This window comes from Mytilus trossulus, chromosome 2 (assembly GCF_036588685.1).
Source record: "Mytilus trossulus isolate FHL-02 chromosome 2, PNRI_Mtr1.1.1.hap1, whole genome shotgun sequence".
NCBI lineage: Eukaryota > Metazoa > Mollusca > Bivalvia > Mytilida > Mytilidae > Mytilus > Mytilus trossulus.
Window position 1 is genome coordinate 74036450 of NC_086374.1, and position 72089 is coordinate 74108538.

Below are 72089 nucleotides of genomic sequence, written 5' to 3' on the forward strand. Positions count from 1 at the left end.
ATTTATAAATTAACTGTTAAAATATCTTTTGAATTTTTAAAATACTAAGGCTTTTCTACCTCAGGAATAGATTAACTTTATTGCTGTATTTGGCAAAACTTTTAGGAATTTAAGTCCCCAATGCTCTTCAACTTCGTACTTTATTTGGCCTTTTTAACTTTTTGGACTCGAACGTCACTGATATGTCTTTTGTAAACGAAACGCGCGTCTGGCGTTAATACAAAATGTAATCCTGGTATCTATGATCAGTTATTTACAAATTTATTCAGATTTTTATTTTTAAAACTATCCTTTGGTGTAAAATCTGGTCTTAGGGAATGATGTTTTTTTTTGTCGGGGAAATAGGGGAGTAGGGTTTTGAAAATGAATATCCTGGCCTGGTAAAAGGTAGGCGTGTATAATCGTGCATAAGACAGGATGAAAATGAATGTAACACACATGGTTGAAATAATTACTTGGTTGATTTCATTGCCGAGGGTCTCACCATCCCAGTAGTCAGCACTTCACATGAATTATCAATGGTATGGTCATAATTCTAAATCAACTGTTTAAAGCTTTGAAGTGTTTGAAATACTAAAGGAGTTTAGGTATTAAAAAAGCATCCGAATGTTTCAAAATCACATACTATAAGTTGAAAGACATCAAGCTTTGAACAAAATCAGTGTTTGTCAAACAGGTATATGACCTATATATTTAGAGAAATTATTCCTGCAAATTGTGTGGTTCCAATTTCTGGAAATTCTGATATTTTGCCAACCGGTCACTGTAAATATTTTATATGTACAAATGTTTGGAAAAATAAACGAGACAAATATGTTTTAGTCAAAGTGTGGGGTACCTCCTTAAAGTGAAAGTAATGCCAATATTTAGTTAGCTGTCTACATCTATCATTTTCGTTAAAGTGTATTACTGTTTTACTCTTCATTAGTTACGTCACATTTTTTATCGTTATTTCTGGTCTTATTACAGAGATTTAGAAGGAAAAGAGGATCAAATACAATATTCTTCTGTTTTGTACGTACATGGCTATTTTCACGTTATTCGTTTTTTTTATTTATTATTTCTGTAAGATGATAAGAAGTAGCTTGTCGCGTTTGACCTTTCACCAAATGCATATTGTCTTTTCGTTAAAAAAGAATGACTTCCACTGAAACCATTTCGATAAAAGCCAAGATATTTGATTTTTGGATAAAAGTATATATTTAAAGATATAAATTCTGTGATCTTGGAATTTCATGACAGTTCCCATTCTCAGAAAAATAGACAAACTGTACACTCGTAGACTCAGCCTTTAGACCTTACTTATTATTATATTAATAGGTTTTCTTCGACAGTGGGGGCGAATGCATCAACGAGTTCTTGACATGGACAATACAATATACTGATGATGACTTTAATCTCAATGCTTCAACATACGAGTAGTACAATTTTTTACAAAAGTGTTCATTTATCCTACTACACCTTGGCCCGAAATTGACTGACTGAAAAATAAATATGCATGTTAAAGTTTATGCAAATATATTAAACATGAAATTCAATATTAAAAACAGAATGTTTATGGACATTCAAGTGCTTCTGTTTGTAAACCGTGTGTTGATTTTTTATATTAAATACCCCTTATAGTCGTTGTTTTTTTTGTTTTTTTTAACACTATAGATTATTCAGAAAACACATTGTCCTGAAACAAACGCAAGTCATCAAGGTAAATCTGCTCTTTTGCTAATACGTCTTCAGAAATCTTAGTAATATAATCCATATATTGACCAATTCCCACTGCTGGTTTACGTTTCGTCCGCGAGGGTGTCATCAGCCCAGTAGTAAAAAAACGAAGGATTTTCTTATCTCAGGAATAGATTACCTTAGCCATATTTGGCACAACCTTTTGGAATTTTGGGTCCTCAATGCTCTTAAACTTTGTACTTGTTTTGGCTTTATAACTTGTTTAATCTGAGCGTCAGTGATGAATCTTATGTAGATGAAACGCGCGTCTGGCGTATTAAAGTATAATCCTTGTATTTTTGATAACTATTGTATTGAAATGAAAATCTTGACGTTGGTGTGTTACTTTGTCTGTAAATTTATTGTTTATGAAATAAGGATTTTTTTCCCCTTTCTTAGGTATAGTTTACCTTATCCTTATTTGGCAAAACTTTTTATTCGATCTTCCGGGTTGTTATGCTTTTCAGCTGCGTATTTGAATTAGGCCTTCTAACTGATTTGATTCGAACATCACTGACGAATCATATGTAGACGAAACGCCAGTCTGGCGTACTAAATTATAATCCTGGTACCTTTGATAAGAAGACGAAACGGTCGTTTGGTATACATACTCATTGGCCTGTTATCATTGTTGACAGCTTCATAGATGTCGTTTAATTTTCTTGTACCGATTGTCTCGTTGGGTTTGAAATTGAAATTAAAAAGAATGAAACTCAGATATTACCTCTTCTCGCAAATAAAATACTCATGCCGTGTGCACGTATAATCATTCCATTTGAATCCTTCATTCGAATTTATATGCATGCAGTTTTCTACTCTATTACTTGGTTCACCAGGGGACCAGTCAGTAAACGTGAACTTTTGTCCACTACCACCCCAATACCAATATTTATGAGTCAGGTCTTCTTTGCCTCCGGTCCAGTATCCTTAAATGGAAGACCAATTAATTTTACAGTTATATTTTCAGATTTTCACAGTGCTGCAATTTTTTAAAGCATTATTTGATTATGAAATATTTAGACTTTAGCATCACTGCAAAACCATTTATTTTTTACATGCGCATCTTTGCGAATAAAAACCTCAAAAGGTAAGAAAATAAGCTCACTATACGGTATTTATTTATTTTTATTGTTGAAGACCGTTCGGTTGCCATAATTGCTTACAGCCACTGTAGTTGAACTTTAGCCTTAATATCACATCTCCTCATCTTTATACTTGTATATCAACTTCATGAATCGAAATAAAACAATCATAGTTTTATATTACTATAACCATTAAGGTAGCAAGGTAAGGACAATATTCGTTATGAATGTTCTCATGTTAAAACATGCACATATGTAAAAGAATTTTTACCATATAGGTATTTCCCGTGCGCTGTACGGTTTGGGTGATAGTTCTGTTTTGACGTTTGTTCAATGAAACTGTTTTCCTCCCTCGTTGTTATTTCAGTCAAGTAACCTCCGAATTCTTGGCAATAATCCTAAATACAATATCCAATATAGTATCGAAGTGTACCATTTTTCAATGAATTAATGTATTACCAATGCTATTTTCAAAAAGTATATACTTCGTAATTCTCATGTGATGTAATGAATATGCGTAAAATCATTATGAAAGTATAATAACTCTTCAAAGTTGAAATTCAAGTTAACAATATGAATAAACAAGGTATACGAAAACCATACAAGAACTTAGAAGACAAACACTAATCAAGAAGTAAACATGCAGTCACAACATATAAAACAATACAAAGATGTCCGGTTCTAAATCGCTCAAAGACAAAGAGAAATTATGAGATAATCAAACAAAATAGAATACCAGTATCTCCTAATTAAACAAAACTTAAAGTTGAAACATCAGATAACCACATACGAGGCTCAATTGTCTTTACGACATGACGTGTAATGTTTAGTTAGTTTTTATATTACCAAATCAGCTTCAACTATGTAAAGTTGCAAAATTGATTTGTAAACCAGTAGTTATGAGATTCATCAAAGATAACGATGGTAAAAGTTTTTTTTATGAATGAGTCCTTATACTCATTAGTATCTCTTACGTTTTGAATTTCCTGAGGTTTCTCAAAATCCAGTTCAGAAAGAGATGCATTTTAATAAAATGATACATGTGGACCAGGATTTGCTTACACATTTTATATAGGCCATGCATAATATGCAAACATTGTTTGGTACTATTATTTAGTATTATTGAAACAGTTATAGCTATCCGTAAGACTAAATGTTGCTTCCTAATAAACAGATAAAATTATTTTAGTCTTACCTGTGCGCCATCCCATGAAAGGACTTCTTTGCTAAATAAATAACAATTGCTGTTGTGTGTGTGCCATTCTGGAGGGCAAATGGAACAAACTACGCCTGTCAGTAAAAACAAAGAACGAAACATTATATCTTTACCATCTTTTGTAAACAAATAGAGAAAAAAAAGAAATCACAAACAACCACAATAACAAAATAAATCCAAATCAACAATCACAAAAATTAACAAGAAAACAAGAAGCCTTTTTGATTGTAAATATTGACGTATAAATAAAACAAAATATAACAGAAAATTACAAAAAAATATTACATTGGACAGTACAACCCTTCTCAAAATAGAAAACAAAAGACAACAACACCGAAAGACAAATAGTCCAGAAACCTGAATTTGTACGGGCTCAGAATAAGGGAGATTAAATCAGAGACGATTGACACCGTCAGTTCCTAGAATCTATACTTCCAGACCATCAAATATTATTGTTGAAGTTGATATGGAATATTTAACAACAAGGTCTTGGTATCTTCCATTAACTTTATTTATAGAAAAAGGAAGAGACATTCTTTGACATAATCCTAGTTTATCCATTTTGTGCCTGGACACTAGTGACTTTTTTTTTATAAAGTCTGAGAAGCAACTGCAAGCTCTTGAATACTGAATGCGCTCGAAAAAGTATTTCACAAATGCAGGCGCAGTTGGTATATAATTGCTACGTACGTATGTGGAAACTTGAAAATTAAAATGGTCTAGCTTGTCATAGATTCTGGTACCAAGTTGACCATTTATGACAAAATTGAGGTAAAATAAACAATAATTGAACGTCAGCCTCATTAGAACATATCAAATAATTTATAAAAAATAATATTTCAGAAATATTTAAAAACAGAAAATAGAACCAAAACAACAAAAGACCAACTGCTCTTTTCTTACGTTGAACACACTTTTTTCTAGTGAAAACAGTTGTAGAACAACAATATAAATATGTTACTTATATAACGATCCGGGTTCATTTGTCAAAACCACAGCTATAAACGTAAATATGTCATTCATGAATATACTTATCCTACTTTAATTTATGTTATAGAATAAAAACAAACTAACCTAATGTAATGTAAAGTAATGCAACAATCCACATGTCAATAGTTTGTTGTCTAAGTTGCTTATCTATATTTGTACAATGCTTATCTCATATGGACAGGCAAATTTAATGCGTTCGATCATATCAACAAAAACAGACAAATGTTTGATAGAATGTCACTGTGTCCAAACTACTCCGCCAAACAATATTTCGAGTGTTAAATATCGAATTTCGAGAAACGAACCACTAAAGCATAACTGATGGAAGTTTATGTGTTGATGGTTGTCAGAAATATCTCCCGTTTATACATTTATACATGCTATTTATACGTCGTTATGACTTCGGAGATACAAACTGAACAACCAGTTAACAATATAAAATATAAATCAAGACCTTGTACAATGCCGAAATAAACAAACCCCATCACATAGTCATGTTAACTGTATTTTGAATACTCACCATAATTTGATATACCGATGAGAAACAGGTTGATTATAAAAAGTTGTCTTGATATAAAATCACAATATCATAAACTACATTGGTTTCTTTTAGAACCTTCTTATTTTTCAAATATGCTAAATAGAATGTATATATAACATATTTCATTTGAATAGTAATCGTTGCAAAACATATACAGGATATATACACATTGTACAAACTAAACAAATATATATCATTTATATTTTTCCATTTGTAGCAGATATCAGTTCACATAAATGGTGTAAGTATACAAAAGTGATTTAATTAAAAGACAACCACTGGGTCACTTTTCTGCCTTATCTAGAAATTTCACATTTCATTTTCATCCAGAAATATCGGTCGACCAGATTTGGGGTTAGAGCAACCTAAATACTGATATGATGGCGTACCGAGTATTTTGCAACTCAACTCATCAGGACATCCAATGTGCATCTTGAAGAGAGGGGAAGATAAACTTTAAATATCTGAGCTGAGTCACTATGTTGCAATCAATTTATTATACAAAATAATGAAGTCAAATGAATAAGTAATCATAGATTATTTAACAATTAAGAACATTATAATATTGCAAGTGTAAAGTTAATGCCATTTGAAAAATTAAATGAACATTTCTTAGTGTTGATGAAACTTCTACCCAAACTAGTAAGGTTGCATAACACGTTCCTATTCATTCAAAGCATGGTACTTATTCAATTATTGAAGTTAAACATAAACAGTTATAAATACATTATTTGTACATGTTTGGTAGAGTCATTCTGTCAGACTTTCGAGTACCGAGATACATTATATCAATGAATGTTACATTGATTAACACGTCAAAAATCGCACTGAACAATACAGTGGGAGGGTTTAAGCATACAAATTAAGTTTTACCTCACTCTTTATTCAGATGGTTGTTGTAAGTTGTTTCCTAATGTTATGGAATTGGTTGTCATTTTGGATTATGGAGAAATTGATGATGATCTCTGATATTGTATTATTTCGTTGTAATTTCTTTTTACTAGTTAGATAGAAGATGTGGTATGAGTGCCAATGAGACAACTCTCTATCCAAGTCAAAATTTGTAAAAGTAAACCATTTTAGGTCATAGTACGGTCTTCAACACGAAGCCTTGCCTCAAACCGAACAGCAAGCTATAAAGGCCCCCCAAAATTACTATTGTTAAACCAATCAAACGTGAATACCAACGGTCAACTCTATATAAAAAACGAGAAACGACAAATACTGATGAACCACATCAACAAACGACAACTTATGAACGTACTAGACATATAGAGAACTTGTCGCAATATAAAACAATTTCGGATGTCATTGTTTTTTTTTAATTTTAATATTCAACGGTTTGACTCTGCCAAATCTCTCGTATTTTGTGTGGTGTTTTGCTTTCTTCTTGTCTTTTTGTCTTTTAGTCTATTTTAGTTTTTGGTCATGTTGTTGCCTTTCGTCCATCGAGTTTTGTTACTTTGTCTATAATATTTGATAGTTCTTTTATTTAAATAACTTCAACTAACGAATCTGTGCTGCGAAGAGTTAATTAAAATTTTCAGTAAGCGTAGTTCAAATACTTCTAACTTTTTGTTATCTGCATCGGGGTAGGTATTTAATAGGTGAACAATAACAGGAAATCAACACAAAAGGGGTTGATTCAGAACTTCTTTTTTTTTTATAGTTTAAACAATATCTTAATCTAGGTTGGTTTTTGTGTGTATGTGGGGGGCGGGGGGGGGGGGGGAGTTGCCTTATTGTTTCATTAACGTTTTCTACATGTTTGAATTCATTCTTACATAAACTCAACATAAATTTCAGGGTTAAAATTGTAAAATTGGGTACGCTAGATTCACGTTTCGTCTACAAAAGACCTACCAGTGACGCTGGAATCGCACAAATATGAAAGGTCAAGTAAATTAAAAAGTTGAAGTAACGGGAGAGGTTTGCAGTACTTTACAAAATAATTTTCACATGCTCTACGTTTTGTAAACGTTGAACAATCTCGAATTAATCATAAAATATAACTTCCTAGTTTAAATGATAACGATTTAAATAAGTATATAATTAGATATTGGAAAAGGAAATTTCTGTTGGTTATATTCCGGATTACCTGTATCTAAAAATAGTCGGAATCCTCTATTAGGTATATATATATGAAGACAAGTAATATTTTCTTTCTAGATCATTATACACAGAAATGAAAGTACACATTCACGTTTGTTTCTTACATTGCAGGATACCTTAATATGGTAAGAAAGGGCAAAAAACCACAAAAACGAGATAATTCAAAGGACAATAGTGATACACTTATCACTGACGAAACGTCGACTAAAAATGAAAAGTCAGACGGTTCAACATGTTTAAGAGAAAAATTCAATGGCACAAACGAGTTGCAGACAAAACAGACATGCTGTTGTTTTACATGTGGGTGTTTAGTTGCTACACTTTTAGTGTCTCTCATCATAAGCATTGCATTTCCAGTAAACTGTGATACTAAGGTAAGAAACATACATTATACATATATTAACTTTTATAAATCTTTTAAATCAATATTATTAAGGGAAAATACGAGGCTTTTTTTCTGATAAAAAGAAACGCCATAGATCTATCAGGGTTATTTCAAATTTTCAAAAGAGAGTCGAAAGATACCATAGGAAAATTTAAATGCATAAGTCGAAAATAAACTGACAACTGTTAAAATAGGAAAAAAAACAAAAACAAAAAACAATAGTTCCTAAAAATCCAACAAAGAAAACAAAAGACGGAGTATCACGAAACTATCCCTAAACCGGTTACGATCTTAGGTGGGCCTGAAAAAATAGCAGATCCTACTCCACATGTGGCACATATCGTGTTGCTCGTATAAGTACCTAACCGGTAATGCGTAAAATTCAAATTTGTCACATTCGCGAAAATGTGACGGGATTGTAGTAAAAGTGTGTAATAGCTTCGTTAAAATTTTTATCCTTAGAAAAATATTTATACAATTTTCAACTTTAAACGATTCAATAAAACATGACTGGTTAGTTTTATCGGCATGCTACTCTGCCCAAGGTATACATGTATATTTAGTTCTATTATGAGTATAGTCTAATATCATCAAGTTATAACAGTTTGGCTAAATGAAATTCTTTAAATGTAATCTATATTCTTGTAGGATACTAATTGCAATGCTAATGCTACCAGTGCCAACAATAAACCCCATCATTCCAATCGTGCAGAAAACTCAAAGATGCAGGAGTACAATGCATTACACCCAGAACGTAAGTGTTTCGAACGGTATCTGTTTACTATTTGTTGAAGCACAATTTCACTGCATTTTCATTTATTGTAAGTCAAAGCTAACTCAGGTAGGTGGCAATATTATTTGGTCATACATTATCAACACTAAAGTCATATTGATAAAAGGCTATTTCTTAATCAAATTACTCAATCCAATCGTTTGCTGTGCTTTTGATTTCGCCATTTAATAAGGGACTTATCGTTTTGAATTTTCCTCGGAGTTCGGTCTTTTTGTGATTTTGCTTTTTACAAAAGAATTAGATAAATTGATATCAGAATCAGGTTTGATAGTTTACAAAAATGGCGGTTCACACCAAAGGGATATTCAAACTTGTCAAACAGACAATGCAAATGCAAAAAAAGCAAAAAAAACAACAAAAAACAACAACAATATACAAAACACAACATCGAAAACTATAGACTGAGCAAGATTAACCCTACAAAAAACAGGGAATGATTTCATGTGCTCCGGAAGGCCTGGCAGATTCTGCTCCACATGTGACATAATTACCAAAACTAGGTGATAAGTATTCGGTAGGTCACATTTTAGAAAAAGAGGAGTGGATTGTAGTTTTCTTTTTATTGACAATTGGAACATGTCTGGTGAATTAACGAAATATTATATTTTCTAAATGCACTTGAGGAAATAGTTATGATAAAAAACATAAGCAGTAGATATTGAAAAACAAAATTAAATTAACAACACACAAAATGATGCTATCCTTTGGTGCCTTTTTTGTTTAATGGAAACTATAAGTTCTGGAGTATTTGTTTTTCGACAAGTATAAAATGATACTCTTTTTCTTTTATAGCTTTTTGCCAGTTTCCGTTTCCACGAAGTCAAGTGAGCTTCATGAAGTGTTTTCTTCCCTTTAAAGGGGAATACACTTTAAAATGTGATTGTGATGTTGGAGAAGTCAAACGAATTTGCTCCTTAAATGAAACTGAATATCACTTTAAGTTTGATTGTGCCGGAACTGATGGAAATTGTTCCCCTGTCTGCTTTGAGAACTGTACACAATATTCCATTACTATACATACGCCTAGCATCTTGTTACTAGAAATAAGTGATAGTTGTTTAAAAGAAGATGGTCACATTGCAATTTGGAATGCCTCGATTCTTAAAATAGGTTCGAGTTATAATTAACCATTTTGAAAATGGATCATAGTGATAGTTTTTGGTTAGAAATATTTGCATTCAAAATCATAATTTCTATAAGATCCTGTTTTTTCTGGATTTTCACTACTACTAATACGTACCAGGAGCATAAATATACAAGGCGGTACAAACTGTTTATACATAGTAGACTTATATGCAGACTTCGACCATAAAAAGAAATTAAATGTCCATAAAAGATTTTTCGCGATTTACGAAAATTTGTATCCTTGCTTTTTGATCGTTATTTTGTCACACTGTATGACTGTTTAAAAAAACAGATTTTTTTTTGTTTCTATCTCAATGTTCTACTTTTTTTCTATTATTCAAAATCTATTGTATTCTAAAAACATTAATATAATACTTAAGTTGTGCTTTTAAATGTATTTGACATTTTTGTAAAAATTTCATGCATTACTACTTCAAATTTAGTTTTTGTTCATGATTTTTTTTTTATGTGTGTATATCTTTTGTTATTAAGTCGATTTGAATAGATTATGGGAGCTCATGCATTATGTTTACTGAATAACTATGGAACGCCGGAACTGTCTTATAGTGTAAATATTTAATGTGTTATGTCGCTTTGCCTTTACGTCCTGTCATTTCTTCTTTATGTTATGTGCAGATGCCTTTATATCCTGACACGGCATCTCTGTGTTATGTCAAATTAGTAATGTATTTTGTCAAACAATTGTATGATATGTCAGTGTTAAACTTTGTTGTGTAAAATATGCATTACATTATGCTGTAACTACTATATATTCTGTGAATACTTCGTAACTTTATGATCAACAACCTTTACATTCTCTCATATTTTATTTATGTTGTGTCTATTCTTCTTTTACGTAAGTCAGTTAATAAGTGCGTCCTGTCTCAAGTGTTACTGTTATGTCAAATGTTCAAAACGTTTTGTTTTGATCCACCTTTATTCTATGTAATTCTCATAATATTATAGTCTTTTGGCGTTATGTTGTGTTTATACATATGTATCTCCAGTGAAAAACATAATACATCATGGTATAATTCATATGCGTTTTGCCGTACAGTTGATACTCTCTGTGAGCATTCATTACGTCATGTGCAAATGCCTTTAACATTATGTGCAAACAACTAATTCGTTTTGTGCAAACCTCGTTTCCCTCATGTGCAAAAATCGTTCCCCCTATGTGCAAACATCGTTTACCTTATGTGCAAACACCTATTACGTTATGTGCAAATACCTATTACGTTATGTGCAAATACCTATTAAGTTATGTATAAAAACTACATCAGTATGTGCAAACACTATTACGTTATGTGCAAATAACGCTTACATTATGTGCAAACACCGATTACGCTATGTGCAATCGCTTATTACATTATGTCCAAACATCTATTACGTTAGGTGCAAACACCAATTACGTTATGTGCAAACACCTATTACGTTATGTGCAAACACCTATTACGTTCTGGTAAACGCTTTTTTGACATAGATTAAAACAAAACGCATCAGTGATATACACTTTGAAAATTAAAAATTTTTAGCTTTCTAAAAAACTCTGAACTACTATTCTTTTTCAAGGTAATATCCATTGGATGCTGAATGTGAAACTGAAGGTAATATGTGTGCATCGGGTTGTTAATTTAGTATTGGAAATGTAGTATTTTTATATATTGATTAATAAAAAAATGTTAAATAAATATTTAGTTTTTTGTTCTACTTCAAGAGTTTGCGTTATACATCCATTCTTATTATATTTTGTTCACTTTACTTGTTGAAAATTAAAATATTTACAAATATAAAGACACGATTCTTGAGGTGTGTCTCTCTGGAGGTGTGCCTAAATTGACAAAAGTCATAAAATACATTGAATGCATTTTTTAAAACATTGTACAGGAATATTTTGATATAAATGTCCTTGTTCAATTATGTCCATTAAAACATGATAAAACGCTTTTCTTCGTGTTGTTATGCATTTGATTCCGGATTTTGGAAAACAAATGGGCTGTCCCGGGTAATATTTGATGACGAAAACTGAAGAATAAGCCTTCTTTTCAACTTTTTTTCGCCTATTTTCATATTTTTTTTTTTTGTTGACGCGAATTGCCATGAAATTACAACCCACTATGATACATTGTTTTGACGGCTAATGGCGTCTTAATCTGTTACGCCATGCAAATCTGCAAAGTTTCATTGTGGCCCATCTCCGCTTTCGAAACTACATTAACGAAAACAACTAAAAAATACGGATAAATGATGTCATCAAGTGAGAAAATGATATAGCTAGTTTAATGCTGTTTTTTTTTTTGAAATTATTTTATTTCAAAGGCAAAATCGGTCAAACACAAAAACAAAAAAAGATCCTATTTTCTTTAATTTGGTGAATAAAATGTCACGTGTTTATTTTTTGCAAAAACGTTGCGTTCAGTCGAAATAAACGAAAACGATGATTAGATTTGCACTTGATAGTCGACAATAAAAGTCTTATATAATAGACATGTTATTTTTCTAATATTTTCAAAATATCTATATTAATCTCCATTGCATTCGTACTTTCCGAGAAAACAATGTTTGAAAATTGGTGACTAGATGTCGCACGCATTAATTTCTTACGGCGATAACTTATAGCCTAAAAGAGGCTTCTTTAAAATTTACGGACGAAGAATGTTTCGGATGATGCTCCCAATGTTTCTTTGAAACGATTCGAATATACTACTGTAAAAACTAAGAAAAACTTAAACTTGTCAGAAAATGCACTAGACCGGGTTACATGTTGAATTACTTTAGAGAACTTTAAGACAAATTCGTTGGACATCAGTTCCGTGCATAGTGGCAAAATGCACAACTTTAATGTTTGAAAGAAAACGTATTATCTATAAAATATTAGCACTGTAATATAATTCATGACTATTCGAAAAAGTACGGTTGCACACTTATCTTCAGCGCAACGAGATATTTATCTGTGTGTCCGTTATTTATCGACATAGAGGTAGACGGAGTAGAAAGTTTGCCGGATATTTCATGTACTATCACTGTATATTATCGGTTCAGTATAAGTCACAAATTGTTTTTGAATGTTACTAAACCGACATTTGTTTCAAACACATGTGATGAAATTTTTATTCGAAATTATACTTCAAAACTTCGTGAAAGGGACATTAGGACGCAGCCGGGAGCTTTTTCGAGTAGACATGATTTTGTTTCGCGGGAACGCAATTAAACAATCTGCGGTAGATTTTTTAAATATTGCGGAAAACATTTGAACGACACTAAGTTACTGTATTGTAAGCATAAAAGTCTCTATCAAGTTTTTTTTCTTCTTCTTTGAATGATGCTTATTTGACAATTACGTACCTGTCATGTTATTCTTGTGAAAACTATTTGTTTGGTACTTACAAAGACTGCATAAATAATTTCAGTTGAAGTATAAGGCCACCATACCGACAACTGTCGAGAACAACTGAAGTCGTAATTGGGGGTCCCGCAGAATTAAGATGTGGTATGATTGCCAATGAGACAATTAAGTCTCCACAAGAGTCAAAAATAACACAGACATTAACAATTATAGGTCACCGTACGGCCTTCAACAATGAGTAAAGCCCATGCCGCATAGTCAGCTATAAATGGCCCCGCAATGACAATGTAAAACAATTCAAACGGGAAAACTAAGAGCCGTATTTTATTTAAAATGAAAGAAATACAAATACGTAACACTTAAACAACCGACAACCACTGGATTACAGGCTCCAGACTACATGGACTATGGACAGGTACATACATACATAAAATTGAGAATGGAAATGGGGAATGTGTCAAAGAGACAACAACCCGACCAAAATAAAAAAACACAACAGCAGAAGGTCACCAACAGGTCTTCAATGTAGCGAGAAATTCCCGCACCCGGAGGCGTCCTTCAGCTGGCCCCTAAACAAATATATACTAGTTCAGTGATAATGAACGCCATACTAATTTCCAAATTGTACACAAGAAACTAAAATTTAAATAATACAAGACTAACAAAGGCCAGAGGCTCCTGACTTGGGACAGGCGCAAAAATGCGGCGGGGTTAAACATGTTTGTGAGATCTCAACCCTCCCCCTATACCTCTAACCAGTGTAGAAAAGTAAAAGCATAACAATACGCACATTAAAATTCAGTTCAAGAGAAGTCCGAGTCTGATGTCAGAAGATGTAACCAAAGAAAATAAACAAAATGACAATAATACATAAATAACAACAGACTACTAGCAGTTAACTGACATGCCAGCTCCAGACTTCAATTAAACTGACTGAAAGATTATGATTTCATCATATGAACATCAGGCACAATCCTTCCCGTAAGGGGTTTAGTATCATACCATCATAACATATATGAGAAGAACATAACCCGTGTCATGCCAACAACTGTTTTTAGAATAAATGTGTTTAGTTCCGACGCAAAGACCTTATCAGTGACTCAATATTAACGCCAAAATATGCAATCTTTAATGACTTGACAACAGTATCGTAATTATATCCCTTCTTAATAAGTCTATTTAAAGGGTTTGTAAGTTTATGAGGTGAATACTGACACCTTTGTGCTTTATAAAGAATATTTCCATAAAAAATTGGATGTGAAATACCTGAACGTATAAAAAGTCTGCATGTTGAGCTATATTTACGAATGATGTCTGTATACCGATGATAAAATTTAGTAAATGTTTTGACTAGTTTGTGATATCGAAAACCCTGGTGTAATAATTTTTCAGTAATACATAAATTTCTCTCGTTAAAATCTAAAACATTGTTACATACACGAGCGAATCGTACAAGTTGAGATATATAAACACCGTAAGATGGTGACAAGGGAACGTCACCATCTAAAAACGGATAATTAACGATAGGAAATGAAAAATCATCCCTTTTATCATAAATTTTAGTATTCAGCTTTCCGTTAGTGATATAGATATCAAGATCGAGGAAAGGGCAGTGGTCATTGTTAGTATTAGCTTTATTTATTTAGTATGGCGGGGTTAAACATGTTAGCCGGATCCCATTCCTCCCCTTACCAGACAGGTACATTAACTTTACTTATTCTAGAAGTATTTTGTAGCGTCAAAACCATGAAAAAAGTCCGATTTTAGCGATAACGTATGTAACGCATATAGGCACGAACATCACTCGTAACGTCTACATATTGCAGATAAGCAATGCAAGTAAAGACGTATTTATGATTGATATTTCAATTCTCAATTTCAGTGAGTAATATATGCATAATAAAACGACCATGAATTAATAACATTTGATCTGAAATTTAATACACACAGTTAATGTTCCGGCATTTGATGGCTTAATATCCTCAGATGAGAACAGTCTGTAAATTTTTATCTCATTAAAGCCAATAGTTGTTGCTGAATTTCAGCCACATCATGAAGCAACCAAATATAATTCATATGTGACAAGTAATTATTTCAAGATGGCGTGTATATCGACTGAAACTAAAAGCTCTGCTCTGTTATTCGAAGCAAAAAGAAGCTACAGAAAAGACCAAAATGACACAGAAATTAACAATTTTAGGCCACCGTACGGCCTTCAAGAATGAGCAAAGTTCATACATCATAGTCAACAATAAAAGGCCCCGAAACGAATATGTAAAACAATTCAAACGAGAGCACTAACGGCCTCGTTTATGTGATGTTCTTTTCCATCTGCACCAAAAACGGGTCATTTCATAGGTCGCCATATCTTGCATACATAATCATAACATATGGTTTTGGAAGGCGCCAAATTACATGTATGAATTAAAGACTGTTGACAAGATCAACACATTATATATGCGTCTATTCAGATTATATTGACTGAGGACGAAGATATTTTCTCGCCATCTCTTATCTTGTATTGTTTTTAATTAGCAGGGAGTTTTGACAAAACTGAGTCCCGAGCCCCCTCTTAATCAAACTTCTTATAGAACCAACAAACGCAGCTCTATCATTTTCAAAAATTCTGGTTCCGGCACTGGTTATTGAATGAGAAATCAAAAAGAGAAAAAAATAGAGTTTTTTTTAACATAAATTAATAATATGAAAATTTCGTTAAACTCGTTGTAAGAAACATAAATTAAAAAGTAAAAAAAAATCTTTAATATTTATACACACGTCCAGAAAAAAAGTGTGTTACCGCATGCGAAAGAATATCTCAAGAACGTTTGCGATATCCCATGCAGAGTTATCTGTCTTTGCTCCCTCTCTCTGCGTGGGACATTGAATGTTTTGCTGGAAAATATGAATGCCCACTCAAATGCAACCTATTGGAAAAATCGAAATATTACAGAAGAGTGTCCACCATGCACTTGCACAGCACTATAATAATTAATATAATTAATGTAGTGCAAATAGGATGATATACAAATGGATGAAAATTATATATACATGAAACTGTAATTTACAAATATCAAAATAATGTATAACAAAAATAACAGTGTTTACTGATTTGTATCACTTCTACGATGAGGTTGAATTCATCATCCACGCACAGAAAAAATTAAATGTCTGTATTGTAACGTCACTTTCAGGTAAATAAATGTGATTTGGTTTTCTGAGACAAGTGCTTGTGACCGTCCACAAGAACTTGTGGTCATCCGATGTTCAGTACTTCAGTGCTTTGATTCATATCTTTAACATAAAGATGTTCTCAAATAGTAATACAACATAACAAGGGGTTTATACTTTTTACAAATGTCTTATTGTTCTTATATTATCTTGATTCATTTTGAGAACTCGAATCGTATCAATGACATACATGTACTGCACATTTAAAGTTTTTGGAAACTGGGAGTTAGCTGGCAATTGTTTCATGGTGCTTTAAACGGATGAACAAGAGGGTTCCGAAATTCCAATAATACAAAACATGACAAGTGATCTTTCTTAATTTTTAATCAGTAGCATGAAAATTAAAGAAGAATTTAAGCCTTCCCTTTCGTGTTAAAGTCTGTCACAGTTTTCTTTTCGTTATATAGGTGATTTTTTTAAAAGAATTTTGACTAAATATGTTACGTCGAATTAAAGGCGAACAAGATTGCATCAATTCAAAATTGTTTCCGCACTTTGATAACAATTTGGATTGAATCATATGAACTTCTCGCTTTAACAGTAGCCGAGAAAAAGGAGAACCGATATATATAAAAATGTGTAAGGGTCCGCGGAACCCAGTGGGCCACAATGAAACTTTGCAGATTTGCATGGCGTAACAGATTAAGACGCCATTAGCCGTCAAAAAAATGTATCATAGTGGGTTGTCATTTCATGGCAATTCGCGCCAACAACAAAAAAAATAATGAAAATCGGCGAAAAAAAGTTGAAAAGAAGGCTTATTCTTCAGTTTTCGTCATCAAATATTACCCGGGACAGCCCATTTTTTTTCTCCAAAATCCGGAATCAAATGCATAACAACACGAAGCCTGAAAGGCGTTTTATCATGTTTTAATGGACATAATTGAACAAGGAAATTTGTATCCAGCACAATGATATCTTTGTTTTACTTAAAATATGTTTTTTTCTGCACCTGCAGCGCATTTAAACCCACAAAACATACAAAAACGTGAACGGTACGAATATCGCGCGTAACGTCGTACGATTTGTTTGCTTAAAATATTCCCGTACAATGTTTTAAAAAAAATGCATTCAATGTATTTTATGACTTTTGTCAATTTAGGCACACCTCCAGAGAGACACACCTCGAGAATCGTGTCTTTATATTTGTAAATATTTTAATTTTCAACAAGTAAAGTGAACAAAATATAAAAAGAATGGATGTATAACGCAAACTCTTGAAGTAGAACAAAAAACTAAATATGTGTTATGTTTATAAACATTTTTTTATCAATCAATATATAAAAATACTACATTTCCAATACTAAATTAACAACCCGATGCACACATATTACCTTCAGTTTCACATTCAGCATCCAATGGATATTACCTTGAAAAAGAATAGTAGTTCAGAGTTTTTTAGATAGCTAAAACTTTTTAATTTTCAAGGTGTATATCACTGATGCGTTTTGTTTTAATCTGTGTCAAAAAAGCGTTTACCAGAACGTAATAGGTGTTTGCACATAACGTAATAGGTGTTTGCACATAACGTAATAAGTGTTTGCACATAACGTAATAGGTGTTTACACATAACGTAATAGGTGTTTGCACATAACGTAATTGGTGTTTGCACCTAACGTAATAGATGTTTGGACATAATGTAATAAGCAATTGCACATAGCGTAATCGGTGTGTGCACATAATGTAAGCGTTATTTGCACATAACGTACTAGTGTTTGCACATAATGATGTAGTTTTTATACATAACTTAATAGGTATTTGCACATAACGTAATAGGTGTTTGCACATAAGGTAAACGATAGTGTTTGCACATACGGTAAACGATGTTTGCACATAAGGTAAACGAGGTTTGCACAAAACGAATTAGTTGTTTGCACATTATGTAAAAGGCATTTGCACATGACGAAATGAATGCTCACAGAGAGAATCAACTGTACGGCAAAACGCATATGAATTATACCATGATGTATTATGTTTTTCACTGGAGAGACATATGTATAAACACAACATAACGCAAAAAGACTATAATATCATGAGATTTACATAGAACAAAGGTAGATCAAAACAAAACGTTTAGAACATTTGACATAACAATAACACTTGAGACAGGACGCAATTATTAACTGAATTACGTAAAAGAAGAATAGACACAACATAGATCAAATAGGAGAGAATGTAAAAGTTGTTGATCATAAAGTTCCGAAGTATTCACAGAATACATAGTAGTTACAGCATAATGTAATGCATATTTTACACAACAAAGTTTAACACTGACATATCATACAATTGTTTGACCAAATACATTACTAATTTGACATAACACAGAGATGCCGTGTCAGGATATAAAGGCATCTGCACATAACATAAAGAAGAAATGACAGGACGTAAAGGCAAAGCGACATAACACATTAAATATTTACACTATAAGACAGTTCCGGCGTTCCATAAATATCGACTGTAAATAAAACTTTAAATTGAATTGGCATCCATGACAATAAATAAATCCAAATGGGTGTGAATCTTGGGTATATTATCCGCTTATGACTAGTTTCAATGTTGTTTATTGTTGATGTTCTTTAGTTCCGATGTTTACGCTATATTCTATAGTCTGAATTCTTAATTCGTTAATATCGTTCCAAAGGGGTATACTTGTTTGATTTGAATAAAGAGCCGATATCGATTCTTCACTGCAAATAGGAGAGATTGCTATCGAATGAAGCTGTTTACAAACTCTTTGCAGAATAAACAATAGACAGAGTAAAATTGTGAAAAGCAAAATGATCACCCGAACAAAATCTTTTAAAAAGTCTACGCGCCGGAATTATAGTGGACTCCTTCTATGAGGTCTTGACTTTATAAGATTCTATTACCCAGTTATGTGTTTAATGCAGAATCTATTCAAGATAAATTATTCGTATTTTGCAAAAAAGGGACGAAAGATAGCAGAGGGAAAGTCAAATCTGTACTATTTTCATTGTTCATTTCACTATTTTAATTTTCTTCGGAATTTAAATAAAAGTATCCCACGATGAAATTATCAGAATTATTCATTAATATCACAACTTGCCTCTTGTGAGTGAATCTCTTTTTTTGTAGTATTGTTTTGCTTTCTTGTTAAGAACAATCTTCTTCGGTTCATATGGATAAGAGTTAGCTGAAATAAGAAAAATTAAAGTGACAGAATATGTTAGTTTGTCATGAATAACTCTTTTCCGAACACATCGTATTTTTATATGGCCTTTGAATTAAAATATTTCGTCAAACAACCATAATAATCATGTTATGTTTTGAATACAGTACATTTTATTAGTGCAGAATTGTTAACATGCAATTCTTTCCACGCATTTTTCGAGAAAAATTTGCGAACACGTATTTCGTGTATTTTTTTTTCCAAAGAAGCACTTAACTCTATTTTTCCATCTGGACCTGAATGCTCTTCAACTTCGTACTTTATTATTTATGTTAAATTATTTGAATATATAGCATATAATTTGGTTTATAATTGTTTCGACAGCTGCATTTTATTGCTTGTTTGAGAAGTTCTTCTCTTAATGATCCATAACGACTTTCGGGTGATTGTTTTTGTTTCTGTGTCTCGTCGAGATTTTATAGCCTAGCAGTCAGATAGCGGTCAGACCATAGGCGTTAAAATAATCATTATTGAAATTATTTTGATAGATAACCAGTGTATATAAAGTGCGAATCCAGCTAGTTCATTTTTACTGTTATATGCGGGTATGTCTATTGTAGAATAAAGGATCATGGGAAAACTGTATTTGTTTATGTTTTGAAAATATCAAGTTAAGTGATTTGAAGATAAGTTTTAACATATTTTCATTGTCATATGTCTTTATAATATACAAACATAGCATTAAAATGCAAATAAGTGTTATAAAAGCATCATAATATAGCATATCGATTATTGAAAGCGATCCATTTTAACTATAGATGCGATGAATTATCACTGTTAGTGCAGTCATTATTAATGTAGAATTTTCAAAGATGCGAGGAATTGTTATTGTAGAATTATGTGATATAAATGCACTTGCAACAAACGAAAAAAAATGATGACTTTAGGATTTATGATACATGTATTTTCAAATTGAAATACAAACTCCTCGTTCATTCTTCATCAAATATATAGCTTTTCAAACTTGTAACAAAAGCAATTCTCAAAATGAAAAATTCTAGATCCGCGAATGGATACTACCGAAGAGGTAAAACCATACACATTTGGGTTATTGTACACGAAATGCATGCTACAATTCATTTTTGTTAATTTTAGACCCTTTTGAAACTCTATGTGGGCTATTTCAGCAACTAGGCAAAAAATCCCCAAACTAAATACACGGTTAGATTCAGCATGTCAACGAATCCCAAATATTTATATTAAAGGACTTTTGTCTATAAATTTGGACCCCACAACATTAAAAAAGGGACCAAAAATATAAAAATTGCATGCATCGGATACATTTGTTACTGAAGGCATAACTGTAACAATAGGATGAATATACAAAAATATCTTATTCTGGGGGTCTCATTGGGGGTTCTGATCCCGGATCCTGCTTACTGTTTTGGCAGATTCCCGTATCCCGCTTATACTATGCAGTTCTCATTTTTTTGTAATTATCCGTGTCCCGCTAGACTTCATTTCTCGTTTTTCACGACACAATCATTTGACTTTCACCTGTCACGCTTGCAAAAAATCGGCAATCCGGCGTCACCCTTATACCCAAATGCGACCCACTATTTTACTCTATTCTGACTCATATTATAAGCCCATTATCAATATATTAAAAAAGTAGCGTGGATTTTTTTTATCCCTTTTTATCCCGTCTCGTTTCGTTTTCAGCTATATATAAATGTCGTATGTGACAATGAGACAACTCTCCATCCGAGTCACAATTTATAAAAGTAGCCCATTATACGTCAAAATACGGTCTTCAACATGGAGTCTTGGCTCACACCGAACAGCAAGTTATAAAGGGCTCCAGTGTAAAACCTTTTAAACGGGAAAACAAAGGTTCAATCTATATCTAGATGTACGTAATTAGTGGTGAAGTATCATGGAAATGGATAACAAATAAGGCTAAAGATCCCTATACGCTTTATAAGAAACTAAATGGAATACATTTGAAATAAATGTTATTTCTATTGAATTTATTAGAGTGTTTTAAAACCAAACTTTCCTCCGTAAGTTAAATTTTATCAAATCTTTCTCTTACTTTATCTATTGTTTGAGCAAGTCGGCTATATTAAGGCTTTACAGCTAATTTCCTAATGCATGTAAAGCAAAACTTTGGTTGGCTTGCTTGCTTTGTTTGTTTAATTGTTTATACAAACTTTGTAAATAAGATTGACATTTTTAAATAATATGAATAGGCATAGTTTAACCTGTATTTTTAATATTTGAATTAAATTGGGTGTTATCATAATGATTATCCAATAAAAGAAAAGCAAGCAAGTCAACTAAAGTCTTGTTTACAAAACTTTGAATTTTTCGAAAAAAACTAAGGATTTTCTTACGCCCAGGAGTAGATTATCTTAGCCGTATTTGGCACAACTTTTTGGAATTTTTGGGTCCTCAATGCTCTTCAACTTTGTATTTGTTTGGCTTTTTAACTGTTTTGATCTGAGCGTCACTGATGAGTCTTATGTAGACGAAACGCGCGTCTGGCGTATTAAATTATAATCCTGGTACCTTTGATAACTATATACATGCTTAAAGAAATGAGCTGTAATAGATAAAAAAAATAAAATTATACAGTGAAAATGCCCCGCATATACAATAATAATGATTCGCTCCACAGTGAAAATGAAAGAATAGTATCATTATTCGACAGTAAACATGACTAGCTTTACGAAATCATCATAGTGGAATTTAGTTAAATATGAAGAAACTGAATGACAAAACATATTCTACGTTAAACAACTTTATTAATTGTATTAAAATGAATATATTTTACTGCAACAACATCTTACCTGTTAGTTAAAAAGCACCTGCACGATCTGTTCGTGAAATGTCATAAATATTCACCTATTTTGGTATATATTTCACAGCTGGATGGCTTTATGCGCGATAAAACATCGCTCGCATCTCTTACTTTGTTTTATTAGTATTATGTATTTCTGAACATATACATTTTAACTCATTTTCTTCATTTTCTTCAAAAATTAAAACAAAGTTCGTCTGTTTATTTATCATTCTACATTAGACATTTATGGCATATACAGTAAAAATGATATTTTAGGATCCGCACTTTACATACACTGGATAACGCTGTCTTCTTCTTTTGATCAGTTTCGTTAGCAGTTCTTGTCTTACCAAAAATATATGCAAGTTTAGTTTTTAACTCTTGAATGTTTTTACGGATTACTTAACATTATGGCTTCTCGGAGAAAAAGGAAATCTACAAGTCGGTTTTCTCCGGATTCAATTGAAATCAGCAGACAAGAAAGTGACTGTTCGTCTTGGACAGTTAAGAAGTTCAAGGAAGAACTGACACATATTGGAATAAACATTACTTCCAAATTAAGTAAAACAGTGTTACAACAAATTTATTTTGATAATCTCAAATCAGTTTCCGAACCTGAACAATTGTCAAATGAAGACCAGGAAGTCTCGCCAACTTTACCTAATGTGACCAGTAATTCGTCTAATGAGCTTCCACTTTTGATCGGAAATTTAACAGAAGTTGTTATAGGATTAAGGGATTCAATGAATTCTAACACCAATAGGAATAATTCTAATACTTCTTTATCAGCGGATTTTTCCGGGAATATACAAGATACAAGACGAAATAGATTTCAACAAGTGCACACAGCAGATGAGCATGTGTATTCATTATACAAATGGTACGGTGTTTCTCCTATTGAAAGCGATTGCGGGATAAATCCCACCCTTAACACATCTACAGCTACTATTAACGGAGTGCCGTCATCATCTGTTCCTTTTTTGGATATAATTTCACCAGCGCTTAAAAAGCAAATTATTGAAGGTAGGGACGTTAAATAAAATTAACGGTACTAATTTTCTTGCACCAGATGCGCATTTCGACAATACATGTCTCTTCAGTGATGCTCGTATCTGGCAAATATAAACGCGTCATGTGTAGGGTTTTTCCTCAACGCAATGAAGAATTAGATTGTTACTTAGCTAACATTTTACAAATTGAATCTAGCTACGGTGAAAAATTTTACGAATATCATAGGCTTTTTGCTGCCAAAGCTGCAACTGCACTTCGCGATTTCAAAGTTAAATTTGACTGGGGAGTTAAAGACAATGACATTCTTACGCTTTTAGCACCTCATGCAAGGCCAGAAGTTTGTAGACTTTGTTACGCTATTGATCACGGAACAAATTTTTGCCCTCTTTCTTCTCAATCAGTATCTAACGTAGTACTTATCCGAGGAATAGACCATCTTCCGATCGCGTCGATAGGAGGGGCAGAACACGAGTTTTGCACGATGGGAAAGAGGTCTGCAATAACTATAACACGGCAAGGGGCTGTGCCAGACCGGGTTGTTCTTTAACTCATATTTGCAGTTCTTGTTTCGCTTTTCATTCCGCCTTTAACTGCAACAAAGATACTCAAAGGAACAAATCTTCTAGATGTTCGACTACAATCAACGAAAATAAAAAATGACTAGTAACAATTCCTGTTATCGAAAATTCACCTATCAATGTTAACTTGTTACGTGATTTATTGCAAACGCATCCAGATATAAATTTTGTTAATTATCTTTGTAGTGGTATTAACGAGGGTTTTGACACTATGATTAAATGTACTGATTTACCGACACTTGAATGTAAGAATAACTTTTCTGCTCGCTCTCAACCTTTATCTGTGCGGGAACTTATTAACAAAGAATGTGAAAAAGGTTTCTTGTCAGGTCCGTATAAAATTCCACCGTTTAACTATTATCGAGTCAGCCCTTTGGGACTTGCTGTCGGAAAGTACTCCGGGAAAAAGCGTCTTATATTGGATTTATCAGCCCCACATGACGATGATGATAATTGTAGTATTAACGACTTGACCAGTAAGGGAGATTGTTCAATGACGTATGTCAGAATAGATGATACGATCAAAGTTATACGAAAATTAGGTCGTTTTTTCATTGTGTTCAAAGTTCGATATAGAGGCCGCTTTCAAACAATTAGGTATAAGAAAGGACCAGTGGCATTTATTTTGCATTAAATGGTGTAAAGAATACTTTTTCTTTAATAGACTAGCGTTTGGTTGTAGAAGCTCGCCAATTATTTTCGATAACTTATCCAGAGCGATTTGTTGGATTGCTACTAATATCTACAAAATTGAATATATATTTCATCTTTTAGACGATTTCTTGACTATAGATAAACCTGATTCTTGCGCAGAGAGAACTATGGCATTAATGACTACTCTTTTTAAAAGACTTAATATTCCACTGGCTAAACACAAGGTTGTAGGCCCTTGTACAGTTATCGAATATTTGGGTATTATACTTGATACGGAAAAGATGGAGACCCGCTTGCCTTTAGATAAAACAAGTCGCATAAGTGAATTTATCAAGAAGTCTTTAAACAGACAATCTTGTACTAAACGTGAACTTCTACAATTGTTAGGGCATTTAAATTTTGCTATGCGGGTTATAATTCCGGGTCGTTCTTTTGTCTCATACCTAATATCTTTATCAACAACTGTCAAGGATCTCAAAGACAAAATATATTTGACCGATGAATGTCGTACCGATTTGCGTTTTTGGTACTCGTTTTTGGTAAACTGGAATGGCATTAATATGTTTTATGATTCTGACTATACTAGTGTTAGGGATATCGAACTATATACAGATGCGGCTTCTACCATTGGTTATGGTGGCTATTTCAAGGGAAAATGGTTTTGTTCTCCTTGGCCGGAAGATTTAAATTCTCCATGCGAAAAGAAATTTTCCATGGCTTTTCTAGAACTCTATCCTATAGTCGTTGCAGCCATCATATGGGGTCATTCATGGACAACTAAAAGAATCTTATTTCGATGTGACAATGAAGCCACCGTACATATTGTTAATAAAGGCCGTTCCAGATGTTTATTGATTATGAAACTTATGAGAACTCTTACTTTGTATGCCTGTATAAATAATTTTTGTTTTCGCGCCGAACACGTTCCTGGAGTTCAGAATAATATCAGTGACTCTCTTTCTCGTTTACAGCTAGAGCGGTTCAAGATACTTGCACCTTTAGCGGACAAAGTACCTCACAAGTGCCCGCCAGTCTCACGAGTAATGTGGCATTAAAGTCTACAGTATCGGATTTATGGCGACATGTGTTATCAACTAGAACATCTCAGACGTATAAAGTTGGATATCGAGCTTATACTGCTTTTCTGGCTAATAACGGGGTTGTCTGGTTAGGTAAACCTATGCCTCCGATTTCTGAGGATATTTTGATTTATTTTGTCGCACATTGTTACAAAAACTTGAGACTTTTACATACAACCATTAAATTGTATTTATGTGGAATTCGGTTTTATTATATCCAAAGTAACTGTGACCATCCATTTGATTATACAAATGAATCGACACTCCTTAGACTCAATATGATAATGCGCGCCATCAAACGTATACAAGGAGAGCATAATTCAAAACCACGTCTTCCTATTATTTTTCAGGTACTTGGGAGAATTTGCAATTCTCTTAGATATGGTGTTTTCTCTACCTTTACTGATTGTATGTTAGAAACGGCCTGTACAGTAGCCTTTTTTGGATTTCTTAGATGTGGTGAATTTACAGTTTCAAAACATTTTGATTCTACTGTAAATCTAAGTGTAACGGATGTTGAGATTCTCGATTCTTATGCTATTTTACACCTTAAAACCTCAAAAACAGATCCTTTTCGTAAAGGTGTCAGTATACAGCTTCACAAATCCGATCATACCATTTGTCCTTTACCTGCTGTCCAAAAGTATATTGCAATCAGGAAGGGTAGAGAAGCATCTTTTTGTTTTTCAGATCCATTGTTTGTCAAAGAGAATGGTAACGCTTTAGACCGGGACTTTTTCATCAGAAGTCTAAGACATGTACTAGATATTTGTGGGTACAACTCAAGCTTATACAATGGTCATTCCTTTAGAATTGGTGCCAGTACATCGGCAGGATCCGTTAATATTCAAGATCATCTTATCAAAACACTTGGTCGGTGGACATCAGACAGTTATTGTCGTTATATTCGTATTTCCAATGACACTATTCGAAAAGCACAGAAGTCTTTGACATTGTCTAAAAATACCTGAGTGATATTTGATATGTGGACATTATCGAACTTGAATGGATTACCAAGGACAATGAACTTTAATGTGAACTTGTTGACCATTACAGAACTTTTATGCGAATTACTATACTTGTTATGAAATATTCAGCCATACGAAGAGTTGCTGTTTGTCTTGCGATACACTTGGACTTATATTTGTACGTTTAGCAGAAGAAACAATGTATTTTAACTTTAAGTCTTATCTATATAGTGACAATTATTTGAATTCGAATTTACCGATTTCATAGAATATTCAGCCGTTCGAAGAGTTGCTGTTTTCACCTGATACATGTTGGATTTATATTTCACTGTGTTTACAGAACTTGTGTCATTGAGTTTTTTGGCCAAAAAAAAAAACGCGTATTTCAATTTAGAGCCTGCTTGGAATGTGAAAAGAAACACATGTGAACCTTATAATTTTCCTAATATTCAGCCATGTGACGAGTTGCTGTTTTATTTTTCTAGATACATTCAAACTTTACAGTTATGTTTTGTGCATCATATTTGTATATATTCATTTTGTTTCTCTCTCTCTCTCTCTCTCTAATACTTTTTCAGCACATGCGACTTGAAGGCTCCCTTTATACCCCCTTTTGAATTCCACCTCACTTAAAATCTTACCACTTGGGGGATTTCTCAGCTCATATATATTTTTTTTTTAATATAATTTTTCATATAATCTGAGCAATGGCCATTCATTGCATTTTTTATCACTGGTCAGTCTTTTAAATGACAATTTTTTATCCCCCAAGTTCTATCAACTTACAACTCACATTTCATTAGTTATACTACAGTTGATAGGACAAGTCACGTCGAATTTCCTGTCAACCACTGTTTCGCAAGCATCAATAGTTCGCGCAAACTACGCTTTACAACAGCTCAGGATTCAGGGAATTCGACGGGAAAATATTTTCATAATTAGCAAAAATATTTTCAAAATTAGCTGAGATGATTTCCCAAGGGCAATACTTATATAATTTTATTTTTTGTAATAAATTTATATATCTTTTATATTTGTCAGTTTTTCTCTGTTGAAATGTATTCGTTTCAGTCAGGCATTTTGTCTCTGTTATTGCACCACCAGCCACTTAATTACAGACTTGGTACAGGTCATTAAGGTCAATTACAAGTGTATACCAGTTGTAACCTACAGACGGTAATCAATGAGTCCTTAACTATGTCACAACGTAGTTATTTATAGTATACCTTCATGGAGAAACTTTGTGGTATAAATGTTAAATTATTTGAATATATAGCATATAATTTGGTTTATAATTGTTTCGACAGCTGCATTTTATTGCTTGTTTGAGAAGTTCTTCTCTTAATGATCCATAACGACTTTCGGGTGATTGTTTTTGTTTCTGTGTCTCGTCGAGATTTTATAGCCTAGCAGTCAGATAGCGGTCAGACCATAGGCGTTAAAATAATCATTATTGAAATTATTTTGATAGATAACGCTGTCTTCTTCGTTTGATCAGTTTCGTTAGCAGTTCTTGTCTTACCAAAAATAATCCCTCCAACCTGCCCCTGACAGCCAGCCTTCATTCCGCATGTGACGGGGAGATCTCAGCTACGTAGCAATACCTATGCAATGCCATTCATTGCATTTTTTATCACTGGTCAGTCTTTTAAATGACAATTTTTTATCCCCCAAGTTCTATCAACTTACAACTCACATTTCATTAGTTATACTACAGTTGATAGGACAAGTCACGTCGAATTTCCTGTCAACCACTGTTTCGCAAGCATCAATAGTTCGCGCAAACTACGCTTTACAACAGCTCAGGATTCAGGGAATTCGACGGGAAAATATTTTCATAATTAGCAAAAATATTTTCAAAATTAGCTGAGATGATTTATTATTTACATAATTTATGACTCAAGTCACTCACGGGAATTGTGCTTTACATTATCAGCCTTATATCTATAAGATTTTTTCTAGTAGTTTTTCACTGATATAAGACGAGAAAATGAACGAATTAATTAATGTGTTTGTGTGACTTAACATTTTCAGTTCAGTACACTGGGGTACCATCGCAATGCCCTAAGAAGTAAAACAACAAAACACAGAAGAAAATTCAAAACGGAAAGTCCCTAATCAAATGGCAAAATCAAAGCTTATACACATCAAACTTATGGTTAACAACTATCATTTTCCCCGACTTGGTACAGCCATTTTCTCATGTATAAAATGATGTATTAAACCTTGCCATATAGCCAGCAAAAACTCCTACTGTATCGGGGCCCCTTGTATGCCAGTCGTTTAAAATTTTCCATTTTACTGACAACAATTTGTACGCAAAACAAAAAAAACATAATGGGTACAAAAACTGTATAAATGTCAAAATTAGGGTTACAATGTGTTAAAATCTTAATCACAATAAAAACAAACACGAAACATGTTATCAAACATTTTTCTTGAAACTGAGTCTATGAAAGTGTTACATTTTACACCAAAGACTGAAGGCAAAAACCAAAAAAACAACAGAAGATCAACACGTTATAAATTGCATGCTAGAATTAAGTACCTTAGGAACGCTGAAAAGCCGAATACTTGAAAGCAAAGGATGTATAAGAAATGAAACAGTTAAAGTGCTATCAGACCAAAAAATAGCCAAATTGTTCTGAGGTCATCTTTGCCAGAGGGGATTGTTTTAAGAAAACGGATGAGAAAATAACGATTGTGTAGAAAAACTAAAGAAAACACATCTAAATGTTTATGTGCAATTGCTCATGTCAAGGTTAAACCACAGACCAAAGTTGGATTTTTTTCTCTTGCCAATTATTTATTTAAGACATATCATTTGGAAATGAAACTACAATTATATTTTCTTTAAGGGTTGAACGACTAGTGAAAATCGCACCAATATATTTCCAATTTTATAGCGGAAAGAAACAAAAGTTTTATGACAATTTCCTGTCAAACATTGCACATACATATGATGCTGCGAAAAAATGTCAAACATGGTTAACTGTGTACTCGATTAAGGTGAATCAATGCAAACACTTTCTACTTTATAAATCAAATGTTCTGAGTATTTTAAATAGTTAATTAAGTGGAAGAAAAAAATGTCAGAGCGATAAACTATATTCCATTTATCACATGTAATGCATTGTGTACGATAATATTGAAAAGTTCAAACAGTTACTTCGTGCATTTCATCGTGTACATGGTAACATATGGCACAGCTCATTTATTATATAAGTTATCGTTAGAGTAGTAACAGCATATCATTCAACTTGCTCAAGGAATGTATGTTCTGCTACTAGTGGTCATCGCTACAGGTAATTTTTCATTATTTTCCCTCCGCATTTGGTTTCATATTATTTATCATGACTCGAAGAATATATCTTCGATACATGCAATATTTTCGTTTACCTAGCAAAATTGTACAAGTTAAAACTTTATATGAATGATACATTTCGTTTCCTTCAAATTATAAAGAACAAACTGATTTTTAAGAATGTGTTCTTGTGTGTGAAGTAATCATTCAAAACTTCTGCATTGTTTAAACAAAATAAAAATTGGTTTTTCAATTGTTACTTGCTAAATTTTGGCTATTATGTTTGGAATACCAATACATACGTATTTAAGGTAGCACAATCCAAAGATTTTTCATCCCAATCAAACAACTTTAAACTGATGTAATTCATTTTTATCCTTCTTTATATTTTATAAAAGAGGTACCTAAAGAAAAAAGAAAGATTAATCTTTCAAATTGTGATAATTTCATTATGACATAATTATTACATAATTAGTTGCTATTTTTTTCCTGACTTGGTACAAGACATTTTAAGGGAAAAATAGTGGGTTGAACCTGGTTTTGTGGCTCGCAAAACCTCCCGCTTTTATGGAAATGTTAAATATAATATTAAAATGACAACATTACATGACAAGACTACAATACAAATAAATGGGAGAACGTATGACAGAAATATTCTCTTGCAATTTCAAATAGTAAACCGCGGTCTACTTTGATATTCAATACAAATTAGCTATTTCAAACTCATTGAGATACAAATATCTTTCAATTATCTGTATCAATATATGTGACTTTCTGTTAAGGGGCATTAGCTACGAGATATAAAAAAAAACATAATTTTCTTTTGTTTGATCATTACTGAAAGTGGTATAAAGAAATAATAATTCGCTTTTAAATGCCAATAAACTTTATTTTTTTCAAAATCCTAATAAGCCAAAAAAAACCATCGCTAATTATTTATTCATTTGAAAGAGAATAATTTTAACCTCATTAAAGCCGAATGCGTGTGACCTTAAATTCAATCTTTAATTTCACATAAGAAGATGCGGTATTTGCGCAAATGAGAAAACTCTCCATCCAAGTCACAATTTGTAAAAGTAAACCATTGTAGGTCAAAGTACGAGTTTCAACACGGAGCAATGGCTCGCACTGAACAGCAAGCTATAAACGGCCCACAAATTACTAGTTTAAAGTGTAAAACCATTCAAACAGGAAAACCAACGACCTACTCTTGAAGTAAAACCAGAACCACTTATGAACCGCATCAACAAACGCGACAATTACTGAACATCAGGTTCCTGACTTAGAACAGATGCAAACAAGTTAAAAGTTTGAGTTGTGTTACCCATGTCATTAAAAGGAAAAGAATTTAAAGTGATACACCGATTGATTGACTGATAGATACAAAAATCATTTGTATATAGGTAAAATCGATGATAAAGATACTCTGTACCCACCATATGAACTTGAACAAACCTACAAATATTAAATTGCACATGGCCGCTATTTATATTTATGTTTATATCGGGATATGTTGCCATCGGCAGTCTTCGAAGGATAATTAATGACGTTTAGACAAAAATACACATTTTGTTACATATAATCGAATAATGGCATGCATTGTTAATTGTTAATTTTGAACATTTTGTAAATCAAATATACGTTTTAGTATGAAATAAATTAAATATTAGATTTTGAGTCAAATCATTGCATAGCAATTTAGCCTTTAACAGTTGTGAAATTATTTTTTATCAAAAGTAACTTGTAATTGTCTTTTGTCGTTGCAAAAATGGTTTGTTACTTAGAAATATTTGGATTTTGCAGATCTGTGATAGTCCCCTTTTGATTTCGTTATCAGCTTTTTCCAGATTCAGGGGGTTTGGGTTGACACGTAACGTTGAAATAGAATACATGTATTGATAACTGTTTAATTATGCTATCGCCTCCTTGACGTGTGACTCACTGATGTTGTTTTTGAAATTATTTGTCGATTCCCACTGTTTTCAATCATTTACCATTATAAATGTAAGTTACATAATACTCAGTTTTAAAACAAACAAACTTTGTTTGACCAATACCGCCGGTCAGCCTGAACAGAATCATTACCGGTACTGTATTAATTTGCGAACACGAAAAAAACCAAAAATAAATAATAGCATGATGATTTATTATTTTATTCATTTACCTCTACTTCAACATGGCACACATCTATATTCTTCTGTCTACGATTCAGTTCATCTTTTCGACAGAATAAATACATATATAATATACGTATAATATATAATACAAACACGGACGACAATACAAGCGATAATTAATTGTAATTAGTAATGTATTATTTTTACAGTTGCTACATATGGGTATAACACCGATGACAATTATCCTAAGAAGGTACCAAGTGAGTATAAGGATATGCTTCTTTTTAATGCTGATAATGATTTAGATTATTAGAATAATTAAAGAGAAAGAAAATGTTTACAAGTTGGATGATTTTCACAGATATTTTGTCTACTTTTATATCATTCTAGATGTTATAGGTTAGATTACCTTAGCCGTATTTGGCACAACTTTTTTGGAATTTTGAATCCTCAATGCTTTTAAACTTTGTACTTGTTTGGCTTTATAACTATTTTGATATGAGCGTCACTGATGAGTCTTATGTAGACGAAACGCGCGTCTGGCATACTAAATTATAATCCTGGTACTTTTGATAACTAATTATTCAATTACAGCATAAGAACAACTTACAACATCGGTTTTTATCTGTGAAGGAAATTTTTAATGCACTAAAACTGTTTCAAACTTCTATAAATAGGCCCTGCCATTTACAGTGGTGAAAACTACGGACTAGCATACTACAACAGATACCATGGATTTAAAATAAGACGGAGCATATTTCATTACAATGGAATAGGTAGGTACTATTTATTTCACTGTTTATTCTAACTGATTAAGAGGCAATGTCAGAGAGCACCATACAGGACTGTTCAACTAAAAAAAAATTAATTTGGTCCAACATATATTTTACCCTTTCAGTATAACACCATCGGAGAAAAACAACACTTATGCCTAAACTACATATATGGAAGTCTAGTACTATGTTGGTGTAAAAAATAATGAAAATAAAATTTTTGGTATCTTTTTTATTTTTTTCAAAAAATAAGGTAAACAAATGGTAAAATAAGGAAAATTGAGAAAATTGAGAAAAGCCAGTTTCTGACCGTTTTCAATTATCCATCACCAGAGGAAAACAACACTTATGACTAAACTACCTATATGATAGTCTAGTACTATTTTGGTGTGAAAAATAATGACAAAAAAATTTTTGGTATCTTTTTTATTTTTTTCAAAAAATAAGGTTAACAAATGGTAAAATAAGGAAAATTGAGAAAATTGAGAAAAGCCAGTTTCCAACCGTTTTCAATTATTCATCACCATAGGAAAAAAACACTAATGACTAAACTACCTATATGGAAGTCTAGTACTATGTTGGTTTAAAAATAATGAAAATACAATTTTTGGTATCTTTTTTACTCTTTTTCAAACAATTCAGTAAAAAAATGCAAAAACTAGCTTTCGCTTCCACTAAGGACGCAATAATTAAGCAGTTATATTGTAAATTCATTGCTATATTTTGGACACCAATTCTCATTGATTTCGTTGGCACAGGGAACCACGAATTTGTATGTTTAACGAATTAAAAAAAATCATAGGGAATGTTTGCAAACTTTTCCAAAACCAGGAAATTAAATATCCACGAATATGCAAGTTTTCCATAAACCACGAAAATTGGAACCCACGGAAAAGAATTAATCCACAGTAACTGCATCTATTGAAAGAATTTGTATCGTTACTGTTATGTCAACACTTGCCTTAAACATATCTAAACAGTTTGAGGTTCTGAGAATGAAAAGGTAAAGTACGTGCATTCTAACGCACAATAAGAATAACATGTTTACTGTACACTCTGAAATAAATAGGCTATCTTGTTAAATCAACGACATTCTTCTATTTCATATGTATCATCTTCAAGTGACAAACTTGACAGCAAATATTGAAAACTATTGCTGACCAGTTTACCGAAACGCTATTTGGTATTAACTTGAATGTTATTTGTTGTCATCTAGTATTTCTTAAAGGATGATTTTACTGTTATACCCAGGATATAAAAATAGTTTGAGAGAACTATAAATGACACATTAATTGAAACAAGACATAAGATGAACTTGGGTTCTCGCTTTGTATGCAAATTAAACAATTGCATATGTTATGATTTTGAAAAATTAGCTCCGGTGTGTGCAAATGTATCCTTTCACGGTAAAAATAAAATAATATTTGTATTTTTCTCGTGATTAATGTAGTTATATTTATTTTTTAGGATATAAATTGACCTGTAATAAAACACGATTCTATCGACTTTGGTGTAGTTGTTATGGAAAATATCACAGCAAAAGTAGATGTTTTGAACGATTCAGAAAACAACGACTGTTTTTAAAACACAGAGGTAAATATAAATACAACAACAAGAGGAACATTTACTAAAAATCAATTCTCATTCCATGCTATTTATGTAGCTATCGGGGTGTTTTATGTAGCTAAATATATGTTCAAACCCATATTCCTATAATACACCTTCAATGGTGTTTTCTTATATACTGAGACCTTCGTTTTACAGGATTTGAATGAGATGAGATATCCTATCGTTTGTTTTGTAATTCTCACTCATTCAAATGTCTTTATGGTCACTATTGAATTATGCGTGTATCAAATACTGTTTTCCTTTTTACACGATAGTTGGATTATAGAGATAGGTCCTTGTTTCAAAAATATATAATAGAACAAGGAAAATAAATATTTGATGATTTGTTTCAAGAATTATTAAAAAGAAATGATTGTTAAGGTATTCGGCTCATAATTAGCAAATGAACAACATGCAAAATAATTAACATTTTTATCAAGGATAGTTAGTACGGGTTCTAAGAGTTCTTACTATGAAATAGAAATCCGCAAAATATTTGATGTTAACAAAAGATCTGGATTACAGTGCCCCTCTTTTTTGCCCTCAAATGCCAAATTAGGGGTTTAAATAGTATGTAATTTTAAGAAACCTATATAGTATAATTTACTTATTTATCTTTCAAAAGGAACCTTACACAAAACCTTGTCAAATTAAAAAAAAAATGTATTTCTGCTATTCTATTTTGAGAAATGTGTAATTGTTACTAATAAAAGAAAAAGGGGAAAAGTCTAATTTTTTCAATCTCATATCTTCACCAGTTCAAAAAAAATATTTAAGCAGAGCATTCAAAATTGACACTTAAATTAACTTTACATATTGTTCCATCCTAAAAAAATTTTTTAGAAACTTTAACCGTACCGATTTCGTGAAATTTCGATTACAATGTAAAGGTTATAGTTACTAAATGGAGACTTGATATCACAGTTCTGATGTTTTTTTTCTTGTATAGTTCATGTAAATCTTTAACAAAATTCACAATACTTCATATGAACTTATAATTAGAATAAACTCTGATATCTATGGCGTGTAAATGTTTTATCGATTTCCAGTAAATAACTTGTACTGTTTATTTGGAATTGGTGATTAAAAAACGTTTGAGACACATTGTGTATTTTTAATATTTATTACAAAGTCAACGAGGTGTTGAAAAATAAAGGAGGAAATTGTGACAAACAAGATGTTTAGATATAATAACTTCATAACCTATACACCATAATCTGCAACTTTTATTTTTCATTTCAGCTACGTCTTATCGATGGCGATCAAAGATCGCCCAATAACACTGGAGGCAATAAAAACAATAAAAAAAAGTTATCATTACAAAAAAGGCAATTTGTTTTTATTCAAGAATGTTTCTAATAATTTCATATGCTACATAGAAATATCCTTTTACCGAAATAATGGTAAAAGTAAAGTCCCTCTAATAAAAGCAGTAAATTTGCAAAATAATTTACTCTGGTATGTTTAATATTTAAAAGACAGTACCAATGTTTGGTTGCCGACGTCATATTCTAACTTTCTGTATACATTATAATTGATTAACGACCAATTTAAGACGTGTGCGTTTTTAAGCATTTCTGTTAAAAGACACGTCTTTACTTCTGTGCTGATGACAACCCAGTCCACTAACATAGTTTTTAAACAAGTGCCAGAAAAACGAAAACAACACTTGATTTATTTCGTTCGTCTTAAACGATTTTCTTGGTTATCCTTCACCAGGAATACTCTAAAAATAGAGATCAATCATGTAAATATGGAAAAAATTGAGAAATCATATTGCTTGGCGATTTTAACGCCCGAACTGGAAATGATTGTGATTTTATTGAAGGGGACAACACCAACCACATTCCATTAAACAACAGCAATTATAACATTGATATTTTGAATGAGAGAAGAGCCAGCTGCGATAATACTGAAGATTCTAGAGGGAAAGACCCTCTAGATTTTTGTATATGTAATCAAATCCGTATCTTGAACGGGAGAATATTAGGTAATAGCACTGGCAAGCATACATGTTAAGTATAATGGTTTTAGTGTAGTTAATTATGTGTTAGCATCAGAACAATTATTTTGTAACATTTTATATATGTGTGTATCAGATTTCAAGGCAACTTTTTTCAGATTACCACTGTAAACTATCATTTAAGTTATTAGCCTCATTTACAAACGTGAACATTTACTCAAATTTAAAAGACTTCCCAGCAAGATACGAGTGGAATGAGAAAAAATTAATAAGTTTTCAAAATGCCTTTGCTCATCCCGCTATACAAAATGAGTTAAAGAACTTTATTGCAGAAGATATAAGTTTTGATTCAGCTGGTATAATCCAAGCAACTAAAACAATCCATTCACTTTTTAAAAAAGTTTGTAAAATCACCCTTAAGAAAAAAAAGAAAAGAGTAAAAACTGATAAAAAGTGGTTTGATCAAGAACTGACATCGTTAAAAAAAATTGTTGATGGAAAAGCTGCACTAATGAATAAATATCCTAAAGACCCATTTATTAGTGGGTCGTTTTTTAAAACATATAAAAAGTATGCAAAACTTAAAAAGTATAAAAAATGGGAATTAAAAAATGTACTAAATCGTCTAGAAAATTTGGAAACTGAAAACCCTAAGGAGTATTGGAAACTTGTGAACCTCCTACGCAATGAGAACACGGATAAGCCAGAAAAAAATATTGATGGTGACACCTGGTACAAATATTTTGCTTCTTTAGCATATATTCCAATAGATAACCATGATCAAATAAAACAGATTGAAGAGCAATGAAAGTTACTTGAAAATAATATAACCTGCTTTGCACTTTCAGATAACAAAATACCAGAAGCTGAACTAAATAAAGCATTTAAAAAGCTTAAATCAGACAAAGGTCCTGGATAAGATAATATAAGCAATGAGATGCTTAAGGAATCTCAATCTTTTATTAATACAATTTTACTCAAACTTTTCAATGCAGTTTTCAACTCCGGTATATATTCAAGTGAATGGTCAAAGAGTTTTATTTGTCCAATATTCAAAGCAGATGATAGAAAAAAACCTGAAATTAACAGGGGAATTGCTATAAACAATAGTATCGGAAAACTATTTCATATAATTTTGAACAACAGATTTGACCTTTTCTTAGATGAAAATAATATAATTCACGAAACTCAGATAGGGTTCTCCAAAAAAGCACGTACCTCCGACCATATTTTTGTATTAAGATTTATCATTGAAAAATATTTAAAGACCGGAAATAAAAAAAATATTCACATGTTTTGTCGATTTTTGAAAAGCTTTCGATAAAGTCATCCACATTGATATTATGTATAAACTACAACTTTGTAATATAAGTAATTATTTTTATAGAATATTGAAATCTATGTATACCAAAGACAAATTATGTGTAAAAATAAATGTTAAAATGACAGAGTTCTTTGTACCAGTGGTTGGTGTTAGGCAGGGAGGAATTTTAAGTCCAAATTTATTTAAATTTTTCATAAATGAACTTCTAAAATTTTTCTGGAAAAGTCAGAATCATTTTGTTTAAATAACGATAAGATACCATGCGTCCTATAGGCTGGTGACCTGGTAATTTTTTCAGAATCTAGAGCAGGGATTCAAGACAAACTTGATATTTTATATAACTATTGTAACGAATGGTGTCTTGGAGTCAACTCCAAAAAAACAAAAAATAATTATATGTAATGATAATGGACATTTGATTAAAGAAGACTTCCATATAGGGGAGGCAAAATAGACTGTGTAAAGCAATATAAATACTTGGATCTTATAATTCAAAATACTGGTAAATTTACTGAGGATAGAAAACAACTTTAACAAAAAAGTCTTAAAACCTGTTTTAAGCTCTATGGGGACTTGAAATCCTCAAGTCCTAGTATTGGTACTTTTCTTCATTTATTTAAACATTGTATTAAACCTTTTATTGTATATGGTTGAGAGAACTGGGGCACTATTAATATAATCCTTAAGAGAAAATCATCATCTCTCTTTGATATATTTAAGGACTGAGAGTCTGAAAAACTTCACAATAAATTTTGTAAATATATCCCTGGTGTTACTAAATTGTGCACTAACATAGGAGTTCCTTAGAACTAGGAAGATATCCTCTTTACATAAACATGTTAAAACAAGTCTTCGTGTACAGACTTGAGAATTCCCCATCAAACCTGCTGAATAATGCATATATAAGGAGTATACGCACTTACAAAGCTTAAACAAAGGTAATAATTCCTGGTACACTAGTAAACTCTTTTATGGGGAAAAGTTAAACTTTAATTTGGCTTATTGTAAAACCTTAAGTTAATATAAATTTAAAAAATCACTTAAACAATGTCTCCGGAACAGGATTCTTGAGACTTGGAAAGTAACCATAGATTCTTATTTACAGGATAAATTGAGTACTTATTTTAAATTTTAATTCTCATTTGGTAAAGAAACCTATCTATCCTCTTTAAATAATGGCAATTGTCAAATTCTTACTAAATTTAGATTAAGTAATCACAAATTAACAGTTGAAACTGGTCGTCATGAACGCAGGGTGAACATGTCAGGTAAATTAGAGAATATTCCACGATTTGAAAGACTTTGCCAATATTGTAATTTGAATGTAACTGAGGATGAACTCTATTTTTTGTTAGAATGTCCTCTATATGTAACTTCAAGAACCATTTTACTTGATGATTTATTTATGGAATATCCAAAACTAAGAATACTTAATTCGCGAAACCTATTTATATGGATTATGACAAATGATGATGATAATTTTATTTAAAATTGTGCAAATATTTGACTTCAAACTTAGAAGTGAGAAATAATACTGCCAAGTAAAAATTAATACAGGTTTTAATGATAATATTTGGTGAAGTTATCTTTCTCTGCCGAACTGACAATGTCGTATACTGATCTTTTGTTTTTATATGAATCATATTATAATGTTTAATTTCATATTGTTTCTAAACATGTATATATGTTTTGTCTTTTATGATTTATTTGTTTGTAATTGATATGCCTATAAGGACCCTTTGATTAGGAAATAAACATATTTGATTTGATTTGTAAAGTAATTGAGAAGTTGTATTACCAAACAGATTTGGAACCTAAATCCCTGATAATTCCAATTTTTTAATGGAAGATGTAAGAAATGTATAAAATAAGAAGCACTGTCTAACAGGTTGATGGTGCACTCGGGGTCTAACGATTCCTCAAATTGAAATGGTACCCACCCAGTGGTAGAAAATTAAAGTTGCACTTAATTGTTTTGCTGTGTTCGAAGCACTTACCTGACATCATATTTAAGGGACACTTAAAACAAAAAAACATGAAATCAGTAATCTTAGTTTTCGTTTCTTGTCAAGCAAACATATGATCGCACTTACAATGGTTAATTCAGAATTAGTTATGTCACTATCAAAATCATGAAAACATAATCTGATGATCAAGATGTATCATTTTCAGTGACTAATAAATACTGATATTCATAATCTTTTATTTTTTTTAGCCAATGTATCTTTTTTTTTACTTTGAGAATAACAGTATTCTGAGTGTTTCATGTGTAAACAACGCATTAGAATTACATTATGCTTTTGGGAATCAAAATAAAAAAAATGTTTACTTTTTCTTATTGATTAACGCACATGAACATTGATCCTTCACAATTACCCCCGAAAGCAAAGGTTGTGATTGAAAACCCTTTGCGAAAATTTATTTAATGAGTCTTTTGAAATGAATTTGACTGATTTGAAGAGAAATCTTATTTCTAGTGAACAATCTCCCGATATTGACCTGAAGTTGAAGGTGTTGGCGTATTTGACTACGGGCTGACTACTTCTGTCTTCAATGACATTCGTTTCTTAATATGTATTATAATTTATACATAAACTTATCATATGTATTGCAAGATGTTTATTATTTGGTTCATGACAAATTCTTATATAAGAAAAATTGGTTTACCATACTAATTGCTGCATATATCTAAACATCTCAAATCGTAGTGTCAATCGTTTTAATTGTTAATTCTTTTTTTTTCTTCTTATTTTTTGTTTGTTTTTACATTCGTGCATTTCGACTTTTCGAATGGGATTCAGGAAAAAACCTACATGTTTTTAGTTCGTAGATCCGACATATAGTAGGCATGTATAATCCATTAGGAGGTTTCATTTTGTTTTAACTTTTCCTGCTCCAATCTTATACAAAAACTTGTTTTACTAATATTAATCAATTGTTACCTCTTCTCACTTTATTTTCTACTAAATGCTATTTCGGCAACGAATTATTTCCTCATACTATTTCAATATTTTTTACAACATATGCCATTGAAAGAAATTGCAACAATGATAATCCTTACCCAAGTTGAAACAAAAAACCGATTTCTGTAAGACAAAGGAAATTTTTCAAATTGACGATTTCTGAAGTAATGTAGCTAACTTTATAATGGCTTTATTTCGTCAATGCTAAGAATCAGATAATACCAAGTGTTGGGAAAAACTTGACTTTCATGAATATTACCAAGCCAAGATGTAAATATTGGGAAATCCGGGTTTTTTACCGGTAAATAACGGCAACAGTAGTATACCGCTGTTCAAAACTCGTAGATCCATAGACAAAAAACAAAATCGGGGTAACAAACTAAAACTGAGGGAAACGCATTAAATATAAGAGGAGAACAACGACACCACATTAAAATGTAACACACACAGAAACGGACTTAGCATTAGACAAAATCCTATGGGAATAACAAATGTAACATCAAAACCAAATACATGAATTTGGGATAGATAAGTACCGTGACACGTCTTATAGTAATGTGAATTCACACTCAAAAATAAGAGAAAACAACCGACACAACGTTAAAATGTAACACACACAGAAACGAACTATAATATAACAATGGCCATATTCCTGACTTGCTACAGGACATTTTTAAAGGAAAAAAATGGTGGGTTGATCCTGGTTTTGTGTACTTGGTAATAAAAAAAATCTGCTCTTAATCTTTAAGAGCATTCAATAATCAATTACACTTGCAATGTTAAAACATATATGTTGGACATTACATTTTGATTTATAAGTTAACTTGTTTTGTAGCTATATATGGTATTATCAAACATTTGAATAAGTATTGGTTCATTAACTTTAAGACATTACATTAACATAAATAGAGAAAAATGTGCAAGGTTTTCTCAATAACATTGATAGCTATAGACAATCATTCGCAGGCATTTGAAATTTGCAATATGTCTTTTGTGGTAAAGCAAGAATAATTTTTTTAATTATTTTTAATAAATAAATATATTTAGAGTATATTGTTTATTATATGTAAATAAACTAAATGATTATTCGACAATGTTGTTCATTGCTTTACAGCCGATTTCATTGAGTGTGTAGCCATAGGTAATATATTTTGTAAGCTTGCGTGTTAGCTGAACCGTGAAGTCATTATTATGTCAGGTATTCTATCCTCCTTTCGAAGTAGCCTTTCCGAACAGACAGATAGATTGGTTATCTGCTGGACAAGTCTACTCTTAAAGGAGGGTAGTTTACCTGATATAACAATAGCTTAATGGTTCAGCTTACAAATTAGCTAACCAAAGATATTACTTTTGGCTGCACATTCAATGAAATCGACTGTAGTTTTAGCAAACTCACATCATTGCTTCTAACAAAGATATGTATACGTCTGACGTATTAAAATATTTTTTAATCTGTTACCTTTTGATGGCTATTATTCGTTTGTTTCTCTGTCCTATATTTTCTCCCTTTTATCTGTTTATTCATTGTAACCCTGTCGTGTAATGTTGTCATTTTGATGTTATAATTAACACTGCCATTAAAGCGGGAGGTTTGGCATGCCACAAAACCAGGTTCAACCCACCATTGTTTCATAAAATGCCCTGTACCAAGTCAGAAAAATGCCCATTGTTACATTATAGTTCGTATCTAAATGTGTTAAGTTTCGGTGTTGAGTCTCTGTTATGTCGTAGTTCTCTTATATTTGATACGTCTCCCTCAGTTTTAGTTTGTAACCCGGATTTGTTTTTTCTCTATCGATTTATGAATTTTGAACAGCGGTATACTACTGTTGCTTTTATTTACTAGCCTTTTTATATCTACAAGTGTTCATGTTATGTCCCCTATATGATGTGTATTGATGAATTTCCTTTGATTTTAGTTAGTAACCCGGATTTGTTTTCTTTTAATTGATTTGCGACTTTCGAACAGCGTTTAATTATTAAACAATTAAATTAATTTTACTGTATGTATCAATTAAATTCTACAATTGACTAATGATCTACCCTGAAATGCATTTACCAACTTTGGAATGAATAAAACAAGGTAATCTAAATTGAAACAAATGTATTCGTATTCTGTCTATACAGACTAATTGTCCTCTAAAAAGACTAGCATTGATTATTATGTGAATCTGCATAAAATGTATATATTTAGCAATGATACTATGAATCTACAATATGTCATTTCTATTTTGTGTAAAAAAAAAGACATTGCTTTAAAAATCATATAACCCAGTATAACAAACTTCTGGAAGTATTGCCAATCCTGATCAAACTCTACATTTTTAAATATTTTTCATGAATTTTCCTCCTGCAAACATAATGTTACCGATGCCATATTAAATTGAGCATCATTAGCTCAGTAATTATCACGAGAGCAGATAAACCGTTCACTACAATAGTTATGAGGTTCAGAAAAGAGTTTAAAAAATGTATATGAGTGAAAAGTTATTCTTCGGCGACCGGATGCAGGAAGTATTTTCCTAAAGCTTGTTGAATGTTAAAATCGCTTCAACTTTTTTGCGTTCTTAAAATACTATAATTGAGTCAATTTGGTCATAATGTATTTCGTTTTAACATGATTGAGATATTTACATCAAATGATTAGTTTTCTAAACTAGTTATCAAATTTGTTAACACAGATAATCTCGTATTATGGGTATTCGAGCTACCAAGAATGTATTGTGACGTCATAACTTCCATTAAAACATATATGCATAGTACAACTACACGTGGTACGACGATACTTTAGAAAGAAAAAGGAAATTGATCGTTAGATCTTTTGAAATGTTTTTTGCAATGATGCATCGGTATTAAATTCAAGCAAGTTAGGCCATGTTCAAATCTCATTAATCGATCCAGAAAAAAACTAAACAAAGTCTAAATGAATCGCATGACCTCTCCAAATGGAGCACATTCAACATAATATGTATTTGGTGTGAACATATACAGTCTGGGAGAATATGATATTGTTAAATGCCAAAACATAGATATCGATAAATTATAGTACCGTGAATGTGCATTCGTGTATAACAATACTATTCCATATGTTTTTTGTTAACCACTCTGGTCGTAACTAATTTTCCAGTCTCGGTAAACAAAATCACCATGAAAATAAGAATGTGCTATTTTGTTTGAACATGTTGAAATAAACCATTATTTAGACTATCGATTTATATATATACGACCTTCACAATTGAAGTGAAATGTCACATCATATTAATTTTTCAATAACGTTTTTGGCATGCTCAAGTACGGTTTTAGAATCAGATTCATAACAGTGTGGTCGACGGTAAAACGTTTATTAGTAATTCTACTGAAAAAATTACCTATAACTTGTTTGTCGTTGGCGATGATGTTATTTATGCTCACTCAGTCTATTGGAGGCCTTCAAGTGGGGATTTAAATAATCACTTGTTTCACATTTTGATACATAAAATGAAACTTTCTTTTCACAAATCATTTAAGGAATTTGTTTTAAATAATTGTTATACCCCATCACTAACAACAGCTTCACTTTTAAGAATATTAATGTCCAGATATTTCAATAAATCGTTGTCAAAGCCTATCCCAGCACCCCAACTCCATAGATCATAAGGTGTTTCGAACATCTATTTAGACCAATTAGAATTAACTAATTGATCATGGCCATGTCCATCGTCAGGAGCCCAAGCCATTGCATAGTGACACTTATTATAAAAATACTGTAATTTTTATTAGGGGCTCGACACCTCATGATCTGTCTGACTCATATTTTTCTATACTCTTTATCTACTTAACCTTGTTTATCAATTTAACGAACAAAGTATAGAATCTTTTTTTCATAGTCTGCAACATATTAATTATTCAGAGTTGCTGATGTTACTATATCTTTCAAGTTTTTATGCCTACGGAAGGCAAACAGAGGTCTTTTATCAAATAACAGTTTTGCCTCTTCGTCATCCTTTAATTTATCCCAGTGTTTTAAGATATTGTTCTTTATGTGTGATTTCTGTCTTGAAAACACTGTGGAGAATACCAAGGGAGGCGACTGTAATACAGATTTGGGCTTTACCATTAATGTGTCTATTCTTTGTTTTGCAGTCACTTCCTGCATAACAGTTTTAATTTCATTTTTTGGATATCCCCTTTTAATAAGGCGCTCAGAAAATAACGCATATTGTGTTTGCAAATCTACTGGATCGTTCGTACATCTCTTAAAGCGAAGCTTTTCTCCTTTAATTATGCCTCTGAAAGTAGAGGATGGGTGGCATGAGGATCTCTCTAAATACTGATAATTTTCAGTTTTTTTTCGGAATGTCGTGAGGTCTAAGATTCCTGTTTCTCTAAATCTTAGATCTTTGAATACCAGCACATCTAAAAACTGCATTTTAGTTTGTGATTTCTCGTGTGTAAATTTTAGAAGTGCATGTTGTCTGTTAGCATGTTCAAAGAATTGTGATATTTCATCATCTGTACCTTCATTGTAAATAAAAAAGCCATCGTCCCTAAACCTGTAGAGACTTGATATTTTCTGTTTATGTTGAAAAGTCCTTAAAATACTATTTAACACTTCATAAACTCTCAGATCCGTAATTTCAGGTGATAAACTATTTCCCATTGGAACTCCAGTTGAAGTTTTATAAAATTTACCATTGAACATAAATTCATTATTTTCAAGAACTATCTTAAGAAGTTCCAATATATATCGCAACGGAGGCAAAAGTATCGTATGTTTACATTTAATTATCGTAGGCCAAGCATGTTTGACTGCGTCAATCATTTCTACATGGGACATATTGTTGTACATTTCTTTTATGTCAAAACTGACTAAGTAGGCGTCAGGTTTTACCTGCAATTTCTCAATAATATTTATAAATTCTAATGAGTCCCTTAAATGTGTTTCTTGTTTTAATACTGCTGGAAGCATGAATTTATCCAAATACTGCCCTATTCTCTCTAAAACAGTACCCGATAATGAAACAATAGGCCTTCATTGAATTCTGACATTTTTATACAGCGTAGGATTCTGTTGAACGCTTTCTATTAGTTCAGGATAAAGTTTGTGCAATTTAGGCAGAAGATACAACCTTCCTGGTTTGAGATCTCTCTTAGCAGAAAGATATTTAACGGTGATTTCATCCATGACCCCTTTTCTATGCATTTCAAAGATAATAGTATTGATTTTCTGGTTAGTCTTTATAATGTTTAATTTTGCAATTTCCATGAAGTGAGTAGCACTTCTTAATTGCCTCAGACCTTCATTTATATATTCTGTTTTATCCCAGATCACTGTGGTGTTATTTTTATCTGCTTTTCGAATTACTATTTTTTCGTTTCGTTTGAGGGAAGAAATTGCCTTTCTTTCCAGCGTAGTGAGATTATCGTGTGCTTTATTAATTGTTATATTATCTATCTCAACCTTAGTTTTGAATATATATGTCTCAATGGCATTGTTTGCAAGTTCCGGTTTATATCCGGATTTTGTTAAAAAGGGATGACGTTTGAAAATATCACCCTTGTCAAAATGATATTTACATCTTAGTTTTCTTTCAAATTCATTGAAATCTGATGCAATACTAGATTTTGCAAATTTCGTCGAGGGAGACGGTATATATTTTAATCCTTTACTGAGTAACAAAATTTCATCGTCTTTTATTTTTTCAGTGGTGAATATTTTAACATATTCACGTGCTTTTTCAATTGATTTTTTCCTCTTGAGAGAGCGAATCTTTATCTTTCTATTTATCTGATAGAAGGCCTTTTTCATGATAGCCTTTTTTGTTTTTTTTTCGCTCTCTTAAAGTGTCTGTTAGCCATGCTTACAGATCGGAGGCAATCGCCAGAAGGCAATGTGCAATTCATTTCTTGATGTAATATTGATTCTTTATCAAGCCTGTATGAATTCACCAACCAATCAGATATCAGTTACTCATTAGGAAACTAAAAAAGGGAAAGAGGAGAACATCCCTCTAGACATTGCAACCAATCACCATTCATTGCTCTATAAACTGACACGTATACCAGATGTATTTTGACAATTTGACCTTTTAATTTATCAGACACTCAAAAACCATGCATTTTTGTTTTGCAAATCTCAGCACTTATTATCAACTTATTCCACTCACTAACTCTGACGTATTGGTTTTTACATTTACTTTCCCTGTATTATATAGGTATTATAATTTTAATATTTCAATAAATAATTAATCAACCTTTTTAGCTTTCGGTAAAGATATTTTTCACATTTAATATCTATGACCTATTATTCAAAGCATATTAAGCTTATGTATTTTTATTCGTTCTACTGAAGATTTATTAGTTATAACTCATACAACAAAGAGAGAAATTTGAACAGTGTACAATAATAATAATAATAAAAATAAACGAACTCGCCATCAAAAGTTGAGAATACAACAGACTACACCATGTACACTGACCACCAAAACCCGACACATTCGAAATTTTTACGATTTTCAATCACACATGTTAGTCGATGTCAAAGGAAATATTAATTCCAAATAATTGATATTTTTATGTATTTTCTTGATTCCTAAATACTTTCATGATTAAATATAGATATGATAAAAATATATTGGAAATTCCCTCATTAACGATATATCTTAAATCTTGTTTTTATGGATGATTATATTGTAAAGTCTAAAAAAAATTTGTGACGTTCAACGCATTTTTAGTGTTTGTACTTCCCAACGTCTTAAAATAATAGAATAAAACAAAACTTGAAAATTTTATATATACACATCTTTATAAGGTAACAAACAGAAAGTACTATTGTATTATTAACCATGTAATGAAATAGATGTATTGTACCATGTTTGATTTCAAAGTGAAATAATGGCATATCGTGCAACTGGGATTGATGATAATCCTCTCCAGGTACACCAAGCTGGGTGTCCACGCTTATACCGGGATGTTTTCTCAAATATTAAGGTTTTATGGGCAGTTGTCACTTTTCTAGTTGTATTGATGATTGCTTTAGTGATTGTTATATGTGTCATCAAAGGCAAGGTAAGTATGAAATAATGAATAGTCAACAATAAAAATACGATAACCTTTTATTTGACGGAATATATTGTATATGTAAAATTGTAAGTTCAATGTGTTGATTAGATAATAGCATATAACGATAAGACATGACTGGATGAAAACCAAATACCGATATATTGTATTCGTTTATATAGTCCGCAATCTTCTTATTACGTCAATATCAACAATTTCTGAAAGTTTCCAATACATCTTATTACAATTTGCTACTTACAATGGTTTTAAAACCAGTCCCATATTGCCAGTGTGTGGACAACAGATGTTTTGTAAAACCAAATGGATGTTGTCAGCTGTCACCAAAATCCCTCTTTTGACCTAGCTTGGGTGGAAAGTTCAACGGTTTTTTTTCAACTCACTTTTCTGTTCATTTTGAGCTTATGGACTAATTACGGGGTAGAATATAGCACTTGTATATTTATAGTCACAAAGGTATATTTTGTTTATCGTTTAAATATCGTATTCCTTTAAAGTCATAAGAAACGAGTGACCGGTGAAAAATGATGTTCTTCCAATTCTTGAACCAATGCATACAAACATCATAAACTTAGTCTTCTGTGCTCGAATTTATCATTTTTTTGTGTGTAAATTTCGTATAATTGTCAATTTTCTTTTCAATCGGTCAGCGTTGTTGTGAAAATATGGCAGGTATTTAAAGTTCGTGTTTTGAAGCCGAAGTTTAACGATTGTCACCTGTTTGTCAACAATTGACGAAAAATAAACAGAAAAGCATGGAAATTGAGCACGTGTTTAACATGTTAATTCAGATAATTGTTTATTCTAAGGACATCCATGCGTGTTGTGGTCACCGGATTTTTACGAGATGGGTCACACTGAGGTCACCTTGCATACGGAAAATATGTCGGGGGAATTGCTTGCTGGAAGGAAGCTATTCAAATAAAGTTAACTTCTTCTAAATATGAATAAATTAAAGAATTTTCTTCAGAAAAAAAGTATATGTACATAAGTTTTATAATGAAAACTATCCATTGAGTTATAAAGATCATATGCATTATTTTTTTTTATTTGAGGTTTCTTATGACTTTAAGTATATTATAACAGTTTAATTACCGATTATGAATTAGCTGAATTCAACAGACGTTTTATGGTCAAGTAGAAGTAAATGGGCTTTGTCAAACATTTTGGTTGAATTTTATGTACATCTTTGACGCGTTGCACTTTGTTATGTTTTGTTGTAATTCTTATCCTAGATAATCACTACGAACTATGTTTAACGTAAACACGAAGTCGGTGATCATATTTTTATTTTTATATCACCTTCGATTATTTCTAAACGTCAGCTATAGAAAAGACAGTTAAAGCAGAAGAAATGAACACATATCCTATGAAACAGTTTTTTTATGTGTTATCACTTATGTTCATTGCCGTACGACCTACTGACGAAGCAATTTTGTTTTTAAGTAATTATTGTTCTTTTACAAACATCAATAAACATCATATTCCAGTATTAAAGTATGATACTAATACAAGTGCATATGACCATGTCGTGGAATTACTTCAAGCTAGTATGGTCGAGGGCAAATGTTTGGACACAAATACATACTAGCAAACACACCATAGATGTCAACATTAAAACGGTGTACGCCAGTTGTGAGATTCGTCTTGAAAAGTGACGTTCAAATTAGACAAGTTGAAAATGCCAAATAAAGTACGAACTAGAAGAGCATTGAGAACCCCTGTTTTGTTTTGTGTTCAATGTTTATCTGGTATCTGATTATTTAATAGTGTCCTATTTTGACTGATATCTTTTAATAAGCCTGTCATTGATATCTTTTCAGAATGATATTTGCATACAGAAATCAAATGACAATGCATCTAATGACACTAAAAAGATCACACCACTGAAAAATGATCGTAAGTATAACTTATATAATAGGTATTCATATGTGGGTTTTTTTTTATGTACTTTACATTGTGTGCATTCTATTTGATACTGTAGTCCCACTAGGCCACGATCGCACTACGATATGTGGAAAAATGAAAATTTTAACGATGGTAGTGCGAGCGTGTAGATCACAGTAAGGTCGTCATACGGTCGTGGTGAGGTCTTCAAGATCGTGATAAGCGTGGCCATCTTCCAACATGTTCAAAACAATCGGTTGCGGTCGTGGCGAAATTAGGTCGAAGTAGAAGCGGAGTGAGAGCGCAATAAGGTCGTGGTTTGATCGGAAAGGTCGCTGTACTATCGTAGCGAGAGCGTGATTCAATTTGATAAGACTGCGTTACGATCTCACAGAGACGTTACTACGACCTCACTACGACCATCACGTTCTGACAGCGACCCATCTAAGCTTCCACTACGACTATACTACGTTACCACCACGCTGTTGAAGACCATAGTACGCTTCTAGCACGCCTATGCCGACATTATCACGCTCTTCGTTCTTACGACCGGACTACGTTCGTACTACTACCCTTATGCTTATTGTGATTTTCACATGAAATACATCTATATAAAAACTCTACAAGGTTTTGTTTTTCTGTTTTAAATTTGGACCTCTTGTCCATTTTCTCCAACGGCTGAACCATGCTTGACACATCTGTGTCATCCCTGCTATCGTTCCCTAAAACAATGTCATTTAAGGTTATGATTCGCGTTGGATTGGTCGGTCCGACATCTCTGCTAGATCAGGATTCGTTACTATCAGACCTCCCTCAGCCTCTACATCTACTCCTACCATCATGTCCACGTGTTCTGGTAAATTTTGGTGGAATAACTGTATTGTTTCCGAAAAATCTAGATTTTATCAGAAATAGAAGGAATGGAATAGCATTGATATGGAACACGATGTTTACGTTTTTACTGAGAACGTAGTCAGATGGCGGTATCACAATAAGCAATAAAATGAAAAATGCGTTAAAGTCCTACAATTTCAAAAGATTTTACCAAATACAGATAAAGAATATTGAAACCCTTTTCATATCATACTTTATATGTTTGGCCTACCATACTATTTGTACCGAATGAATTATAGAAAACTTATCAATCGAAATCAGTATATACTTTAATATGCAAATGTTTAAAAACAACTTGTTCGGGTTTTCTTGCATTTGCAAATCAAAAGAAAAACAGTTGCTTTTTAGTATTCTCGTGTAGTATACGAACTGTAAATTATATTGTATATAAATATCTTTCTATTACAGCTTTTTGTCAATTGCCCATCCCTCGCACAAACGTACACGTCATGAAATGTTTTCTTCTTTACGAAGGAGAATATACTGTAAACTGCGTTTTCGATACACCCGCACAAGTTACAAGAGTATGTGCTACAAATGTTACTAACTAACATTATAAACTTGACTGTGATTCATCATTTGGCTATAACTGCAATCAAGTTTGCTCAGAAAATTGTGACTTAGATTGTAAAGGTGATTGTACCGAGTTTTCAATTACGATACTTTTATCTGGTATTCTTGTACTTGAGATAAGTGATAACTGTTTACAAAATGATGGACATATTGAAATATGGAATGCAACGATTCACAGAATGGGAAAACAGGAAATGCAAAGTAAGAACCAAAGGAATAGTGAACAAAAAACATGACAATAAAGTAAAGACAAAAATATTCACGTTTTGTTATTTATGAGAAAAAAAAATCACTGCATTTTGTATGTGCCTGTCCAAAATCGGAAGCCCGTAATTCAGTGGTTGTCAGTCATTTATTTATGCATTTCCATGTCCGGAGTGCTCTTCTATTTATTTGAACATTAATCCTGTCAAGTTATTATGTCATTTTTCTGGTATTTCTGGCATTGCCATATAAGCGGGTGTTTTGGCTATACATAAAACTAAGTTCAACCCTCTTTTTTTTTCTTAAAATGTCATGTGCCAATTCTTGAATATGGAAGCTGATATCAAATAGCTCATTCTATGTATGTTGGCGGTTTTTTTTTGTAGCAGTTCAGTGTTTCTGTTGTGCAGTTGTTTTCCTCTCATATTTGATGTGCTTCCTTCAGTTTTGGTTTGTGACCTGGATCTGTTTCAGTAAATTCGATTTTTGACTGTTGATCATATGTAAACTACTGATACCTTTATTTGTCGTTTGTTGCTTTGTAACATTCTGTAAACCTACTTATTTTCGCGGATACTTTATTTCGCGTTTTATCCTTTCTAAGCCACTTCGCGGCTATTTAATTTAGCGATTTCTTATTTTCTTGGTGAAATTTAATAAGACATGATCCAAGTTTTACATATTAACGACGATTTATATTCGCGATATTTTTCTACTCGCGAAATTCACGAAATAAGTTGGTTTATAGCATTTGTTTTTAGTTTACTATTTTGTACACTAATTAAGCCGTTAGTTTTCTCGTTTGAATTGTTTTACATTTGTCATTTCGGGGCCTTTTTAAGCTGACTATGTGGCATGAGCTTTGTTCATTGTTGAAGGCCGTATGGTGACCTATAGTTGTGAATGACTGTGTCGTTTGTTCTTTTGTTGATAGTTGTCTTATTGGCATCAATGCACATCTTCTTACAAACAAACTGTGTTAGATATGAGAACAGACATGCTGCAAAGAAAACATAAGGACATTGTGACGGCCATATAAAATCAAATGTAAAGCGAAAAGAAAAAAAATGAAAATAGAGATAACATTAAGCAAAAATTTCAACAAGACACACTCCCTCAAAAGACCTACAGAGAAATCAAGTGATCTAGAAGGCACATAATCCAAACTTGCAGTGAGTATTAATCAATATATAATTTGGTACGCCAGACGCAAGTTTTAAACGGATTATTTAGTCAGCTTAGATTAAGTATCACAACCAACATGTTAATGGATGTGCATCTGTGTATTGTTTTTCTGATAGCCTTTTTTTTTTTTATGTGTATGGCGTCCTATTAGATATAATACAAAAATACAGAAACCATAATAGTTCCAACAATGTACGATTGTTTCTACTGACTAGCAACAACATTCAACACCAAATGACTTTTTATGACTGTAATATAATAACTATCAGCCGCGTCATTGTTTAGAATAGGTAAATTATATTGATTGTTATCAATCATAGTTTATATGCATGAAATGATTAAACATCATTATTGTCAGCTTAACACAAATTACGGCAGTGTGCTTTGGTCAAGCTAAAAAAAAAGGTTAAAAATACCTCGTGGACATTTGTGAGTAACTTTCAGTTTGCTTGATTCCTCCCTATCAAAAGGGTTTAGACGTATCGGAAGTTCGGATTGAAATCAAATGTACTTCATGACGAGAACATGCCAAGATACTATAATTTGTTATCTTTGAATATTTCATTTATTTTTCTGTGTAACTTGTTTTGTGGCATTGTGCAAGATAATGCATCCGTGAAATTGCTGTATGAAATCTCCTATAAAGTATATCAATCGATCTTATGTGTAGGATAATATGATTTCTCATTAGCAGACTTTGCAAAAACTAGTCGAATATTTGTTGGGAAGGCAGGAAGATTTTAGTTGTTGGAGATGTTACCTGTTGTTTCGTTATGTTTTAGTTAGTTTTCTATACTAGATTTTATTTCATGTTCTTATTTTAAACATGTTCTGTAAATGTCATGGTCGAGATAAAAAAAAAAGAGGATGATTGAGGTCTTTTAAACAACTAGTTGTGCCCGCCACTAAGGAAGCGATTTGTCGATTATTGGCTTTATTTGAAGAGTTTGAGATTAATTTTTATCTATTCAAATTATCCGTAATAATTAAGGATTCGGGACGATAAATAGCTTTACCTATTGCAATCAAAGCAGTACTTGTCTTTTGTTAGTGATTGTGTGTTGCCCTTTAGATGTCTCTTGAGGATTTGTAAGGTTAAATTGCTGTCTCATTGAAAATTATTCATCTAATTCGGACCGATAGTGAATAAAACTTCAGGATTCTCGCAATCCATGCGAGAATGCTACTACAACGAAACCAATATAGTGATAATATAATCCTTGTGATCATCAGAAAACATCCTTAACGAAACATACGTTACATCTGGATACTATTTTGTCTGTCGTGCATTGACCAGCTTATTATCTAGCATTCTAGTTCATTTAATAATATGACAGGCTTAACTTAATGTTGAACTTGTAGTTATCTATTCAAAAAATTAACCTTGATCAACGCTGTATATTTAAAATTTAAGACAAGTTCACAAGTTCACACATGGCATTGCTACAATCCCGTCCATGATTCTTCGTTTATAACACCACCAGTTGTAAATAATACTCAGATATTCTCTTGCTATCGGAAACATGACAGACGCCACTAGTAGAGTAGGAAGGGTTATACCGCATTGTTGAGGCTCCCCATTTAGCAGGGATCTTGTGGACGATTATTTTATTTCATGAAAATAAAATAATTAACGGAGGTCAGTGTAAATTGTTAGGCCACCTACGGATCCCCTCACAAACCTGTTGCAAGGGACCACGACCTGCAGTGATCATGCACTTTCTACACGCTTCATTCTGACCGGACGTGGCTGCGTACTTTAAAAATCCACACAGCTAAACGGCCGTCTAACTTTATCAATACTTTTACTGCTGGTCGGAAGACGACCTAAATGAAATGTGCATATCAAATGTGTAAAAATGCACACTATATGTACGTACGTCGAACTCCAATAAATATCACACAAAGATTGTTTATACATGTATCACGAACTAATAACTGTTTGAAATCCACATCGGTGCTCTTACAATAGAACGATGCCTTTTGATTTGAAATGTACGTGTTAATACAGCATTATTGAACTGGTTGTTGCACTTTTTTGTTCATTTGTAAAGTACAAATGTACTTTAATGTTTTTTTTCACTGTTTTGAAATCTAACTGCTTGACATATTTTGAATTTTGCTTTCTTACTCGATAAAACAAGTAGGTCCTCGAAAAAACACAGACTGCTCTTGAAAAAAACCGGACACAGACAAATTAATTTACTCTCCAAAATATACCTTTCAATGCAAAAAAACAAGAATTGTTGTATAGTGTCCGTTTATCTAGGTATATATAGATTCCATGTAAGCAATTACGTTGACATTTGCAATTGTATGTGTAAAATAATAAATCTATCTTTTGGAATGAAGCATTAGACGGTTAAACGAACTTGAAACATGATTAAGTGGGGTTTATAATAAAATTTGTACTACAAATTCCAATTTGCCTACTATGTTATACGATTGTTGTGTCTCTTTTTACGTCTTACCAGAAAGGAATTATGTCTGTTTATACATTTTTGATCATATTCACTAAAATAAAGAACGATCATTTCACTCGAAAAAGATACGATACAAGCAGGACACTATACCTTAGAAGAAAAAAGTAAAAATGAAAAATAAACCAAAATTTAAAACGGAAATTCATAACCCAAATAGCAAACTCAAAACCTCAAATATATCAAACAAATTATTTTTAAAAACTGACAAAGAGAGTGCTCATCGTTGTTTACTGACAGCGAGACATACTTGACATACTAACATAATACTTTTAAGTACAAAATACAGAGTCTGAAGGAATTGATGGAAAGTCAATATATCGATGTGTTTTTTCAACAGACAGTCGGTCTATAAGTGTATAAAATGTACGTGATCAATTTCTCATATCAAATTGATTTCTGGAAAATCCGTTCACAAAATTGTATTTTCAATCCCGTATATTAATGGAAGTAGTTCATATTGAGTTAGTTTTCAACGAGTTCTTAATATACATTATTTCATCAAATCTCAAGTATCACCCAATTCAATATAGTTATAATGAAAAATTCAATAATATAACCCGTTACCTTTATGAGATGTTAGGTTTGAATAATAAAGAAATGTCTTATCAATCATAATGCTGCAAAGTTAAAAAAAATAATGTTAAAATCAACATAGAAATAATAAAAAAAAAAAACCTGTCAAACTTTGATTTCGGATTTTTCATTTTCTATTTTGGACAGCGATCTTTAATGGACCCATTTTGATATGTAATTACACTCGTTGGTTTTATTCTAGTTTATTGCGACCTTTTAGTTCTAAATGAATGTTATAAATAATGAACAACATATTACATATTAACTTTAATTCTTTCAGACTCTTATAGATTTAAGGTACTGACGTTGTTTAATATTTTCATTTCTTGTTATACTGATCTTTATTTTGTCTTTGTTATGTATTTGCCTTTACTGTTTGGTATTTGCCTTTACTGTTTGGTATTTGCCTTAACTGTTTGGTATTTGCCTTTACTGTTTGGTATTTTTTTTAGTAATATCCATTTGGCGTGGTTCGGTACTTATGCATTCAGCCGATGTGTTGTTGCATTGGTAACTTTCTGAACAGCGGTATACTACTGTTGCCTTTATTTGTATTCATGTCTCTCCTTTGTGTTTTTGTGCTTTGTCTATATGTTATTTTGTTTTTCTTTGTTGACATATTTGTTGGTTTGGATTTTCCTTGGAAATAGGTATTTTTTTCCTTCTATTCTTACTTTTCATAGAATGCGAGTGGGAGTTTGGATGTACCTATAATAATGTTATTACGAACAGAATATCACATTCCAATTTTTATATTTATCATGTATTTTAAAAAGTGTTTCGTCGGCATAAAACCCTTTAACGTGTTGTTTTCCTTTTCTGTTCTACCCGAAAATTTAGAAACAATCCATGTATTTTTTTTTTATTCTTTTCAAGTCAATACGATAATTAGATCTTAAAACATTATCACTATCATGGTATACATTGCTTTATTTAATTTTAATAAGAGACGAATTACCATACAGTTATGACAACGTACTGATATTTTGGTATTGCATTATACTGTGTATAACGCCTTAACATTATATAAACTGTTTGATATATTTGTATTAGTTAATATTTTAATCTGTGAGATGACATTGACTCTGAACTAGCAAAGCTTTAAGTCACTATGAAAACTCTCAGATCACAACTTGTGTCTTTTGTCTTTATGTTTTACTTGTTTTGTTTTTGTCGTGCCGATATGATAAGTTTAAATGTCTTAATTTATTTTTACACTTTGTACTTATGTTGTGCATGTATTCAATAAAGGAGGAGAAGGTTAAGTGATTCCATTCCGGGGGATTTTATAAGTTACTACACAATATATATTTTGCTCCTTGTTGAAGGGCGTAAGAAATGTAAGATGGCCTATACACGTTAGGTTTAATGCATGCCCTGCTAGGATCATGATTTTTGCGAGTATTAAATTATACGATAAGGTCAATTAACTACTATATCGTAATCATTATTGTTTTTTACATTACAAATGTAGTACCCATCTTATTTTGAATACTATACATGTTTTGCGCAACAAAGAAGTACAATGCCCTTGTTCTTACCCAACAAATACAGTGTTAAATATTGTCCGGGTTTCGTCGAGAGCAACAGTTAAAGCGTTCGGGGTTTTCAACAAATGGTCTGGATTTTTTTTAAGAAAGATGGAATAAGAAAAAATACTCTTCACTTTAAAAATGACTTTTTCTACGTTATAACTGTATTTAAGTGATAGACAATATCATATTTTCCCAATAAATCACCAAAACATATGCACTAGTTATACACTGAGAGATCGGAGTGTCTTGATTAGAAACCCGGACGGCTGGAAGCCGAAGGGGTTTCTCATGCAGACACTTCGTACTAACAGTACTTACCTACACCCGATGCTAAACCCTGTATTTGTTTACATTGAATATTAAATGAAAACCCACGATTAATAAGACTTTTTTTAAATAGTACCCCACTAGTTACCTGACTTTGACAAGTGAGTAAATATTACATAAAGGCAATAGTAGTATACCGCTGTTCGAAACTCATAAATCGATAGAAAAAAACAAATCCCGGTTGAGGGAAACGCATTAAATATAAGAGGAGAACAACGACACAACAGAAACACAACATTAAAATGAAACACACAGAGAAACAAACTAAGCATTAGTACAAAGTGTCAAAGTTGCCGTTTTTCACATTCCCGTTAAATCATACGCAATTAATATGAATACATGCGTCTATATCACGTCTTGTCAGAAAGAAAGTCTATTTGCTAACACTTTGCTAATTTAATTTTTTTTAAATTCTCACAATCGAAAAAAAAGAACCAATCAAATCACTCGAAAAACTAAAATTATAGCCGACACTATACATATTTTTTATCAGCGCATATTGGACTTTGTTAGATAGATGTCTAAAAAGCCATCGTACCGAGCTTACATATTTCTTTCTTCTCAATGGAGATTCCCATGCAGTAGATTAAGAAGAAAGAATTGTCTTTAAACTTGATCTCCATCTATTTGGATGTTACCCTCTGTGTATTATTATATTATGTCTGTTTATTTCACGTATCATTGTAAATATAACGGAATTTGATGACACTGTCTTACAAAGTGAGAGGTTTAGCGCTATAAAAAGTAAAATCACAAAAAACTGAAATTAGAGGAAAATCAATTCGGAAAGTCCATAATCACAGGGCAAAATCAAATAACAAAACGCATCAAAAACGAATTAAATCCACCATTTTCAACATTTGAAAATGCCTGTACCAAGTCAGAAATATGACAATTGTTGTCCATTCGTTTTTTATGTGTTTTGTCATTTGATTTTGACTTTCCTATTCAGTTCAGTATTTTTGTGATTTTACTTTTTATCATTATAATTATGATTATTGTTTAGACTAGTATTGTGAAAATACTTGTATGGCCTTCAAGATTATGTATAATACGTTAAAAAAATACGTGACTGTTTGTTTAGTCCTGTGATGTTATTCTGTAATTTACATGTCGGAACGACTAATAAATTATGTATTTGTGCGTTTCTCAATGCTGATTTTGTGTTTGTTTGTTTGTGCTGTATTCCTGTCACTTAGTGTTGTCATCTAGGCCATATTTTTAACATAGCAATATTAGCAGGAGGTTTGGCTCAATCAGGTTCGATCCTCATTTATTTAACACGTCTTGAAACACAACATTATAAGAAAATGGCAGTTATTATCAATAGTTCGTTTCCATGTTTGTTGGCGTTTGTTTATGTTGCAATTTCAGTGTTTCCGTTGTTCCGTTGTTATCATTAAATAGTTTATGTGTTTTCCTCGGTGGTTATAGTATGTTACCTGGTTATGTTTTTTTCTCAATCGATTTTTGACTTTTAAACAGCGGTATATAACTGTTGCCTTTCTTTATAGAATGTTTATTTAAGTTGTTGATCGACTACAAACTGACAACGCCATTAAACGAAATACGGCAAACAAATAATAAACAACAGACAACAACACAGAAGTCAATTTCCTTTTGTAATTTGTTTTTTTCCTGCCATTTAATGTTGGTTTTCTCTTTGATTTTTTTGCAAATAATACCACGGCCTTTACCACTTACTATGCGGATGGACACGGGTCATTGCTGAAGTCCTGCGATGCCGTTTATATATACTCATTATACATCATCTTCTTTCGATTTCTGACTGAAAGTTGTCTCATCGTCATTCATATTCCTTCTCATTATTTTCATAGAAGTTAAAATCAAAAGAAAACATTTGCTATATATTTTCCAAAAAGATGCCCTAAAATTCTGTAAATCTGTTTTCCTCTCGGTAGAAGAACAACATGAGATGTCCTGTAAAAAGAAATACTGCTTAACTCTAGGACTAGTTTTTGAAGTATATTTATAGTATTTACCTCCATATTTTGAATTGCATTGGCTCGAATATTAATTATTTCAAGTAAATAATTTGTTTATTGTATAGAGGATAAGTTATGTTCAACATTTCTTCTGTAAGGAAAGGAACAGTGTACTGTCCTTCAGCTTTGTATTTGTGAATTACCTGCACAAACCAATTCCAAATAAACAGAGATGATCCGACTAATATTGTCTTTGTTCATTATCGGAGGTAGTGTCCTGATTCTAATGTTTCACCTTCTTAACGACGGGTAACTCAAGTGGAGCAGGATCTGCTTATCCATTAGGAAAAGGTAAGATCACCACAGTTTTGGTGGGGTTCGCACTGCTCATTCTCTAAATATTCTGTGTTATGATTAATGTGCAATTGTTTGTCTTTTTCGCAGTTTTCAGTTTTTTTGCAAAGACTGTCAGTTGGTAGTCGACTTTTTCAAGCTTGAATATCCCTTTCTATATCTTGTAGCCTACCTTTCACTGAATTGTGTTTGGAAATGTAAGTTCTGTGTCATTTGCACAAAATTGTAATGCTAATCCGACTATATATAATTAGATATTCAACATGTGTAATATCTGACAGACATTGTCAAAGATTGTAAGTATACACTGCAAAAAAGTGTAAAGAATAGTCATCAGCATACTTAATCAAGGAACTGGCTCGTTATGCAATAAATACGTATCTATGTATTTTTCAGAGTAAATGAAGTGAAATAAAATAATGTTCCTGTCCATAATAAGAAATTATATATTATTGATACATGTTTTTATTATGTAAGAAAAGATAGCAAAACTGCAGAACAGTAACTTACAGGTACTTACTGCATGGTAACATATGGGTCTGTATATTTACTATATAAGTAGAACTGGCGAAGTCGTTACCACACATCATTCGACATGTCTTACGGTTTGTGTGTTCTGGTGCTCGTGGTCGTTGCCGCAGGTAAGGCTGTTATATCATTAAATTATTAAAGTGAAAATTCCAAAACTTTAAAGCGTGTTAAATTTGATAATAAAATAAAAATTATAACATATCATTTTGAGAAAAAAGTTAAATCCCAAAAATACTGAACTTAGAGGAAATCAATTCGGAAAGTCCATAATCACATGGCAAAATCAAACCTGTCAAATAACAAAACGCATCAAAAACGAATGGACAAGAACTGTCATTTTCCTGACTTGGTACTTGGTGGATAAAACCTGGTTCTATAGCGCTTACCCTCTCACTTTAATGACAGTCTCATCAAATTCCGTTATATTTATTTACATTGATGCGTTAAATAAAAAAGGGATACACAAATTACATAATGTGTATGAAATGTCTTTTTATATCCATGTATAAAGCGCTTATTAAGAATATTTTCAGATGCAATACATTTTCTTTGTTGAAAGTTCATGGTCATAGCTTTGCATAATTTTTATTATTTTTTCAAAGAAATAGTTTCTTTAAACTTTCTTCAGGCAATAACGTCTTGCAGTGATATTTCATTTTCTGTTTACAATGAATGATTTAAAATATCCAGCCTATATAAATCTTGAGCGGTGAATATTAAAGATAATGGACAGCTGTATATAAAATCATGGTAAAACAAAAACTGCTCTATCTGAGACTGACGAGTCTTTTAAAGACGTGCACGTACAAAATTTGAATCCTGTTATCTATGAAGAGTTCACATACATATAGAAATAAGAAAATGTGGAATGATATCCATTGAGACCTCTATCCACCAGAGTTCAAATGAAAAAGATGTGCGCAAATATGTAGGCAATCGTACGATCTTCAACGATAGTTAAAGCAGTATCGTATCGTCGGTAATAAATAAAGGCAACAGTAGTTTACCGCTGTTTAAAATTAATATACGATGAGAAAAGTACCAAATCCGGGTTACAAACTAACGCTGAGGGATAACCATTCGAAACAATTAGTTCACTAGAAAAGTCACGGTCTTATTAAAAAAACAATTAATGAAAAACAAATATGATAGACAAAAACTAACGACAACAACTGATAATGCATACTCCTAACATAGATCAGACACATATAGGGTTAAAAAATGTTTTCGGGGGCTCAATTCTCCCCAAACATTTGACAGTAGTGCAAAAACACACCATAAGAGTTAACAGTAAACTGTAAAAATCCGATTCTAATTGGCTTAACTCAAAATATCGCATCGAGGAATACGAAAAACAAAACTAACATAAATACTAAAGACAAGTTAACCGAAAAGGAGTACTCGATGTTTCTAAAAGCTAGTTGAAAGTTTGTTACAATTAAAAAAAAATCTTGTTCTCCCAGACATACATCTTATGTATTTGATATAACTGATTGATCTTTCTCAACAGTTGTTACATCCGGATATGGAGGTCATCATCATGCACATCATCATAGTAAGTATTAACATAACATCCGGATATGGAATCATCGTCATGCACCTCATCATATTAATTATTAACATCACATCCGGATATAGAGGTCATCATCAAGCACATCATCATAGTAATTATTAGCATTATATTCAGATATGGAGGTCATCATCATGCACATCATCAAAGTAAGTATTAACATAACATCCGGATATAGAGGTCATCATCAAGCACATCATCATAGTAATTATTAGCATTATATTCAGATATGGAATCATCATCATGAACATCATCATAGTAAGTATTAACATAACATCCGGATATGGAGGTCATCATCATGCACATCATCATAGTAAGTATTAACATAACATTAGGATAAGGAATCACCATCATGCTCATCATCATAGTAAGTATTAACATAACATCCGGATATGGAGGTCATCATCGTGCACATCATCATAGTAAGTATTAACATAACATCCGGATATGAAGGTCATCATCATGAACATCATCATAGTAAGTATTAACATAATAAACAACCGGATTTGGAGGTCATCATCATGCACATCATCATAGTAAGTATTAACGTTCCGGATATGGAGGTCATCATCACGTACATCATCATAGTAAATAGGCTTAAAATAGTATATATAGGCTTCTTATAATTGTACATTATAGTCACTGTGATATTGTGCATACATTTAATCATTTTGCAGTCTATCTGTCAAGCTTGTCTGTAGATATTTTGTTGCTATAATTTCAAAACTTATATTCTTATATGACGTTATCTAAAATATGAGTATATTTTTTCCGATGTTCTTATCCTACTCCAACGTCTGTAATGTATGTCTAATATTGTTATTATTATATCTTTTTTACAAATAGGACACGTTGTTAGACATACTAGGGTACACCACCGACTTATCGGACTGGCATACCACAAGAGATACCATGGATTTAAAATCACGCATGGAAGATTTGCTTACAAAGGATTAGGTAATATGGTGCATAATCTAATACATCTAGCCATCATTCATTATAGAGTTGGCAACTCGTTGTCGCTTTACACAATATCTCGTTTTGCATACATTTTTTTTTTTTTTAATATGTGTCCAATACTAAAACACATAAATTATATATCTTTCTTTTTCCTTTTTTCGCACAAACGAAAAAAAATTCCAAATAGAAAAGATTCCGCTGTAAATAAAGAAACTTAGATCATCATAAAAACATAATGTAATCCAATAGAACTGGGGGGAAAATCTTAACAGATAATGTATAAAAAGTAATAATTTGCATTATTTATATTCATTTTCAATTTTGTGTTGGGAAAGGTACAATGTATACTTATAATAACAGTTTAAACCTCAAATTATATAGATGTATATATATATATAGGCGTAAAAAATAATTTTCACATGTGCAGATATATATATTCATTAAATAAAATAATAAAATAAGTAAAAAGTTAACAGTTCCATTCTATCGATTTCATCCTTCCATTGGGACTCTTCTGGATAACTGATGTAGTGTCGCTATAGGCAACGTCGTTAAGGAGGTTTATGACGTTCCACCATTGTTCGTTATTAAAAGTTCTCTGGATTTAATTTCGATCGGAACGTTGTTATGAAATAACGTTCCATCTCTTTTCTATATGCTTCTTCCCGTCTACATTTAGAAATAGGCATTAATTGAAAATGCTTTTTACCACAAGTGTCAAGATGGGCACTAATTGGCGAATTTCTGTATTGTGGGTGTCTTATTTGTTCTCCGTGAACTCGCAACCGTTCACAGAGGCTATTCCCGGTCTGTCCAATATAATTTTCGTGACAACCAGGACATGTGACGCAGTAAATAAGGTTTGTTGTCTTACAAGTCATATTGGTGTTCACATGAAATGTTTTGCCATCTTTAAATGATTTCATTTTACCCGTTTCTAAATATTTCGTATCTTGGCCACAAACACCGCATTTTGAATCTCCGCAAGAATTTTATTTCAAAGTCACTAACCTTCGATTCGAATCGAGCTTTGGTTAAGGTAGCACTCCACAGTTAGGTGTGTAGTTTCGCATTTTGGCCCCTGTGGATTTTTTAAATATGAGAGCTAGTGTGCAATAAAATTCATTTTTGGATAGCTGAGTATTAAAATAGCCTTTGTATTGGGTTTATATGAACATCAAGGTTATTTTATGTATGTAATATAGGCTGTTTTCTGTATAACAGTCCGTATTTGCATGTCCATACCATACATTGGTCCGGCAATTATTGTAATTTTTTTTCCAAGTTTTTATCGCACGAACTTTGTGATTGGATTTTACGAAAAAATGAGGCGAAAGACACCCATTTTTTATTTGATCATTAGGAAGATTTTAGAAAACAGTTTCTAAAAAGGTATCACTCAAAGGCATTGAAATTCTAGTTTGATCCAAATTTTGGGGGGATATATGACATGTTCACCCCCCTTTTTGCAATATTTTATGGTAAATAAATGCTGAATGTTGCCATGGATACACATAAAAGGAATTAATTTTCACCCTTTCAACTTTGGAAAATTGAATCTATGGAAGATACTGATTACATACATATGCACATGTACAACACAAACAGTTAGGTTAATGTATTAGAAATCAAGGAATAGGAGATGATAAAACATTTTGGGGCTCATTTTTAATTTTATTTTCTAACTGTGGAGTGCTACCTTATGGCACATCAGAAAGCACAGCAATGCACTTTTAAAGTTAAAATTGACCACAAATCTTTAGTCTTTTGTGTTCTTGTTTTAGTTCTGAAGGTAAAAAAACTGGTAGGAATGCAATTTATGTTAATCTTATTGTTTACTGTCCTTAGCAACCAAATATACACATTTTGACACTTAGACATGTTGCGGTCTTAAATTTGTACCCCGTTAGCTTTGCCCTTGTAACCAAAGATTGCGCTTTATATGATAATCTCAGAATGTATCGCTTTATATTTTTGAATGCTAATAAGTCAAATAAACATTTTTAGCAGGATTTTATATCATAATTTGGCATTAATTAAATTTAATGATGCCAGTACTGTTAGAAATTTATACCCTGCTTGAGAGCTTGTAGACCAAGGTTAGGTATGCTATTTACAGCAAAAATTACCTATAAGAGCTTTCAAACACCTAAAACTAGTACAATTTGTCCTCTTTTAAGGTAATTTTATAATTTCAAATAATAAAAAGGGAAAAGTTTTAGAAATTTACCCCAAAAATGAGACAGACTTGAAGTTTTTCACTATGATCCAGCATTTATTTTAAAATCACTTTTTGTCGCGTTTCAACACCAACTGCTAACCTTCATAAAATCTTTATTGCTGAACCAATTTTAAAAACTAAGGTACCATTTTCATCGTAACAACTAGTAGAACACAGAAAACATAAAAAAAGTTGAGACAGGAGGGGAAAAATTTCACCTTAAGGTAGCACTCCACAGTTAGGTGTGTAGTTTCGCATTTTGGCCCCTGTGGATTTTTTAAATATGAGAGCTAGTGTGCAATAAAATTCATTTTTGGATAGCTGAGTATTAAAATAGCCTTTGTATTGGGTTTATATGAACATCAAGGTTATGTTATGTATGTAATATAGGCTGTTTTCTGTATGACAGTCCGTATTTGCATGTCCATACCATACATTGGTCCGGCAATTATTGTAATGTTATTTTCCAACTTTTTATCGCACGAACTTTGTGATTGGATTTTACGAAAAAATGAGGCAAAAGACACCCATTTTTTATTTGATCATTAGGAAGATTTTAGAAAACAGTTTCTAAAAAGGTATCACTCAAAGGCATTGAAATTCTAGTTTGATCCAAATTTTGGGGGGATATATGACATGTTCACCCCCCTTTTTGCAATATTTTATGGTAAATAAATGCTGAATGTTGCCATGGATACACATAAAAGGAATTAATTTTCACCCTTTCAACTTTGGAAAATTGAATCTATGGAAGATACTGATTACATACATATGCACATGTACAACACAAACAGTTAGGTTAATGTATTAGAAATCAAGGAATAGGAGATGATAAAACATTTTGAGGCTCATTTTTAATTTTATTTTCTAACTGTGGAGTGCTACCTAAGTGTTTCTTTAAGTTTTTAGGTTGTCTTCGCCTGAAGATTAAGTTTCCTTCCGGTATCAATTTTTTCACAGTTTCACGTTCGTGTAGAATCGGAAGGTTTGATTTAATTGTATTAAAAACTTTTGGTAAATACGGGTCATGTGTACTAACAAACGATATTTTCTTTAAGTTTTTATCCGTGTCGTTTACTTTCGGGGTTCGTAATTCTTGAAGTGTTGAGAGTTTAGATTTTCGAAATCCACTTTCGATTAAACCCTCATGGGTATAGCTATTGTGTCAAATAGCCTTTTAATTCCTTCAAACGAATGTTATGGTCAGATACTATAGCACAAATCCGTCTGGCCATACAGTAAGGTACATTAATAAGTTGGAACTAGACTGCATTTCTTTGGCAATGCTATTTTATGAATACTCCTAATTTTAGAAATAGTCATTGATCAGTAAAATATCAATCTATCAACATGAAGTTTTTAACTGAATCATATAGACTTGTTGTTCAATTAATATTTTACAATTACTTAAAAATACATAGTGTATTCATATATAAAAAAAATCATTTAAGGATATAAATTGACTTGTGGTAAGTCACGTTTTTACCGGCTATGGAGAAGTTGTTATAGTAGATACCACAGTAGAGGTAGATGCTTCGGGAGATTCAGAAAACAACACCTGTTTGCAGTTTACAAAGGTAAACATAAATTATTACAATTGTTTTACTGAACAAATAGTCCAGTAGGATTATATTGTAAACTATAATATCAAAAAATATAAAAACACGTACAACAGACGGAATATATAGTGAATTAAGAGCAAATATAAAATTAGAGATTAAATGATTATTATTTATAGCATAACAAGATGTGTTAGAAAGAGACAAAAGTTTCAAACTTATTCGTATAATGAATATTCATTTAAAGAACTTAAAAACGGGCAGTTTTTGCTTAATGACCAGGAGGAGAAACTTTCAAACAATTAATCTGTCTCTATTATGTCACATATAATGTAACTGGAAATCAATGAATAAATCAGTTTACACTTTTAATAAAACCTTTTTTTACCTATTTATTAGGCCATGGCCACGTAGTTAGTCACAGACATGGATTAGGCCATGGTCACGTAGTTATTCACGGACATGTTCACTATATTCGACACAGACATGGTCACGGATATAGTCATGGACATGGTCACGGTTATAGTCACGGACATGGTCATGTTTATAGTCACGGACATGGTCATGGTCATAGACACGGACATATACATAGAACTTCTTATTATAGTTATTACAAAAAAAATCACGGATTTAGAATCCATCATCACTGGTTCTCCTACGGAGGCAGAGGTATTTATATCATTATGTACAAATTAAGATTCCAAAAAAAAACAAAATCAATCAACTATTTACTTTCGTATAACTAAATTCCGGGTAAACCATTCATAGGTTTTCTTATTTCCTTTTAAAGTCTTTTTTTGTAGTGATTCTTACCCACTGAAAATTTGGTTAAATGCAACCTTTCCAATCAAAGGAAAATCAAGTCCTTTTAGATACAACATTACAATCTTGATATTTTTTACAGTCAATAGGTTGACATGTCATAGAAATCGATTCTACAGTCTATGGAATAATTGTTACACTCATCACCACAGTAGAAGTTATTGTTTTGGACATTTGAGGAAACAACATCTATTCGTATCTTATCATGGAGGTAACAAACTTTCATCACTTCGAACTTATATCGTCAAAGATTATTCGTTTCGAAATTAAAAAAAAAATATTTTTGAAATTGTTTTGTGTTTTATAGTTAAATAAAGATGCCAGAGTTTTCTAAAAAAAAACCACCCACCTGATATTTACATCAATTCTGAATTGATTTTAATTTTGACATAAGATTCCAAGACTCTAAATTGTTGAATTATTTTAAAGGTCTTAACACCCTAAATCTGTTTATTAGATACATTTTGAGCTTGTATAGTCCTTCAACGTAACAATAAAAACTATATCGTGATTTAAGAAATAAAAGTTACTTTTAAATGTTTTCTATTCCATTTCCTCAGATGGTCATGGACACATATATCATGATCACAAAATGCCACACCATAAGCGTCACCAGTACCGCCATAATTTATTGCTCCACAAGAAGATTGCCAATCACCATGTAAATCGCATTCACAATGTAGCTAACAACCATGTTTCAAAAATAGCACACATATCTTACAAACATGTGCAAAACATTGGCTTCCAGGCGAACAAACATGTGAGCAGAATTGAAAACGAGGCTGGCCGACATATTGATAGATTCAGAAAACTCGTAAAATTCCACATGAACAGACTCCACAATCACGCAAAGGATCATTTATCTGCTGTTGAACATCAACATGAAAGACATTTAAGCGAACGTCAGTATCAAAATACACAACATCTTTCAAACGAGGAGCACCTCCATAACAAACATGAACATCATATAAGTAAACTTCATAGCATACTTGGTCATGGTTATGGTGATGGACACGTGGTTAGCTACCTTGATTATTACAACAAATATCATGGATTCCCAATAGCTGACAACAGATTTACATATGACGGAATAGGTAAGCAACTTTTACTATTAAATTTAGTTTCACCCAATTATTAAATAAGACTGACTTATGTAGTTTATTAGCCCTCAGTAAGACGTCCATGATGCATTCGTGTAGTTCCTTTTTTTATTTATTTTCAGTTAAAACTGTATTTCAAGAAGTATTATCGATTGATAAGATGTTCTTGCAAAATCATTTATTTATAACAAAGATGTCATTGTTATAGGCAGACATTGTCTAAAATTCTACTGTAAAGATTCAAAAAATTCCATGCATGCTGGCTCTGTTTTAAATTAAACTTTTTTTTTTCGAAGCTTACAAACTAAAATGTGAAAGTAGCCGTTTTTACAGTCTTTGGAGTAATTGTTGGTCTCAGTATCACAGTAGAAGAGTATGTTTTGGAAATCTGAGGAAGCAAAATCTCTTCATCGACTATCCTGGAGGTAAATTAGTTTGATTATATATCTGATATCATATGAATAGAAAGAAGAAAAAAATGAAAAATGTGTTCGTCCGAAGTACTTTTCTGGATTTTACTTTATTAGTAACTTTAAAACCTAAACACTTTAGAGCCAAGAATGCATAAGACCAAACATTTGAAGAACTTTATGACCAAAACCTACATAAGTAGGCAAGTCTATCAACTGTTAACTTGCATGAGGGAGTATGGATATTTTTTTCATGATAATTTCTTTATTTATAAACAGAGAATATTATTTTATTTTTATGATTTCGTTGTTTTGGTTTATTTTTGTCCGTGTTATATGAATACACGCTTATTTTGCGTAATCTATTCATCTTAACTGATAAAAGATAATCAACTCGCTCAAAATTATCTCACCATCATAACGTGTTCATATGTAATGTTGTAGGTTATATTGTAGTTTCTGAATATACGTAAAACATATATGTTCACTTTTTTACTTAGACTACGCTGATGAATATTCTCCTACAAAGATTGAAGTCAAGACAGGAGGCGATTTCGATTACAAAAAGTAGACGATTACATCTTGAAGGCAAGTTAATATGTTGGTTTTTTTCGGATCCACACTGTTGAAATCTCGGTATAAATCGTTCTTTCCTATGACAACATATTCAATTTTAACAACATGATTGATGGGTCTAAAAAATACAATATGTAAAGGAATATTTTCTTAGTAGTTATCTTTCTTTTAAATGGAAATCTTAAACTTCATTATTTAATTTAATCATTTTTTCTAACGATATTCCTTTTTATTGTAGGATACACCGAATACTGAGTATGTGATTACTAGTAATAAATGCATTTGAAAAAAATATTGTTTATTCTAAAGCTTTATTTAGGGAACAAAACAAACTATGGGATGGCACTGAACTTTGATTTTGGCCAATTGAAACACTTAGTTAATAGAAATATCAGATATAGAAGTTCCAACCGACATCTATGAAACATTCAAGATCTAACAAAACGATTTTGACCCAACTTAAAAATGTATAATTTTATCGCATGCAGTCCACAAATAAATATTAAAAAATTGTCTACCAGAGGGCATATCAACATCTTTCCTTATTGGAAGCAGCAGTTTGCACATAATATTAAAAAAAAATCATTTCTGAGAAATAAGACTATATGGTATTAGTGACTATGCGGCAAAGCTTAATCATTTAGATAATAAAGCAAAACACTACACAATGCATGATAATTTACACAATACAATCATGCTTTTAAAACGCAACAACAAGTCTGACAAAGACGGCAATAAAACATTTTTATAGCTGGTAGTACATACAGTATAGTAAATTTACGTATACACTTTCCCGATAAAGAACAAATGAAGTGTAATATCGAAACAAGGGAATTCAAAATGAAAACATCATGCGTCCGAATTGTATCTATGGACATACCTGCGCCAAAAACTCAGTCGAAACCCGAAATCTGGACGCACGAAGTTAGAGTAACATAAAGCGTCATATAAAGGACCAAAGTGAACAAAGAAAATAATTTAAATTGTAAAGTAAATAGAATGCCACACAAAGTCAGCAACTAAAATATATAACTCAAGACCATACTGTTTTGTTTGTTTGTAAAATATACAAAGAATAATTATCTATATGATATGGTCATGGTATATTCCAATGAACGTTTGGAGAGAGATGGTTTTAACAAAACCCAGGCTCTATCAATTTTCATCCGCAGTTACAAACTCTTACAAAGTGTATGCGTTGAGAAATGTATACTCCATAAGTAAGTTAGAAAATTGAACGCAATTGAGGAATGAGGCAACAGCAGTATACCGCTGTGCAAAAGTCATATATCGATTGAGAGAAAGCAAATCGGGTTACAAACTAAAACTGAGGGAAACACATCAAATATAAGAGGAAAGTAACGAAACAACAGAAATACTAAAGTACAACAACAAAAAAACGAACTATAAGACAAGAATTGCCTTTTCGCTGACTTGGTACAAGACATTTTCAGAAAAAAAAGATGGAATGAACCTGGTTTTGTAGCTAGCCAAACCTCCCGCTTTCATAGCAATATTAAACATAACAATCAAATGACAACATCACATGACAGGTCTACAATACAAATAAATGAAAAAAACATTCAGGATAGAATAATACACAAATTAATAATACCGTAGAACATTACGACATGCTAATAGTTATTAAAGGAATTTCATAATTTTCAAATTGAAATAGTTTCGTTTGCCATTTATTTGTATTGAAATGACCGTTGTAGTCAAATTCGGGTAAAAAAAAAAAGTATATGTCTGAAAACGACGCTGAAGAAGTTGTAACTATGTTGGTTTTTTTTTTTGTTTTTTTTTTATAAATTCTAGTTCATGAAGATATACAAATTGGAAAAAAATAGAAAAGTTCTGATTTTTAAAGGAAAGAAGACCATTAATATATTTAACGTGAATTAAACGATCTAGCTTTTCCAGTCTACTTATTTATAAAAGGGTTCGAAGGAAAATTTACCCATATGAATATTAAGAAATAATTAAGAGAGACAAATTAAGGTTAAACACAAAAAAATATGGACTCAGGTGTACTCCATAAGATGCAAGATAGAGTAATTCGACAGCAAGGGTTCTTTTACCATGTATGTATCATCCGACAATGAAAAATCAGTAAAAAAGTCATACTCAGTAAAGGATACAATCGAATTGAACGACTGATCAAACGACAAGAGAACAAAATGTCGCTAGTTATTAACGACTCTTACAAATCATACAGAACAGTTGACCAATTCAAAATTGCCTCTATTCATAAAACTAATGTACATGTAGTATCGATTTCAGTCGTTTTTCTTTATAACTCAGTTGCCAAAAAAATATGTAAAAGACAAACGAAATATACCATAGGATATTCAACCTCTTAAATCGGAAACAATTCGACAATGCCATGGCAAGAAAAAGAAATGTGATCAAAAGAGAAACACTAGTCAACAGAAGACAACATAGAAAACTAATGACTTGATTGAA

At 32.0% G+C, this 72089-nt stretch overlaps 4 protein-coding genes across 5 annotated transcripts; 3 read left to right on the forward strand and 1 right to left on the reverse strand.

The window, feature by feature from the left end:
- Window positions 1-1349: 1349 nt before the first annotated feature.
- Window positions 1350-5225, reverse strand: LOC134705397 (perlucin-like protein). The gene is made up of 5 exons (XM_063564136.1): window positions 5092-5225; window positions 3997-4091; window positions 3073-3199; window positions 2444-2645; window positions 1350-1481 (listed from the first exon to the last, which is right to left on the reverse strand). Exons 1-5 carry the CDS (start codon window positions 5123-5125, stop codon window positions 1448-1450), a joined length of 492 nt encoding a protein of 163 aa, XP_063420206.1. The 5' UTR covers window positions 5126-5225; the 3' UTR covers window positions 1350-1447.
- Window positions 5226-7699: 2474 nt separating this feature from the next.
- Window positions 7700-39493, forward strand: LOC134708000 (uncharacterized). 2 transcript variants are annotated; one of them, XM_063568208.1, is made up of 6 exons: window positions 7725-8034; window positions 8694-8799; window positions 32436-32486; window positions 32904-33002; window positions 34467-34592; window positions 35850-39493. In XM_063568208.1, exons 1-6 carry the CDS (start codon window positions 7783-7785, stop codon window positions 35885-35887), a joined length of 672 nt encoding a protein of 223 aa, XP_063424278.1. In that variant the 5' UTR covers window positions 7725-7782; the 3' UTR covers window positions 35888-39493. The 2 variants fall into 2 exon arrangements, with proteins under 2 accessions (XP_063424277.1, XP_063424278.1); XM_063568207.1 differs by lacking the exons at window positions 32436-32486; window positions 32904-33002; window positions 34467-34592; window positions 35850-39493 and adding an exon at window positions 9631-11684 and having other exon boundaries at window positions 7700-8034.
- Window positions 39494-47629: 8136 nt separating this feature from the next.
- LOC134705399 (uncharacterized) lies at window positions 47630-51525 on the forward strand. The gene is made up of 3 exons (XM_063564137.1): window positions 47630-47904; window positions 49737-49812; window positions 51103-51525. The coding sequence occupies exons 1-3, from the start codon at window positions 47731-47733 to the stop codon at window positions 51243-51245; spliced, it is 393 nt and encodes a 130-aa protein (XP_063420207.1). The 5' UTR covers window positions 47630-47730; the 3' UTR covers window positions 51246-51525.
- A 10949-nt stretch (window positions 51526-62474) lies between these two features.
- LOC134706002 (histidine-rich glycoprotein-like) lies at window positions 62475-69909 on the forward strand (the record flags this gene model as incomplete). Its single annotated transcript, XM_063564714.1, has 9 exons — window positions 62475-62511; window positions 62822-62932; window positions 66608-66733; window positions 67115-67384; window positions 67620-67748; window positions 68098-68631; window positions 68934-69062; window positions 69548-69635; window positions 69862-69909. Coding segments are annotated over 8 exons (1407 nt in total), but the record flags the coding sequence as incomplete, so codon positions are not given.
- Window positions 69910-72089: the final 2180 nt, after the last annotated feature.

Excerpts from the sequence above, each read along its gene's own strand:
- LOC134705399 (XM_063564137.1), top strand. The coding sequence starts at position 47,731 with ATGGCATATCGTGCAACTGGGATTGATGATAATCCTCTCCAGGTACAC. Across the intron at positions 47,905-49,736 it reads TATGTGTCATCAAAGGCAAG|AATGATATTTGCATACAGAA; the intron begins GTAAGTATGAAA and ends ATATCTTTTCAG. Across the intron at positions 49,813-51,102 it reads CACACCACTGAAAAATGATC|CTTTTTGTCAATTGCCCATC; the intron begins GTAAGTATAACT and ends TTTCTATTACAG.
- LOC134705397 (XM_063564136.1), bottom strand. The coding sequence starts at position 5,125 with ATGTGGATTGTTGCATTACTTTACATTACATTAG. Across the intron at positions 3,200-3,996 it reads TTTCATGGGATGGCGCACAG|GATTATTGCCAAGAATTCGG; the intron begins GTAAGACTAAAA and ends TATTGTATTTAG. Across the intron at positions 1,482-2,443 it reads TATTTTATTTGCGAGAAGAG|TCAGTCAATTTCGGGCCAAG; the intron begins GTAATATCTGAG and ends TTTATTTTTCAG.
- LOC134708000 (XM_063568207.1), top strand. The coding sequence starts at position 7,783 with ATGGTAAGAAAGGGCAAAAAACCACAAAAACGAGATAATTCAAAGGAC. Across the intron at positions 8,035-8,693 it reads CAGTAAACTGTGATACTAAG|GATACTAATTGCAATGCTAA; the intron begins GTAAGAAACATA and ends ATATTCTTGTAG. Across the intron at positions 8,800-9,630 it reads CAATGCATTACACCCAGAAC|CTTTTTGCCAGTTTCCGTTT; the intron begins GTAAGTGTTTCG and ends TTTCTTTTATAG.